The 72089-nt window shown below is 41.8% G+C and overlaps 4 protein-coding genes across 4 annotated transcripts; 3 read left to right on the top strand and 1 right to left on the bottom strand.

Annotated features, from left to right (window-relative positions):
- Nucleotides 1–17000: 17000 nt before the first annotated feature.
- LOC124121266 (tubulin alpha-2/alpha-4 chain-like) lies at nt 17001–22845 on the top strand. Its single transcript, XM_046484229.1, has 3 exons — nt 17001–17157; nt 20658–20880; nt 21525–22845. Exons 1-3 carry the CDS (start codon nt 17155–17157, stop codon nt 22655–22657), a joined length of 1359 nt encoding a protein of 452 aa, XP_046340185.1. The 5' UTR covers nt 17001–17154; the 3' UTR covers nt 22658–22845.
- Nucleotides 22846–28862: 6017 nt separating this feature from the next.
- Nucleotides 28863–55036, top strand: LOC124121267 (sorcin-like). Its single transcript, XM_046484230.2, has 10 exons — nt 28863–29231; nt 32268–32342; nt 32567–32642; nt 33347–33371; nt 45191–45212; nt 45734–45884; nt 46459–46587; nt 48039–48109; nt 50387–50454; nt 52476–55036. Exons 1-9 carry the CDS (start codon nt 29016–29018, stop codon nt 50411–50413), a joined length of 792 nt encoding a protein of 263 aa, XP_046340186.1. The 5' UTR covers nt 28863–29015; the 3' UTR covers nt 50414–50454; nt 52476–55036.
- A 667-nt stretch (nt 55037–55703) lies between these two features.
- LOC124121258 (U3-aranetoxin-Ce1a-like) lies at nt 55704–57097 on the top strand. The gene is made up of 2 exons (XM_046484217.2): nt 55704–55835; nt 56740–57097. The coding sequence occupies exons 1-2, from the start codon at nt 55719–55721 to the stop codon at nt 57046–57048; spliced, it is 426 nt and encodes a 141-aa protein (XP_046340173.1). The 5' UTR covers nt 55704–55718; the 3' UTR covers nt 57049–57097.
- A 3276-nt stretch (nt 57098–60373) lies between these two features.
- On the bottom strand, nt 60374–69594 carry LOC124121263. Its single transcript, XM_046484224.2, has 3 exons — nt 69494–69594; nt 63065–63884; nt 60374–61322 (listed from the first exon to the last, which is right to left on the bottom strand). The coding sequence occupies exons 2-3, from the start codon at nt 63753–63755 to the stop codon at nt 60847–60849; spliced, it is 1167 nt and encodes a 388-aa protein (XP_046340180.1). The 5' UTR covers nt 63756–63884; nt 69494–69594; the 3' UTR covers nt 60374–60846.
- Nucleotides 69595–72089: the final 2495 nt, after the last annotated feature.

Genomic DNA, 72089 nt, shown 5'->3' with positions numbered 1-72089 from the left:
ATGGCAAACATCCCTCTGCAGTGTTAATGGAAAACCTCGGTCTGTTGTGTTGAAGGCAGACCCCGGTCTGTTTTGTTGATGACAGAACTCGGTCTGTTCTGTTGAAGGCAGACCTCGGTCTGTTATGTTGAAGGCAGACCTCGGTCTGTTCTGTTAATGGCAGACATCAGTCTGTTCTGTTAAAGTCAGACCTCGGTCAGTTTTGTTACCCTGAAACAGTGTATAATTATCATATACATTATATTATTAGAAAATAAGAAAAAACGTGTCCGCCCCCACATATAGATTTCGTTTAATACATTAATCCTTACATATCTTTTTTTATGTTGTTTGGCAGTGTGAAGTAGCAAAAAACCTACAAACGAAGTTTAGTTTCACCCTTTTCCCGCCAGAGTGTGCTATACTGTCAGTACTGCTAATTTATAAAAGTATCAATGTCACATGACTGATCTGACAACTGGGATGACAGAAGATTAACATCTGAATATCGTTGTTTTATGCCATAGTCAACCCTAATATATCCGTAAATACCAGGCAAACCAGTGCTTGCTAGCAGGGCTATTATTCACGGCGCGTGGCACACAATACGTCAGCTGAAACCCATGTAAAACTCAGAGAAGTCTACTCACTTGCGGCTCCTACAACAGTGGAACCAGTGTATGGAGCCATACTCATCCAGACGTCATATGTAAACCAGGAAAATGACAACATATTTCACAAGCTTCTTTTCCGATAATTTCACAAAAAAACGCGATATGGATCAGAAATGTTTTAGAGATTTTGATGTTTCGTTAACCGGAGACACTGTTTAATGTGCTAAAATAGGAATGAAGAATACTGTGTCCGCCTGTGAGAGGCCAGTTTCTGTACGGGCCATTATCAAAATTGGAGCTGTACTGCTAACAGTAAGATTTTCGTAGAAGTCAGAAATAAACATAACTTTGGGATTTCCATCTTAACAATGTCTGAAGGGCAGAACATCAAACGGTCGTATTTCTGAAACAGGATTGATTTTATTCCCTCTAAAATACTGATTTGACAATACATTCACATTACCATTTACAGCTCTAATAATATACTGTGCCAAAAGAAACGCAAATATCATGTTACAACTTCCTATTTCAATAATATACAATAACTGTTATTTATTTGCAAAACAGAAGACACATATTGATAGAATAACATATCTGGAAAAGTTCAACTCATCGTTTTTGGATTCAAACACTTAACATAGAGACTCTTCGTATCCATGAGACAGACTAGCCAGAACGTGTCCTTCTGAGCAGATGCTGAGAACAACATGCAGGTTTCCAATGTGGAACATAGACTGTTGGGTGTTGAAGGTACCCATAAAAGCGAAACGTGGCAACAAACGTCCGTCAGTCCTTTGACTGACGTCGGAATGCACCATGTCCGGATTAGGCATAAACAATCGACAGTTGAAGCTGGTGTGACGGCAACACGAGTTGCGAGAGATCTACAGGTTCACCCCACTAAGATCTATCGTCTGATTGACAAACAGTGCGCAGGATTGCCCATGGAGCGGACGCCAACGTGTAACGTCGCTACGTCAAGATATCGACAGGGTTGCCCGTCCTCACTTGCGTCAACGCCACCTACCAGCGTTAACTACTACTGCAAGACAGACTGCTGGAACCCAGCGCAGACCTGTGTCACCTCATGAGATGAATCAGCAGGAGCCGACATCCATACTTTGGGTTTGCGTTTCTTTTGGAATTGAGTATACATAAAACTGCTTTAGCAATCTGAGTTGATGTATTCTATTAGGAGATTTCAGCTTCCTTAGATGCCAAACAGTAGTTATAAGCCCTGTAGACCCAGAAGTACAATAAACTACTTAAGGTGGCCGAGAGGGGACATCGCTTCTTCCACTCCAGTTCGGCCGCGAGATGGCGATAAAACGATAACACGAGACGACAAAGCGATAACAGGAGACTAGAAAGCGATGACACGAGACGAGAAAGCGATAACGCGAGACGAGAAAGCGAAAACGCGAGACGAGAAAGCGATTACACGAGACGAGAAAGCAATAACAAGAGACTAGAAAGCGATGACACGAGACGAGAAAGCGATAACGCGAGACGAGAAAGCGAAAACGCGAGACGAGAAAACGATTACACGAGACGAGAAAGCAATAACAGGAGACTAGAAAGCGATGACACGAGACGAGAAAGCGATAACGCGAGACGAGAAAGCGATTACACGAGACGAGAAAGCGATAACACGAGACCAGAAAGCGATAACGCGGGACAAGAAAGCGATTACACGAGACAAGAAAGCGATAACACGAGACTAGAAAGCGATCACACGAGACCAGAGAAAGCGATCACACGAGACGAGAAAGCGATCACACGAGACTAGAAAGCGATAACACGAGACGAGAAAGCGATCAAACGGGACGAGAAAGCAATCACACGAGACGAGAAAGCGATCACACGAGACCAGAGAAAGCGATCACACGAGACCAGAGAAAGCGATCACAGGAGACGAGAAAGCGATTACACGAGACGAGAAAGCGATTACACAAGACGAGAAAGCGATAACACGAGACGAGAAAGCGATCACACGAGACGAGAAAGCGATCAAACGAGACGAGAAAGCGATCACACGAGACGAGAAAGCGATCACACGAGACCAGAGAAAGCGATAACACGAGACGAGAAAGCGATTACACGAGACTAAAAAGCGATCACACGAGACGAGAAAGCGATCACACGAGACGAGAAAGCGATCACACGAGACGAGAAAGCGATCACACGAGACGAGAAAGCGATAACACGAGACGAGAAAGCGATCACACGAGACTAGAAAGCGATAACACGAGACCAGAGAAAGCGATCACACGAGACGAGAAAGCGATAACACGAGACTAGAAAGCGATCACACGAGACGAGAAAGCGATCACACGAGACGAGAAAGCGATTACACGAGACGAGAAAGCAATCACACGAGACCAGAGAAAGCGATCACACGAGACGAGAAAGCGATCACACGAGACTAGAAAGCGATAACACGAGATGAGAAAGCGATCAAACGAGACGAGAAAGCGATCACACGAGACGAGAGAGCGATCACACGAGACCAGAGAAAGCGATCACACGAGACCAGAGAAAGCGATCACATGAGACCAGAAAGCGATTACACGAGACGAGAAAGCGATTACACAAGACGAGAAAGCGATCACACGAGACCAGAGAAAGCGATCACACGAGACGAGAAAGCGATCACACGAGACGAGAAAGCGATCACACGAGACGAGAAAGCGATCACACTTGACCAGAGAAAGCGATTACACGAGACGAGAAAGCGATCACACGAGACCAGAGAAAGCGATCACACGAGACGAGAAAGCGATCACACGAGACGAGAAAGCGATCAGACGAGACGAGAAAGCGATAACACGAGACGAGAAAGCGATCACACGAGACGAGAAAGCGATCACACGAGACTAGAAAGCGATAACACGAGACGAGAAAGCGATCACACGAGACTAGAAAGCGATAACACGAGACGAGAAAGCGATCAAACGAGACGAGAAAGCGATCACACGAGACGAGAAAGCGATCACACGAGACGAGATCACACGAGACGAGAAAGCGATAACACGAGACGAGAAAGCGATCACACGAGAAGAGAAAGCGATCACACGAGACGAGAAAGCGATAACACGAGACGAGAAAGCGATATTGGTGCAAGTTAACATGGTCATGCTCCTAAATTCTCTCAAAATGCATTTTAAACATAATCTCCGCAGAAAACCACTTGGCGAGTAAAACTAGAAACTTCACGTGCTTGTCCAAACCAATGATGACACGTGAGTTTGTTGAAGAGTTTGTGTACAGTGTAAATGTATCGTTCTATTGCAGGTTGATTAAATAGATGTTGGATTCGATGTAGGTGCAACCAGGTCTGACGAGTCCGAAAAAAAGGGTACAGGGGGGATAACTCTGTTTCAGCCATTGTTTTATGAGGAGGCAGAAGTTTGTGAAGTTACCATAAAATACTACCACAAGCAAATAGTAAAAATGTCTTATTTGAAGCAGCAAAGCATGGCGTGTCTGGGCGTGTCTGAATCACGTAACTTGGACCAAAGCTGTCAATACTGCCGGGTGAAGGAGTTTGGGTAGCTTCAGGGGATAGGTTCAGTGGTCTGGGTTGAAAGACATTAACATGTTCTCACACTGAGGCCAAACTTATTCATTTGGACAACTCATTACAGTCCGACAACCATCATTGTGGCACTCGAATTTTACAATCACTTTCCATTAAAACAAAATCACGCCAAGAAAGCTGATTTTTATCGTATAATAATCATCGACCTAACTAGAAATACCAGTTTTGTAATATTTGATGCCCGAATAAAAACTTTTGTTCATTGTTGTTTTGTAATTTTGTGACCGTCGACATCAGATAATGAAAATCTCTCTCTCGTTTATACACTTCACAGTTTGTGTAACAACATCCGGTTGCTATGGCAACGTTTTACATACTTTACAGTTTGTATACCACTGTCAGTGGAATGACGTTTGTAATGAGGGGGCTGATGTGGGTTTTAATCATAAAAGAGAGCTGAGATTTTTCCAGTCGCATTTCAAAGTATACATATGGGCGGAATGTTGACATTTTCTCACTATCTACTTAAATATAATTTAACAGTACAGACATGTGCTTTTATAACAATCCACGTATTTCTGCGTAAAAAATTATGATTGATTTATGGCTCTATTTAGCTATTGGATCCCCCGCCCCCAGGCCAACTTATCAAAACAAATAGCAAATAACACCGCTCAATAGCGCTGAGTAGTACGTACTTCCAAAAAAGCAATAGTGTTTTCCTTAAAACAACGCTTATATCAATGCTTATTCTGTTTGCGGAGTAGATGTCATCAAAGTGGAAGTCCTCACCCAAGCAATGGTAATACTACCGGATGTCCATTATGTAATTTCTCGATGACATATTGTTCTCAGTAACCGTAAGGTGGAAATAGATAGTTGATTGGTTTTATATTCAAGTTGGTATTTCCGCTATTCAAAGTGTTCAGTGAGGCAGTCTTATCAACAGTCATTTCTGAGACATAAATGCACAGTATAATTACCGTATTCGACGTTATAAGCGCCCCGCTCTAATAAACGCCCACGGCAACATTTGCTAATATATTGGCTAGTGAACAATCCCAATAAACACCCCTTCCGATTGATTAACGTACACAAGACTTATTAATTCGCGTATAATAAGCACTCGTTATATGCACACTTAATTATGGGCAATTAAATTCGGGAAAAATATATCTGTCGTACATAAACATTTCAGGCTGTCAGCATAAACCACGAAATTCATCTTTTAATCAACTTTTTTTCCACCAAAATAATATTCTAATTTTGAGAGTCTACGCTAATTTGTTTGCATTTATAATTAACTCTAACGTTAATTTCAAGATTTACAGTACATACTATTCAAAAGAAGTTAAAGAACACCCGATTCCTTCAGACAGACAGACAGACAGATTCCTTCATATGACTATGGTTAGTCATTAGAGGAAACGATAGAGCGATAAAGCGATAAAGCGATAAAGCGAGAAAGCGAGAAAGCGATAGAGCGATAAAGCGATAGAGCGAGAAAGCGATAGAGCGATAGAGCGATAAAGCGATAGAGCGAGAAAGCGATATTTCCCATAATGCCGTACATTAAAACGGTTTTTGCTGACGTTTAGTTATCCATTCCTGTAATTCTCACCGCTATTTTGCCTCTCATGATTAGATTTTTTAAACATCTTGTAGTAGATAAATATGTTACAAAATACACACGTAATGTTTTCTCGTTTAGCTTGTATATTTTCTTGTAGTGTAATAAATAAGCAAGATTCACAGAATACAGATAGTCACTGTTCATATTTTCATTTTGTTCATAGTAACCTCCCCTCATTCCTCCATCAATCTTAAAACTGATAAAAAGGAGATCATATATTGACAAATAATTGTCAGTTTTATTAGCCAGTTTGTATTGTTTGCACCGTCCAAAGAATTATTTTTTGGGGTCATTAGATTTGGAATTGAAGCCGAATATGTGCTCGTCCGATTTCGGGATCACAATTATGTTCATTAAGTTGCATGCACATTATGCAAACAAAAGTTGTACATGTACACAGTTATGTTTCCCTTACAAAATACAGATGAATTAGATAATGTCTACCTTAAGTCACATATACGACTTTCGAGAGCGTCATTAACCCGTAACCCCATTCCTTGGACAACAGAAATGAAATGCGTTGTAAATATTGTTTAAAAACAACTCGTTTCTTATAAAGACTTTCGATCAAACTGTCTTCGGGAATTAAATTTAATGCTAAAGTGCTTGTAAAATATAGTTAAAATTTCCCGCCAGGGGAGACTAGATATCCAATTATAGTATAGGCTCAGGCAGGAATATACATATTTATGTAGCAATTCTCTATCCATTTAAACTGTATGGTTAACAATTGTGCGTTTTGATGTGAGTTATGTAGTTATCTACTACCTTTTTACACAGACAATGAGTCGGACACACACACACACACACACACACACACACACAAAGACACACAAAGACACACACATACACACACACATACATAATTTTGACAAAACTATACTTAAGATATACATAACATATTATAATGATAGCTGATTTCATATATGTTATAGATAATCATAGTAATGCATTTCATATTGTTATCAACCTTAACTATGTGGCCACACTAATTATGTCTCTCCATATGTGTAGTTTACACAAGTACACATATCAACTGTGGTAACGCCACAGCGATGGGGGCAGTGGGGTAGCCTAGTGGTTAAAGCGTTCGATCGTCAAGCCGAAGACACAGTTCGATTCCCCACATGGGTACAATGTGTGAAGCCCATTTCTGTTGTTCCCCGTGATATTACTGGATTATTGTTAAAAGCGACGTGAAACCATTCTCACTCACTCACTCACTCACAGCGGTGTTTATCATATTACTATATGCAAGTACATATATTTGTAGATTTGCACAAGACAAGAAACACAATTCAAGTTAAACATACATCAAATGTCAAAAAGAACATTAACGGACAACCTTATGATACACTGTAACATCATATACTACCGAAAACAAGTTATAGAACACTCACAATTACAAGATTGTCTTCTTAACTTATATATATTGTATATATTTAGATTTTAACCTGATTTATTTAGAGCGTATTGCCATGATCTGCCACGCACTTTCGGCGTGATGGTCACATACAACTGAATAGGGCCATAAATAAATCAATTACATTTTACGCAAAAATCGGTGGATTGTTTTAAAATCATTACTCGGTAGAAGCTGCATAGAAGCAATGCTTATCTAGCCTGTAATTAAGTATAAGCCTATGAAATATACCAGTAACCTCATTGCGAAAGACCATCAACACTACGTTGAGTAGACAAAGGTGGAGATGTTGATCTTTAACAGTTTTTGAAAGAACAAAGCTTGAATATTTGCTCCCTGGCACGAAGGCTCCTGAAAAACATTTTTTCTTGACGATAACGCATCTCTTATGTGCTTTTATAAAGAAAAACACATGGGCTATTTTGTTTTAAGATGAAACAACAGGAAAATACGCCAATGTGTGGCAATGAAACTAGGTGATTTATGTGGCAAGAGATGCACACACAGGCTATTGATTAGTAAATTGACATTTTGGCATGTTCATGTTTTTTTTTTATGAAATCACGCATTTTCTGTAGTCAGTATAGCAAATTAAACCATTTGAACACTCACAGGAGTCTTTTATCTGTTGCCAACCAATTGCCAATTGTTTCAGATTTGGTAAAAGAACATAACTTTGCATTAAATCTTATTCAATGTCACAGGAACCTTTTTGGTTCAGTATACATAACGTCGATGATCGACGCCGCTCTGGGCGCACATGGGCAACAACTCCAGCCCAGGACAGATTAGTCAGAACGTTGGCATGAAGAATTCGGTTGCAAACTACCACTCAGATAAGGGACCGTTTGCAACAGGCAACTGGTTTACGAGTACATGCGCAGACGGTGCGAAATCGTCTGCCCAGATGGTATTTTTTGCGTGCACAAAATCAACGTGTCACCCAACTACTTTCTACACGTCATTTGGATCAGAGGCGTCAGTGGTGTAGGGAACGGCAGCACTGGGATATTCAACGTTGGGCTGATGTAATATGTTCTTACTAATCGGGGTTCTCTAGATTTTCTTGACCGAATTAATCGAGTTTGGAGACGTCCTAGTGAGCGTTTTATGGACGATAACGTCGTACAGCATGATCGTTTTGGGGACGGGTCTATGATGGCATGGGATGGTATCACAATGACTGGTCGAACTGCAAAGTTGCAGGTCGCAGGGGACAACAGCATTGTAGCACTCGCGTTGTCATTTACAAAACGTGTTTGGCAACGTTTCATCTTGCAAATGCGCATCGTGCCAGTGACCCATTTCCTCAACAGCAAAACCTGCGTGGCCAGCAGTATGTTCTGGCCTTTCCCTATCTGAACACGTCTGGGACGTCATTGGGCAGACGAGTACGTCAACTTAAAAATCCACCCACCACTGTCAATGAATTCGGTCTTGCTCTCACTATTGAATGGAACAACATGAGTCAAGCTGTCATTGGTCGACTCATCAGAAGCAACGTCGAAGAATTCGTTCATGTCTGGCCAGCAGAGGTAGTTTTACCCGACGTTGGTGGAGTTGGCTCCAAAATGCAAATGTCGACTTTGACCCCCAACCCCTTTAAAGAGCTATTGCGCCACCATCTCATCACACTGACCATTAGAACCCATTAGATCTGATCGCCTACTCCCCAGCAGATATGATCCTATCACTTCTGTTTGCCAATGCCCTATAAATCAGAAGATGATTCCTACTCTCCCCTACATTTTTGGCATATTATATATCACTAAATAAATACCAACCCATGTATGCTTGCATATTTCCACTGATATTTCTACATTTAAGTGTTAGGATACCCTTCTGTGATGTGGTACTTTGCACTTCGCTCTCTCTCTGTGGTTGAAGCATGTAACGGAATAGCGTGTGTGAATATGTCTCTCTCTCTCTCTCTGTGGTTGAAGCATGTAACGGAATAGCGTGTGTGAATATGTCTCTCTCTGACTGTGGTTGAAGCATGTAACGGAATAGAGTGTGTGAATATGTCTCTCTCTGACTGTGGTTGAAGCATGTAACGGAATAGCGTGTGTGAATATGTCTCTCTCTGACTGTGGTTGAAGCATGTAACGGAATAGCGTGTGTGAATATGTCTCTCTGACTGTGGTTGAAGCATGTAACGGAATAGCGCGTGTGAATATGTCTCTCTCTGACTGTGGTACTCATTTTTCCACCCCCTTCTCAGCTCTACTCCCCAATTCCCACCCCCTTCTCATCTCTACTCCCCAATTCTCATCCCCTTCTCAGCTCTAGTACTCAATTCCAATCCCGTTCTCAGCTCTACTCCCCAATTCCCATCCCCTTCTCAGCTCTACTCCCCAATTCCCATCCTTTTCTCAGCTCTAGTACTCAATTCCCATCCCGTTCTCAGCTCTACTGCTCAATTCTCATCCACTTCTCAGCTCTAGTACTCAATTCCAATCCCCTTCTCAGCTCTACTCCCCAATTCCCATCCCCTTCTCAGCCCTAGTACTCAATTCCCATCCCGTCCTAAGCTCTACTCCCCCATTCCAAACCCCATTCAGCTCTATTCCCCAATTCCCATCCCCTTCTCAGCTCTACTCCTCAATTCCCATCCCGTTCTCAGCTCTACTCACCAATTCCCATCCCCTTCTCAGCTCAAGTACTCAATTCCCATCCCGTCCTAAGATCTACTACTCAATTTCCATCCCGTAGTAAGGTCTACTCCCCAATTCCCATCCCCTTCTCAGCTCTAGTACTCAATTCCCATCCCCTTCTCTGCTCTACTTCCCAATTCCAATCCCCTTCTCAGCTCTACTCCCCAATTCCCAACCCCTTCTCAGATCTACTCCCCAATTCCCACCCCCTTCTCTGCTTTACTCCCCAATTCCCACCCCCTTCTCAGCTCTACCCCCAAATTCCCATCCCCTTCTCAGCTCTACTCCCCAATTCTCATCCCCTTCTCAGCTCTAGTTCTCAATTCCCATCCCGTCCGATGCTCTACTTCCCAATTCCTATCCCATTCTCAGCTCTACTCCCCCATTCCCAACCCCTTCTCAGCTCTACTCCCCAATTCCAACCCCCTTCTCAGCTCTACTCCCCAATTACCAACCCCTTCTCAGCTCTACTCCCCAATGCCCATCCCCTTCTCAGCTCTACTCTCCAATTCTCACCCCCTTCTCAGCTCTAGTACTCAATTCCCATCCCGTTCTCAGCTCTACTCCCCAATTCCCATCCCCTTCTCAGCTCTAGTACTCAATTCCCATCACGTCCTAAGCTCTACTCCCCAATTCTCATCACCTTCTCAGCTCTACTCCCCAATTCCCATCCCGTCCTAAGCTCTACTCACCAGTTCCCAAACCCTTCTCAGCCCTATCCCCAATTTCCATCCCCTTCTCAGCCTTTGTACTCAATACCCATCCCGTCCTATGCTCTACTCCCAAATTTTCATCCCCTTCTCAGCTCTACTCCTCAATTCCCAACTCCTTCTCAGCTCTACTCCCCAATGCCCATCCCCTTCTCAGCTCTACTCCCCAATTGTCATCCCCTTCTCAGCTCTAGTACTCAATTCCCATCCCGTTCTCAGCTTTACTTCCCAATTCCCATCCCCTTCTCAGCTCTAGTACTCAATTCCCATCCCGTCCTAAGCTCTACTCCCCAATTCTCATCCCCTTCTCAGCTCTACTCCCCAATCCCCATCCCGTCCTAAGCTCTACTCCCCAATTCCCGAACCCTTCTCAGCTCTACTCCCCAATTCCCATCCCCTTCTCAGCTCTAGTACTCAATTCCCATCCCGTCCTAAGCTCTACTCCCCAATTCCCATCCCCTTTGCAGCTCTACTCCCCAATTCTCATCCCCTTCTCAGCTCTAGTACTCAATTCCCATCCCATTCTCAGCTTTACTCCCCAATTCCCAACTCCTTCTCAGCTCTACTCCCCAATTCCCAACCCCTTCTCAGCTCTACTCCCCAACTCCCATCCCGTTCTCAGCTCTAGTACTCAATTCCCATCCCCTTCTCAGCTCTAGTACTCAATTCCCATCCCGTCCTAAGCTCTACTCCCCAATTCTCATCCCCTTCTCAGCTCTACTCCACAATTCTCATCCCCTTCGCAGCTCTACTCCCCAATTCCCATCCCCTTCTCAGCTCTAGTACTCAATTCCCATCCCCTTCTCAGCTCTACTCCCCAATTCCCATCCCCTTCTCAGCTCTAGTACTCAATTCCCATCCCGTTCTCAGCTCTACTCCCCAATTCCCAACCCCTTCTCAGCTCTACTCCCCAATTCACATCCCTTTCTCAGCTCTACTCCCCAATTCTCATCCCCTTCTCAGCTCTACTCCCCAATTCTCATCCCCTTCTCAGCTCTAGTACTCAATTCCCATCCCCTTCTTAGCTCTAGTCCCCAATTCCCATTCCATTCTCAGCTCTACTATTCAATTCCCATCCCCTTCTCAGGTCTCCTCCCCAATTCCCACCCCCTTGTCAGTTCTACTTTCCAATTCCATTCCCCTTATCAGCTCTACTCCCCAATTCCCATCCACTCCTCAGCACTAGAACGCCATTCTCACCCCCTTCTCAACTCGTACATATCCCGCTCCCATCCTCTCCTCAGCACTAGAATGCCATTCTCATCCACTCCTCAGCTCGTACATATCCCACTCCCATCCTCTCCTCAGCACTAGAATGCCATTCTCCTCCCCTTCTCAGCTGCTCGTACATATCCCACTCCCATCCCCCTTCTCAGCTCGTACATATCCCACTCCCATCCTCTCCTCAGCTCGTACATATCCCACTCCCATCCTCTCCTCAGCACTAGAATGCCATTCTCATCCACTCCTTAGCTCGTACATATCCCACTCCCATCCTCTCCTCAGCACTAGAATGCCATTCTCCTCCCCTTCTCAGCTGCTCGTACATATCCCACTCCCATCCCCCTTCTCAGCTCGTACATATCCCACTCCCATCCTCTCCTCAGCACTAGAATGCCATTCTCATCCACTCCTTAGCTCGTACATATCCCACTCCCATCCTCTCCTCAGCACTAGAATGCCATTCTCCTCCGCTTCTCAGCTCGTACATATCCCACTCCCATCCTCTCCTCAGCACCAGAATGCCATTCTCCTCCCCTTCTCAGCTCGTACATATCCCACTCCCACCCGCCTTCTCAGCTCGTACATATCCCACTCCCATCCTCTCCTCAGCACTAGAATGCCATTCTCATCCTCTCCTTAGCTCGTACATATCCCACTCCCATCCTCTCCTCAGCACTAGAATGCCATTCTCCTCCGCTTCTCAGCTCGTACATATCCCACTCCCATCCTTTCCTCAGCACTAGAATGCCATTCTCATCCCCTTCTCAGCTCGTACATATCCCACTCCCATCCTCTTCTCAGCACTAGAATGCCATTCTCCTCCGCTTCTCAGCTCGTACATATCCCACTCCCATCCTCTCCTCAGCACTAGAATGCCATTCTCATCCCCTTCTCAGCTCGTACATATCCCACTCCCATCCTCTCCTCAGCACTAGAATGTCATTCTCCTCCCCCTTCTCAGCTCGTACATATCCCACTCCCATCCTCTCCTCAGCACTAGAATGCCATTCTCCTCCCCCTTCTCAGCTCGTACATATCCCACTCCCATCCTCTCCTCAGCTCGTACATATCCCACTCCCATCCTCTCCTCAGCACTAAAATGCCATTCTCATCCCCCTTCTGAGGTCTAGGAATGAAGAGATTTGCCGGTTCTTTTGCACTCCTCGTGAGAATTATATTTTCTTAAACCTTATACATAACTTTATATCAGGGATCATATGTTAGTGTACTCGGGTGCATTGTCCTTGTCTTTGTTGACAAGTAGAAATAGCCAGTCCAATACCAGTGATGTTCTTCTTGGGGTGATCCTTGATCAACACCTCACTCGGCGCAAACATATAGAATATGTGGAAAACAGATGTCAAAAAGACCTGAAGGTATTACGGGCAATTTCAGGATCATCTTGGGGCATATGAGGGACACTCATCTGGACCTCTACAAATCTCTTATCATATCAAAAATTGACTATGGTTTCATTCAGCATCAAATACTGTCCTGAGGCGCCTAGACAGAATACAATACAAAGCCCTAATGCTGGCCACAGGCGCAGCAACAGGCACCTCACTAGAAGCACTACAAGAAGAAACGGGAGAACTCCCATTGAAACTAAGAAGAGAGCAGGCAATGTTATCGTTCTGGGGACAAACATCAAACCCTTTGGTTAAAAAGATATGGCAAGACAAAAACACTCGAGATGAAGCCCTAGCACGAAGAACTAAAGCCATCTGGGATATTAGTATGTGAACTCATCTATAGCCACAATTGTGATGACATTCAGCCTTCAGAAAGTCACTACAAAGGGTTACACTCTGGACTTTAAAAACTCCTATAGTTGACACTGCTTTAACATCAGAAGTCACTAAAAAAGAAAACCCAACCCTACTACGATCAGTAGCTATCACTAAAATTCAAACAAACTGGGACAGCTGGACCCATATATACACTGATGGATCCAAGAATCCTATCAACAATAGTGCTGGTTACGGGATCCATATCCACAGCTCTAAACCCCAAGCACATTCAGTTCGCCTGCCTGATGGTCAGTCAGTATGGCGACAGGTGGAGCTGTGTTGGATCCCCTCTCACATAGATGTTCATGGAAATGAAAAAGCAGACTCACTGGCGAAGCTAGCTCTAGACAAAGCGGATATACAGCCTATTCCCTTTAGTAAACTAGAGATAAAAAGCAAAATCAAAGCCTCCATAGCAGAAAGATGGCAAGCCCAATGGGTCGCAAGTAAGATCGGCAGATGGCTATACAAAATTGAACCTAAGGTCCAACAAAAGCCAAATTGAAATTGCTATCTCACGCCTCAGACTTGGTCACAAAAAGCACTATGACAAGGTTTGTTCATCTTGCAATCAGGCTGAAACCATTGACCACGTGTTACTAGAATGTCAAGACCATGCCCCAGCCCGGGCTAGGTTAAAACAAGAATTGCAGTTAGTTAGATCCGCTATCTGTCATAGATCTCCTAAAGCCAAGAGATGCAATAGCGAAGGCCAAACTTACTCTATTTCTGAGAGATGGACAGCTACTCGAACGTATATAAACAGAGCAGCCAAGGATAAAAATGAAATCATATCAATATAAGAAAATAGAAATCATATCAATACAAAAACAGAAATTATGTGAATACCAAACTCACAATAGATATGTGTACTCTACTCACACACAGGAGTCCCAAAGAGGGACAGGTCAGCCGAAATTGCTTAGGCAGAAGGCGACCTCTTAAACACTTAATGCAACAACAACAACAGTGATGGTCAATGGCCAGATTAGGTATGGGTAGATAAACTCCATAAATATTCCATGAGATGCATTCTTGAAATTGAGCGGCAAGAATGTCGAGGACGAGCTTAATATTTTGACAGGTAATTTGTGTGTTTGCCTACGGAGCACCTACGAAATATATTTAGTTACACTTGGCAGCCACGGGAACCGTACCATTACGGGTGACAGCGCCACTCCGATGAGAGGTTGACCGTTATATTGGCCGAGGCAACAGCTGCTACAGTCATGGTCCCTTTGTCTTCGACTTCATTGTTAGTTACACACAACTTGGTAATGACGGAACTTCCTTTTATCCCCTTTAATTTACCTTGATGACAGAACAATTTCACGAAAAATCGATGTGGCCAGTGGGATTCGAACCCGCGAAGTCCACACCGAAGGCGAACGAAAGAAATATTCTGCAACGGCGCGATGAACATATTATGTGGAATTAACACTGACATATCTACTAACATGAAGATCAATATTTAAACTGTTTATGAACGAATATATTTGTGATTTATTCAGTGTGTTATTCTGTACATTAAACGGACGTGTGATTTGTTAACTTTTTGTTAAACTTACTCTTTTCTTGATTAATGGTATAATTGCTCATAACAGGCCCGACCCGTGATGATCCGGGGTAGAATAGGTCTTCAGCAACCCATGTTTGCCGTAAAAGGCGACTAACGGGATCGGGTGTCAGGCTCAATGCCTGGTTGATGCATGTCATCATATCCTAATTGCTTGGATCGATGGTCCTGATGTCAATCACTGGATCGTCTGGTCCAGACTCGATTATTTACAGACCACCATCATATAGCTGGAATATTGCAACATCCCCTTAACAACAAACAAACAAATCATAATAGCCTCGCCAATATGGGCAAATAACATTTCTGTGACTGATGATATGCTGGAGTTGGTCCAGTATGAATTATATTTGCCCCGGGACGTGCATTTCATAAAATCCGATTCGCCAAAGAGCGGGATGCACGTGCCAGAGGCACGGGGAACATAATTCACGTGCATCACCCACAGGTGACAGACAGTTTTCTTACAGGTAAGCATGGCGTTCTTGAATATCAGTACAACTACGCTTATCAAAACAAGGTTGTTTAAACATTTCAGGTTTTGTCACAGCACACCTACAGCCCCAGAAAACATTTGGACAGTGAAACTCGTTCATATTCATTGGAGTCACAACAGAGGTGACGTCATCCGTCCAGGTGTACTATACATACAAAGCCACTGCACAACACAGGCCTGTCACGTGGTCTTGTCGGAAAACATCACTGACACACAAGGGGTAGCATTATATAGTGTGGCATGCACCAATCCTAATTGCAACAGCTCACAAAAATGATTTATTATCTTCCCACTAAGTAATTGATGGAACACGACTAGAATCTAATTCAAATTGTCAGATGGCAACTGCACGAACCAAACTACAGGAATCACATTCGGGAGATCCATGTGCACATATGCGGGGTCTTTCTACTCGTCTAGTTTACACCTGGGAGCCGGATTAATTACATTAGTGTCAATATTAAATGAACAGCTTTATACTAATTTAAGTATATTTCGTGTTGACCTAGTACACAAGAGCATCGAAAATACATATTCTTGTTGCAAACCAAAAATCTTAAAGTTTACAAATCGCCTCTAATTCATAAACCATGAATATGTGTCTTTACAAAAATACAAGCACATTCAGCAAACAGTTTTCACGCGCGCCAAACTTCCCATTTCAACTGTCAGGTTTGATCAATGAACCGTAAACCCGTCAAGCTATATAACCAGCTGTGACGCACTCGGCTGGTTTTGGTTGCAGACAGCATCCCCCCACTGTCGCGACCCGTTTCGTTATAACGCGCATCGTGACGATGTTATCCTGCTTTTGCTTTGAATGCTTTGTATACAACCGAGCGAGAATGAGTGTGTTTGATTTCTATTATCGGGTGGTTGCGTAAGGGTGTAACGCATGAACACGGATTCAAATAATATCGTTTAAATCGAGATGTCTGGTTCCGTACGTCGCTCTACTATCAGTCCTTGTCATAATAGGTCCCCGGACTATTTATTTCACGACAAAACCTCTTAAGAAATGCAGCCTGTGCGCAATTGCAAGGAGAAAAGACATGCATTCATAGTATTTTTAAAAATATATTTTGAGAAACTTGAGTCCATCCGTTACATAAGTCAAGTTCGAATTTTATGTCCACAAATCGTTGTGTATATGAAAGGAAACGATATGAACAATGTGTTGTTGTTTTTTTATATTAAAATCATAAAACAATTACCCGGGTTTCTTTCTCATCATGATCAATGTTTTTAAACGTCATTCATAAGTTTAATAAAAAGGGATTTATATTGAAAGACATATATTCTACATCAAGGATACGTGGCAACTGTCAATGAGTCTCAAGACCTCTAATGGCGAGGACGTCTGTGTGCGCACTCGTGCTGGGTATATATAGAGACTGCGCAACGGCATTCGTCATCAGTCATCTCATCCCAGCACCATAGAAAGCTGAGTGAGGCCTCTGTTTTCACGTTTAACTTGTTTTCCACATTTTATCAAGCATCTTTAACTATTCAACATGGTAAGTACTTTATTTAACATGTTTACTGAAAGATGACATGGTTTCTCAATCAAACTTAGCAATGATCGAGATTTTCCTATTTGAGGGATTTTCCTTACAAATAGACATAATTTATTACGGTTTCCCGACGTGGCAAGGAAGCAGTTTAAATTTCGATAATGTTTTGGAGGGAGAATTTGTGTGAGTATCATCGTGTATCTTCTTCACCACGCCTCTACGATTTAAAGGGTCGTCCATTTAAATATCGATTGTTCTATCGTTCCAGACCTTTCTTTAGATGGACTATGCAACACGTAATTTTACTCCACACGACACCGGCTTGTATTTGTGCCCTGTGAAAATTTTAAATTTAATTTTCGCTTAGTCACACAGTCGCCCTTGCGAAGTTTTCCAACATGTCTCCATCACTTGTGTGCTTGTGGAGATAGCGAGCTCTAAACATCAGGCAGTAAAGGTACCTGAAGCGATGCCGGGCGGGAATAACACTTTCGTTATTACGCGACATGTGTGCATCAGAAATAGTTTTCAGAAAATATAAATTTATCTTATGTCTGGTATTTCTTTATAAAGGCAAACGGTGTTACAGTTTGGTATGATTTTTATATTTATTAATACCGTTGTATTAGTTATTCGTTAAATCGAATGTTTTTTTCTTGAGATGACACGTGATGAACGAAAATGTTGTGAATAGAAATGTACAGGGCGCGACAGATGCCTCTCGTAGTCGAACTAAATAAAGTCACGAGTGCTAGTACACGCATGAACCATGTTTATACTACTTTGGAATTATTTTGTAGATATTTAAATATTTGAATGATTTGGGCGGTAACGGAGACGGACACTTAGGATGGAAAGAGGTCAATCAGATTTGAATATGCTGACCTAGTTGAACCGGCATTGTACAAGGGTTGTGGGTCAACAGTGCAACTGCAATGCAGTTTAGTGCCCGAGAAGGATATTTCAGTGGAAAGATATTGAGGTCAAAGTGAACACTTGTGCAGCAATAAAATCCAAGTACAACCCGAATAGCGACGTGTTGGTTTTCCGGTGTGACCTACTTTGTAACCACATTGCGTCTAAATAACTGCGCATCTGGGTTTTATTACAGTAGCTGCAAGCTTACATCGTTTAGTCGGCATACTGTCACATGTCGTGTTACGTAGTCTGTATCGTATTTCATCACTGGAAATTATTCAAGAGAAGTACTAATTGATTAATTATGCGTCATTTCTGACATTTGCTCGTGTGACCCAATATGATTTGTGATGTTATGTCATTGCTGAAAAAGGATCTGCGTGTAGAGCAGCGAATTACCATCTATGACCCTTTCAAGTTCCCTGTAGAATGTATAATGCAACATTCTTGAGGAAACCGGGCGCTCCTGTAGCGGGCCTATAGTGAAAGGTTGTATGAAGCAACTGAAATATTTGTCTGGAAGAAACACGATGGGTATTTGTGCTGGGCTTATTTAAACTGGGGAGTTTGTCAGTAACCTTAAGACCGTGTGGGTCACAGTAACAAACCAGAGAACTCATGGGAGGACTAAATATAACACAGACAAGCTGTGTGCTGGACCGGTCGCACAGCTAAGTAAAGTCGCATGTCCTTGATTCGTGAAACTCGACAGGAGGAAAACACCAGCAATAGCACATGTTATATTGTTTCCCTTATTAGGCGTGAAGTACCATTGTCCATTCATTGTCAAGCTGAGGTGTTGTTTAATAAAATCATAATTGCTACGTTTTTTTACCGACACAGAAATGGGGAGTTTCTTAAATACAAAATTAACTTGATTATTATTCATGTGTAGATGAAGAGTAACGTGAGTAGTCAGTATCATTTGTGGCTCAGTGCTGTATAACGAGGTTCGGCTATAAGGCGGTAAGTGATTTGCGTGATGGGTCACCATGACCACACCTAGTATTCTTTTGTTTTATGCTCACTGGTTCCCTCAACACACTATACTCAACTTTTGATAGGGTTAATCAAATACGGCATTCTATTTAAATGGACAGATTATGATTATTGTGTATCAGGGAAAGATAAAAGTCGTATATTTGATCCTCTCATAATTTATGTATTAAATGTTCATATTTTCAAAAGTATGATTAAATTTTCATACTAATATGGAGTACACCTCTGATGAACGTGGCGGGGACATTGCCAACTGACGCCATTGATAACTTGATGTGAAAACCTGGATATTAAAATAAATAACGGAGTTAAATGTAAGCAACTGTTGGTAGATTCTAGTAAGACATAACCATATACATTGATCTCCAGCTTTGGTTTGTCTGTTTAAGGCTGTACTCGACAATATTTGTCATCTGAAACAGTATGCGGTGCTGTTACATGTATACAAAAGCACGCATGTATCTGTTTGTCAATGTTTTCATGATTTATCATATATTTGTTTCAAATGCATACATAATGTTGTATTCATCAATATACGCCGACAACAGGTGAGCATAGAGCAGGTTGAATCCTTTATCATAATGGATCCCTATTCCTGAAAAAACCCTGTTATTTCGGTGCAAGTCGCTTCCGAGTGGAAAATTCCTCGCATTCCAGTTGTGGCATTAACATATTCAGTGTGATAGGCAGCAACGTTTAGGTAATAATCTAGTGATCGGCTGAGACCTACTCCCATCATGTTCTGTACGCCACACGATCTCGGTATAACGCGGTGAGGCAGCCGGCACGTTCTGGCGAGGTTGACACGTATGAACCAACTGAGAACACCTTCCTAGTTAAGGCAGTTTCAGCCGGTATTCCAGGACAGTTAGTGACTCATGCCACCTTTTCGTGTCGATTTGTTCATCCCGTTTCTCAAACCACCTTATATAGAATAGATGACGCATAACTGTGTGACCATGTACATATATGGGGCGCCCTTTTTAAATCACTCGAGTAGAAAGGGAGCCTTTCACGTCTTTTCCGAAATGTAATATAATGGGACAGTTGAGCGAGCCGCTGCGCTTGACAAACGGCACAAGCTGAGATGATAATAGTCCTTTACGCCTAGGCTAGCCCCGATTTATCAAGCCTCGCATGCAGACATTCGACTTAGGTGATCACGATTAGCTTGAGGCTATTTCTGATTATCTGCGTCACCTACCTACTTAAAAGTTGGTGATAAATCATGAACAAACACAAAGGGACAATTCACTATTATGCAATAAGGGACGATCATATCAATAAAGTACCATTTTCACCAGTTAAAAATGTGATCTTTCATTCACAATATGTACTCCAATTTCCCTATTAATGTGAGGTTATTGGATGTTGAAAATATACACGTACACTGTATGGCCAAGAATTGATTGATAACATCGGATATGGCCTAAGTGTGAATTGACAGGACCACGTGTTGTCTTTTCCACAATAACTAGGTAATAAGTACAACAAATACCACAATCGATAAGGATATTGACTGCGTTTGCTAAAACATTGCTTGTGTTTTTAAAGAATTTAATATTTCAGTAAAATTTTGTTTGCAGAGGGAATGTATCTCCATCCACGTCGGCCAGGCCGGAGTCCAGATGGGCAATGCATGCTGGGAGTTGTATTGTCTGGAGCACGGCATCCAGCCTGATGGTCAGATGCCCTCAGACAAGACCCTCGGGGGTGGGGACGACTCTTTCAACACCTTCTTCAGCGAGACTGGAGCAGGGAAACACGTCCCCAGGGCTGTCTTCGTAGACCTCGAACCTACTGTTGTCGGTAAGAGAATTGACAATTACGTAATTATGTGATTAATCTTCTCCATAAGTTATCCCCCGCCCAACGAAGTTGGCGGGGGATATGGAAACGGGCTCCATCCGTACGTCCGTCACGTTTCGTTTCCGGAGCATAACTCATAAACCGTTCAATATTTTTTCATCCAACTTTGCAGGTCTGTCAGGTACATGCTGAACTGGTGCCTTTTGCTATTAAGAAATTTTAGAAAATTTTATTTTTTACGTTTCCATGGCAACAATATGGACTTAGGTTCTGTGAGGGTAGGGTTCGTTTCCGGAGCATAACACATAAACCGTTCAATATTTTTTCATCCAACTTTGCAGGTCTGTCAGGTACATGCTGAACTGGTGCCTTTTGCTATTTAGAAATTTTAGAAATATTTATTTTTTACGTTTCCATGGCAACAAGATGGACTTAGGTTCCAAACTCATCTTTTTTTTACAATTTCCATGACAAGTTCCACCTCGGTTAAAAAAGGTTAGGGTTTGTTTAGATTAAATTATGTCATAAATTCTGCAACAGGGGCGGGGGATATAGCCACGTTAGTGGCAAACTCTTGTATTGTATAAAATAAAATAATCTTGTTAGTAAAAGGACGTAACCTCATGGTCATTTCTCTTCTGCAGATGAGGTCCGTACCGGCACCTACCGCCAACTGTTCCACCCCGAGCAGCTGATCACCGGCAAGGAGGACGCCGCCAACAACTACGCCCGTGGCCACTACACAGTTGGCAAGGAAATTATTGACCTTGTCCTTGATCGCATCAGGAAGCTAGCTGACCAGTGCACTGGACTCCAGGGCTTCCTCATCTTCCACAGCTTCGGTGGCGGCACTGGCTCCGGCTTCACCTCTCTGTTGATGGAGCGTCTCAGCGTCGATTACGGCAAGAAATCCAAGCTTGAGTTCGCCGTTTATCCCGCCCCTCAGGTGTCTACAGCCGTCGTGGAGCCCTACAACTCCATCCTGACCACCCACACCACCCTGGAACACTCCGACTGCGCCTTCATGGTCGACAACGAGGCTATCTACGACATCTGCCGCCGCAACCTTGACATTGAACGTCCTTCCTACACTAACTTGAACCGTCTCATTGGTCAGATCGTCAGCTCCATCACTGCCTCTCTCCGATTTGACGGTGCCCTGAACGTGGATCTGACCGAGTTCCAGACCAACTTGGTGCCCTACCCACGTATCCACTTCCCTCTGGCCAACTACGCCCCAGTTATCTCTGCGGAGAAGGCCTACCATGAGCAGCTGACTGTCGCTGAAGTCACCAACGCTTGTTTCGAGCCCGCCAACCAGATGGTGAAATGCGACCCCCGTCACGGAAAGTACATGGCCTGTTGTCTGCTCTACCGTGGTGATGTTGTCCCGAAGGACGTCAACGCCGCCATCGCCACCATCAAGACAAAGAGGTCCATCCAGTTCGTCGACTGGTGTCCCACAGGTTTCAAAGTCGGCATCAACTACCAACCACCAACTGTTGTCCCCGGTGGTGACCTGGCCAAGGTCCAGAGAGCCGTTTGCATGTTGGCAAATACAACAGCCATCGCCGAGGCCTGGGCTCGTCTTGACCACAAGTTCGACCTGATGTACGCCAAGCGTGCCTTCGTCCACTGGTACGTGGGTGAGGGTATGGAGGAGGGAGAGTTCTCCGAGGCCCGTGAGGACTTGGCTGCCCTGGAGAAGGACTACGAGGAGGTTGGAGTCGACTCTATTGAAGGAGAGGGCGATGAGGATGAGGGTGAAGAGTACTAATCAGTACATCCCATTTCGCGTATTCCAAACGTCTGTTATTCAGCTCAATAACATTTCAGTTCAGACACGTTTATGTTGAAATTGGCTTTGCAACCACGACTGTTGTTTACATATGCCTTCGTGTTGTTATGTTTTAAATTGAAAATTTAAAATGAATAGATCTGAAAATTAAAAAAACCTGCAGACGAGTTTTTACTTTGATTTTCGTTTTTTTAGACCTGCTGAGAAAAAGACCAAGTACATAAAATTACGATGCCATTGAGCCCGTCTTTTGGTGGGCTGCATCCAGTCGGTGCAAGGTCTTCGTGTGCAAATACAAGTCGGTGCAAACAAATTACATGTTGTTTGGGTCATTTTGGGGATCTTTGCCCGTCACATGCTCCACATTAGAAGTGGTTGTGCGATAGTCTTGTGGTTGTCCGTTGTCACGCCTAAGTCCCGGGTTCGATTACCCCGACGTGATGTGGCTGGAACATTGCCAAAAACGGCGTGATAACATACCCATTCGCTTTCCTTTACAACCACCCGGAGGCGAAAATCATTGCTCATAGTATCCGTCACTAGATTGTCTAGTCCAGACTATTGAAGGGCCGCCGTCATATTGCAGAAACATTGCTCGGTGAGGCGTTAATCAACAAACACGCACGCCTTTATAACCGTTCCGTTTGTCGGAGTACAATATATACAGTTCCTGGCAGACGTCTGCGTGTAATGTTAGGACATTCGTTGATGTATTGACCTTTATGTCAATGGGATAGGCGCCGTATTCGGATACCTAAAAGGTGCACCCACAGGGCGGTCGAAGGATACCCTCACAAATGTTCCCCTTCTCATTCAAACGTATAAATCGACACTGGTGTATCCCTCAGCCATACGAACCGTGAAGATCCGGGGTAGAATAGGTCTTCAGCAACCCATGGTTGTCTAAGAGGCGACTAACTGGATCGGGTGGTCAGGCTCGCTGACTTGGTTGATGCATGTGATCGATCCCAATTGTGTGGATCGATGCTCATGTTGTCAATCACTGCACATGGATTGTCTTGTCCAGACTCGATTATTTACAGACCGCCGTCATATAACTGGAATGTTGCTGAGTGCGGCGTTAAACAACAAACCAAACCCACCAACCCTCAGCCATGCTAGGATCCGCTACTACTGTGTTCGAATACCGGACTGATGATCTTTTCATCCTTTGATAACTTAAGGCAGCTTAAAAGCTCTCCACCCATTCAGGCAGATTTTCCCCAGGATTGAACACTCTGGGTTATGTAACAACCTCAACCGTCCACGTATCCGATCATCACGGGTTGGAATCCCAGATACACGCCCCATTCCCATGTACGTACATTTCACCAAACAGATCAACGTCTGACCCGAATCCATTCATCATTTCCTTCTACGTTGATCTGACGATGTGCTGTAAGTGAAGTGGGGCATCAATGAGTAAGACCAAATAATAACAAATGTGAAACGTCTTGGACTTGAGAACTTCTCTCATAGATCTGTGTTAAACTAATGTAAAGAAAGCCCTTTGCACTTGTGAATGTGAATTAGTTCTAGGTTACACCCCTAGATATACGTGCCTACAGTCGCAAGGTAGAAAAGTAGTAAAAGCGGGCTTGTTGAATCTTCACGATTTCTCCCCTTGACATTTTGCAAAAGGATTAGGGTAGAACAAACACGTTACAATTGTTGCCAGGGCAGAATTGTCCAGGATGTTTGTAAACCGATGAGGTTGAACGTCCCCAGCCTGAGTTGCCCAATGCTCGTCAGGAACCTTGAGCTGGTTTATCATGATAGTTCAGGGCGGATTGCCCCGTTCGTCACCACTCGCCTCTTTCCGTAATCAGCCATTCAGAATGACATGAGCCCTGGGCCCTGTGTTTTCGGAAATAAACAATAATTCATATCAGTATCTTTAAGTAACTGTTGCATTTGAGAAGCTTTGGAGCAAAGAAGACAAGGGTTAGACTTCCGCCCGTATCCCCCCTCAAAACTATATTTAATTAAAAGGTTTGAGCGGCAATGCATACATATATAAATTTTGGAGGTGCAAGACGAGGTGACTCGTGGATTTTTCAACTTCTTTTGTGCTTTCAGTTCGACGTTTCGGTACAATGCTGGGTAAAAATAGATCTTCGGCAGCCCATGCATGCCGTAAAAGACGACTATACTTGTAAGAGGCGACTAACGTGGTCGGGTTGTCGGGCTCGCTGACTTGGTTCATGCATGTCATCATGTCCCAATTGCGTAGATCGATGCTCATGATGTCAATCACTGGATTATCTGGTTCAGACTCGATTGTTTACAGACCATCATACATCGAAAGAATATAAGAAGTCCACATCAATATAATATCAGATCAAGGTGGAATTGTCAGTCGTTCGTTTCTTGTGTACTTTCATTGTCGCTGAAGACAAATTGATTAAAAATGAAAATTTAGATTTGCATGTTTTTGCAGTGTTCTCAAACCTTGTTTGTTGAGCATGACATGATAGACTCGTCAGGAAGCCGTGTGGGATGTGAGGTGTCGCTGATAACAAAGGGTACTTACCTGAACTATGATTGTATATCCTAAGTCTTAAAAAATCACGGGCAGTGGGGTAGCCTAGTGGTTAAAGCGTTCGCTCGTCACGCCGAAGGCCCGGGTTCGATTAACCACATGGATACAATGTCTGAAGCCCATTTCTGGTGTCCTCTGCCGTGATATTGCTGGAATATTGCTAAAAGCGGCGTGAGTCCATACAAAATCACCTATTCGTTGTGCGGAGTTGCGTTCATCGGGCGTACCGGGATCCTGTCGACGACGGGGATTCGCGGCCCGAGTGAGTTGGGTTTAACGCTGTTTCGAACAGTATTCCAGTTATATCACGGCGTGTCAGCTTAATATGTAAATGAAAACCTGAAGTGATGCATATCGTGGATCTACTTTGAAGAAACCCACAAGCAGGGGTATGGCGCAGGCAAACATAGAAACACTCGGGGAGGGACCGGGATTCGACCCCACGATCGTGGCTTTCTGGTGTGTCCAAGGGACGCAACTCTGCACAGCGAATTGCGGCGCGTTTGATGACTGGGCCACCCGTGCCCCCCGTTTCATATGTAGAAGAGACTCGTAGATTTCTCCAACGTGGTAAACGTCTATAATCCCATTACTAGAACCCTGAGCGAACATGGACAGTTGATGGCAGACATCGGGCTTCTGCAAATGATAATGCCCTGAAAATTGCGTTACGATCAGTATATCGAGTAACACGTAGTCAGTTGTAGATAGATATCTAGCTCTATATACCCCTTGCATGTCGCCAGAGCTGGCTTCATTGATCGTTCCGCGGGTCGTTCCTATTGGATTTCATGTCCCGGTTCGGTTATTTAGGGTCAGGTTTTATAGCTACAATTGCTGTTACAAACACCTCCTTCGTTTGTCTGCAGCATGGGAAACGCACCAGCACTGCTTACAGACAGACCTACTGACAACATTTCTCAGATATAAGGACACGTACATACATGTACTATTCCTGTTGATATAAGCCAGTTTTTGCCTAGTCCGCATGGTCCATGTTGTATGTCATCGTTCCCCTATTGCTAATGCAGTCAATCACGGGTTTCCTTGATCCAGATCCGATTATTTACAGGCCGCCGCGATGTTGCTGGAATATTTCTGATGGGCGTTCAATAAAATCCGATTCACTGAAAACCCAAAGCGTATGTGACCTCCTTCCCCAAACTGCCATACTCTGAATAACGTAACGAATTGGTCTTACCTGAATTGGACTATTCATTTGTTAGCGTACATTGACTGGGTAAACAAGCAATGTGTAACTAGGTCGTGTGCATGAGCGCAGCGGTCAAGCTGGTCCAGTTCATGCGCTCTGTGTCAGTGACGGATGATGACCCAGTCATCGTCATGAGAAAATACTATAGGAAATATGGCCTTGTGTGGTGGATGGCATTGACTGGGACACAGTCTATCAGACGTTTGATAATAATTATTGTAGGCGCTAAAAGCGCATATTTTTCGTTCCAACTTAGGGATGCACAACAGTTTGAAATGTCCAGGAAATCGGAAATATCTTTCTTGTACAATCTCATTAAAATCAGATCTTAATTAGTTCTCGCCTTATATACATACAATTATACAAGCAAGTCAAATCGTTTAAGAACGTGTCGCTGTATTACGTAAGGTAGGCTATAGAAATGATATATACTGAACAACAAAAGTTCCTTTGACATTGAATAAGATTAAATGCAAAGTTATGTTTTTACCAAATCTGATCAATTTCGGTTTGCAACAGATAAAAGACTCCTTTAAGTGTTCAAATGGTTTAATTTGCCATACTGAGTTCTGAAAATGCGTGATTTCATAAAAAGAAACATGAGCATGCCAAAATGTCAATTTACAAATCAATCGCGTGTATGTCCACCTCTGGTTGTGATGCAAGCAACACATCTTCGTCTCATGGAACGGACCAGGCGTCGCACAAGTACTGTGGGATATCTGTCCATATCTGATGGAGCATGTTCCTTGAGTGTCTGTGGAACACGTGGTTGACATCCAAGGCGCCGATCCATCTCATCCCACGTGTGCTCGATTGGTGAGAGATCAGGGGAGCGAGCCGACCAGGGGATGACATTCACGTAGTTTTGTTGAAGGGATTGCTGATCAAGTCGAGCAATAGAGGCCGGGCGTTGTCGTGTTGAAAGGTAATGCCTGGGCCATGACGACGCAAAAACGGTAGAACAACAGGGCCGATGATCTCGTCGCGGTAGCGCTGCCCATATCTGTCTTGCTCTAATCCCACCCCATACCATAACGCTGCCGCCCCCGAACCGATCTTCTTCCATGACACAATGATTGACGTAACGTTCACCTCGACGTCGGTACACTCGAACCCGTCCATCGCTGTGGCTGAGGTGAAAACGAGACTCATCAATGAATAGAACTTGTCCCCACTGCATGGCCGTCCAGCGTAAACGCTGTCTGCACCACTGTAGACGTGCTTGACGGTGATTTCCTATCAAAATGGGACGTCTGGCGGGTCTTCTGGCGACAATCCCTGCACATCTGAGGCGGCGACGTACGGTTTGTGAAGATATTCGTCGAAGGCCAGGGATGCTTCTTGCAGTCACTGTTGCTGGCTGGAATCGATTTCGTAGGTGTGTTGTTCGAATCCAGTTGTCTTGTCGATTAATGGTTACGCGTGGCCTGCCACTCCGAGGATGGTCTCCGACTGCATTCGTCTGTTGCCAACGTTGCCATAAACACCAAATGGTGTTTCTGTGGACGTTAAATTGTTTTGCAACATCACGTTGACTCGACCCTGCTTCAAGCATACCAATGGCTCGTAGACGCTCATTTTCGGACAGGCGTGGCATTTCGTAATGTTGAATACCGTAATTGCGTAATTTTGTTGTTTTTCTGAGTGGTTGTTGTCAGCACGATGCTAAACAATGCATATGGAATCCCGTTAACATGGTTAACGCACATGTTTTTATACCCATTCTTGGGTAGTGAAATGCATCGGGCTTGCATAAAAGTCAACTTTTGCATGGAATGCATGCTTTTCTGAAGCAGTTGCGTTTTTGTGACTTGATTCCATACATGTACAACAATATTGAAAACCAAACTTTACTTGTTTGAAAAATACACTAAAATATTGGTGTCACAGGAACTTTTGTTGTTGAGTATATGTCAACAAGTGTTTCTCCTATCACGCTGTATTAACACCGGAGGGTTGGTCTGTACACACAAGACTCACGTCCGGGAGTCGAGTCGGTCAGGAAACGTGCCAGGAAGACAGAAACAGAATATCCGAATATACATGTTAGTAACACTGCACCCACTATTAGATCAACATAAGGATGTGTTTCGTGTCGGATCTCTTGCGCCGCATCTGAATTTTATTTCCTCCTCGCGATACAGTTTATGAATTTCCGCTACCATTTTGTGTCGGTATACATTTAGGCATATACATGTAAAGCTGCGTCTGTCTATGATTATTACTACGTACAAACAATGAAAAGTTGTTTGAAATGGTGGCGGTATATTATAACGTGTTATGCGAGACAGGTCCCCGGTTACCGCCCACAGCACAGCACGCTCTCCCACCGACGCAAAACCCAGTTTACAACCATATGCAGTCATCACTGCGCAGGAGTGTACAGCGCAGAGGAGCGTGAAACATAGAACCCGTTTACAACATAAACACGGATTAGAGTTGTCTCCCTTACACCACTCTCTTGGTTATGAAAACATGTTGCCTTAGCAGTCGAATGTTTGTAAATAAGCTTTGACCGTTCTGACATCACTATTTTGGAGTTAGTTTATCACAACGTTCTCATCCCACAAGATACAGCTATGAGTTACTACGGCGGTGCATACCAGCAGCATCCGTATAGCGGCCAACAGCCACAGCCGTACAGGCAGCAATATCAACAACAGCAAGCATACCAACAGCCAGCCTACAACCAACAGCACCTGCAGAATTACCAACAGCAATGGCAGCAGAGTCAACACTACGGGCAGTACGGCAACTATTACCAACAGAATGTCTTCTCCGTTCAGGCACACCAGGTACACATGTCGCAGGACCTCCGCCACGATCCCGTGTATATACTGCATTCTGTGATTGAAAATATCGTTAGTCAGCCAGGTCAACACCCACTAAATGACTAGTCAGCCAGGTCAACACCCACTAAATGACTAGTCAGCCAGGTCAACCCCCACTAAATGACTAGTCAGCAAGGTCAACCCCCACTAAAAGACTAGTCAGCTAGGTCAACACCACTAAATGAATAGTCAGCTAGGTCAACACCCACTAAATGACTAGTCAGCCAGGTCAGCACCCACTAAATTACTAGTCAGCTAGGTCAGCACCCACTAAGTGACTAGTCAGCTAGGTCAACACCCACTAAACTACTAGTCAGCTAGGTCACGACAGATACCACAAAATCTATTTCATGATCTCAAGTCACCTCTATCTCTGGTCAGCTGGGTCAACAGTCACCTACACATCACGAGACTGATCAACACTGTCACTATCAGAAACGTCATCACAGGTCACCTACACTGTTTAGATAGGTCAAGATGACAAGAAAAAACACATAATACAAATGACATGTCTCTTCTACGTATGAAACGGGGGGGCACGGGTGGCCCAGTCGTCTAAGGCGCCGCGATTCGCTGTGCAGAGTTGTGTAACTTGGGCATTCCAGAAACTTATGATTGTGGGTTCAAATCCCGGTTCGCCCTGATTATGTTTCTAGGTTTGTCAGCACCATACCAGTGCTCGTGGGTTTCTGAGACCTGCATCACTTTGGGCTTTCCTCCCACATTAAGCTGTCACGCTGTGATATAACTGAAATACTGTTAAAAGCGGCGTTAAACACAACTCACTCACTCACTCACTACATATGAAACCGACATGTCTCATAATATATGATGGGATCGTGTTGATCCGTATTGATTCCAGAAATACAATGTTTGTTGATTTTACTTTTAAAGATTGACAACCTCTTGCTTTACAGATGGTGACAGTACTGGTCATAAATTTGCGAGGACAATATGTCCAACATGTGACCATTATAAGTCTTCATTATGCGTGCCTTGGAGAAAAATAGGAAACACATGATTCAATTTCAAGAAGCTTGGTTTATCCTTTTTCACTTGTGGAAAGAAAGAAAAGTGTGGTGCTGTGCGGCCATTGGTTGGACATTGTGGTGATGTCTTGTGATTTGTTGAGTGACAGGGCCTAGTGATCTATCTCACGTTTGAGTAGCCTGTAACTCACGTTTATGATCCTCACCTGTCAAGTTCAGAGCAAGCGACATTATTACAATGTGTGTCAAAAACATCTACATCTACTACATCGTACTAGCCCATATTAGTCACTTTCAGTTGACGGAATCATTTCTAAAACAGTTTTGTAGGTTTTTGTGTTTAAGAGTGATTGGAAATGACACAATACTAGATACAAAATTATTGTAATAAGGACCTTTTTCAAACTAAGTAAACTATGTAACCAGTAAAAAACATTATCAGTGATTATCTTTATCTGACTTTTAGATTTCATCACTTCAGCCATAATTGGTGAGGTAAGAATGGTTAGTACATGCTGCCATTCAACCAGTGTCAACCTGGGAATATTTAACTGTATGTTCAGAACATGTACCTGCTGCTGTTGAACCAGTGTCAACCTGGGAATATTGAATTGTACGTTCAGAATATGTACCTGCTGCTACTCAACCAGTGTCAACCTGGGAATATTTAACTGTACGTTCAGAATATGTACCTGCTGCTACTCAACCAGTGTCAACCTGGGAATATTGAATTGTACGTTCAGAATATGTACCTGCTGCTACTCAACCAGTGTCAACCTGGGAATATTGAATTGTATGTTCAGAATATGTACCTGCTGCTACTCAACCAGTGTCAACCTGGGGATATTGAATTGTACATTCAGAATATGTACCTGCTGCTGTTCAACCAGTGTCAACCTGGGAATATTGAATTGTACGTTCAGAATATGTACCTGCTGCTACTCAACCAGTGTCAACCTGGGAATATTTAACTGTACGTTCAGAATATGTACCTGCTGCTACTCGACCAGTGTCAACCTGGGAATATTGAATTGTACGTTCAGAATATGTACCTGCTGCTACTCAACCAGTGTCAACCTGGGAATATTGAATTGTACGTTCAGAATATGTACCTGCTGCTGTTCAACCAGTGTCAACCTGGGAATATTGAATTGTACGTTCAGAATATGTACCTGCTGCTACTCAACCAGTGTCAATCTGGGGATATTGAATTGTACGTTCAGAATATGTACCTGCTGCTGTTCAACCAGTGTCAACCTGGGAATATTGAATTGTACGTTCAGAATATGTACCTGCTGCTACTCAACCAGTGTCAACCTGGGAATATTTAACTGTACGTTCAGAATATGTACCTGCTGCTACTCAACCAGTGTCAACCTGGGAATATTGAATTGTACGTTCAGAATATGTACCTGCTGCTACTCAACCAGTGTCAACCTGGGAATATTGAATTGTACGTTCAGAATATGTACCTGCTGCTGTTCAACCAGTGTCAACCTGGGAATATTGAATTGTACGTTCAGAATATGTACCTGCTGCTACTCAACCAGTGTCAACCTGGGAATATTGAATTGTACGTTCAGAATATGTACCTGCTGCTACTCAACCAGTGTCAACCTGGGAATATTGAATTGTATGTTCAGAATATGTACCTGCTGCTACTCAACCAGTGTCAACCTGGGGATACACACAGTAGTTACTTGCCCAATCCAGGGAGTGAGCAACACTCATTATGTATTGACTTGGGCAGGGCGTGGCCAAGACTCAGGGTTTGCGTATATCACGGATTGGGCAGTTCCTTAAATTACACACAACATACATGTCGTATAAGCATGATGAGTGCTTAGAAATTGCCATAGCAGTGCTGATGTAAACACAGGTTTGGAAAAAAAAAGTGTTCAACTTGAGGATCAAAAAGTGATTAATAAAATTGGATTTCAGGCAAATTTGTAACATTGTTGTTAAGTTGTTATCATAGTTTGTTTAGTACATGTTTCAAATTGTATTTCAGGCTTTCCAGTTCAACAGTGTAGATGAACTCCGCCATGTTTTCATGTCTGAGATGTCCAAGAATCCTGAAAACCAGGTAACATCTGTAAAATCATCACAATATTGGTTCACGGTAGTATTCAACATTTTCATCATGAATATGGATATTTTTTACAATAAATCACTTCTTATAACCTTCTTCTTTGTATCACAACTTAATGGCTGTTCATGTTAACTGGACAGTAAAATGGTTCAATCAACCTGTTGTGAACGTAGTTATCAGCATAGTCAAGATAATGTCCAAATTTCGTTTTTTCTTAGGGAAGAAATGCAATTCAAGCTGAGGACTTGGTGAATATTCTCAACAACACACCGACTATAAGGAATTATTTCAGAGGTGAGGCAAGAGGAATGGCAGACAAAAACTCCATGGTAGCTGTGGACATGGTGGAGGATCTATTATTGGTGTGGGTGTATGGGGGTGATGAGCAGGAATGTCATTATGACACATTAAGTACAAATTATTATGCATGTATGTTAAACTAATTTTCGACATCGGGTTCGTAAACAACATGGATTTCAACATGCAGATTTCGAACTGGGCATTGAAATATATTTTCCACATCTATTCTTGTTTTTAATCAAGGTGCTCAAATGATGTGATGCATGTCACTAGGTAAGGCCCGTTTCATTACAATATAGATCTTGATTATTGATCAAATCGTCTTGACTGGGCGCCGCCATTTTGTTTGAAGCAAATACAAGTGATGTGAAAGATGGAATCTGATTTATCAATAAAAGGGACATAACTCGTAATGCCCACTTATGGCGCTACAATCGACCCACGAAGTTCCAGCATAGTTCGGCAAGGTCGGAAACTGGACTTTTGTGGTCAGTTGACTTGCTTGCCTCGGGAAGATGCATTGTGTCAATGTTGGTGATGTCTATTTGATTTGCATGGTAACATATATAAATAATGTTAAAAATACATTCCTATCTACATAATTGTTTGGACATTGTTCAAACCAGGATGTTTTTGTAAAGATTTTCAGTTTGTAATCAGCTGTTCATCGTGTTAATGTTTTTCTGTTGACATTTCAGTCAATTGGAGTCGAGAATTATGCAGGTAATTTCATTTTTTGTAAATCTTATTTCACCTGTTTATAAACACATTTTTATTCTATAAGGTCTTCACTGCAGTACGTGGATACAGTGAACCCCTGTGAGATTCCCATGTGTGTGTGTGTGTGTGATGAATGACATGTATTCTCTACCTTGTACACAACTAACACAAAGTAATGGACAGATTGTACTGTACTGCTGTACGTGGATACAGTGAACCTCTGTGAGATCCCCATGTGTGTGTGTGTGTGTGATGAATGACATGTGTTCTCTACCTTGTACACAACTAACACAAAGTAATGGACAGATTGTACTGTACTACTGTACGTGGATACAGTGAACCTCTGTGAGATCCCCATGTGTGTGTGTGATGAATGACATGTGTTCTCTACCTTGTACACAACTAACACAAAGTAATGGACAGATTGTACTGTACTGCTGTACATGGATACAGTGAACCTCTGTGAGATCCCCATGTATGTGTGTGTGTGTGTGATGAATGACATGTGTTCTCTACCTTGTACACAACTAACACAAAGTAATGGACAGATTGTACTGTACTGCTGTACGTGGATACAGTGAACCTCTGTGAGATCCCCATGTGTGTGTGTGTGTGTGATGAATGACATGTGTTCTCTACCTTGTACACAACTAACACAAAGTAATGGACAGATTGTACTGTACTGCTGTACATGGATACAGTGAACCTCTGTGAGATCCCCATGTGTGTGTGTGTGTGTGATGAATGACATGTGTTCTCTACCTTGTACACAACTAACACAAAGTAATGGACAGATTGTACTGTACTGCTGTACATGGATACAGTGAACCTCTGTGAGATCCCCATGTGTGTGTGTGTGTGTGATGAATGACATGTGTTCTCTACCTTGTACACAACTAACACAAAGTAATGGACAGATTGTACTGTACTGCTGTACGTGGATACAGTGAACCTCTGTGAGATCCCCATGTGTGTGTGTGTGATGAATGACATGTGTTCTCTACCTTGTACACAACTAACACAAAGTAATGGACAGATTGTACTGTACTGCTGTATGTGGATACAGTGAACCTCTGTGAGATTCCCATGTGTGTGTGTGATGAATGACATGTGTTCTCTACCTTGTACACAACTAACACAAAGTAATGGACAGATTGTACTGTACTGCTGTATGTGGATACAGTGAACCTCTGTGAGATTCCCATGTGTGTGTGTGATGAATGACTTGTGTTCTCTACCTTGTACACAACTAACACAAAGTAATGGACAGATTGTACTGTACTGCTGTACGTGGATACAGTGAACCTCTGTGAGATCCCCATGTGTGTGTGTGATGAATGACATGTGTTCTCTACCTTGTACACAACTAACACAAAGTAATGGACAGATTGTACTGTACTGCTGTACATGGATACAGTGAACCTCTGTGAGATCCCCATGTGTGTGTGTGTGTGTGATGAATGACATGTGTTCTCTACCTTGTACACAACTAACACAAAGTAATGGATAGATTGTACTGTACTGCTGTACGTGGATACAGTGAACCTCTGTGAGATCCCCATGTGTGTGTGTGATGAATGACATGTATTCTCTACCTTGTACACAACTAACACAAAGTAATGGACAGATTGTGCTGTACTGCTGTACGTGGATACAGTGAACCTCTGTGAGATCCCCATGTGTGTGTGTGATGAATGACATGTGTTCTCTACCTTGTACACAACTAACACAAAGTAATGGACAGATTGTACTGTACTGCTGTACGTGGATACAGTGAACCTCTGTGAGATCCCCATGTGTGTGTGTGTGTGTGTGTGTGATGAATGACATGTATTCTCTACCTTGTACACAACTAACACAAAGTAATGGACAGATTGTACTGTACTGCTGTACATGGATACAGTGAACCTCTGTGAGATCCCCATGTGTGTGTGTGTGTGTGTGATGAATGACATGTGTTCTCTACCTTGTACACAACTAACACAAAGTAATGGATAGATTGTACTGTACTGCTGTACGTGGATACAGTGAACCTCTGTGAGATCCCCATGTGTGTGTGTGATGAATGACATGTGTTCTCTACCTTGTACACAACTAACACAAAGTAATGGACAGATTGTACTGTACTGCTGTACGTGGATACAGTGAACCTCTGTGAGATCCCCATGTGTGTGTGTGATGAATGACATGTGTTCTCTACCTTGTACACAACTAACACAAAGTAATGGATAGATTGTACTGTACTGCTGTACGTGGATACAGTGAACCTCTGTGAGATCCCCATGTGTGTGTGTGATGAATGACATGTATTCTCTACCTTGTACACAACTAACACAAAGTAATGGACAGATTGTGCTGTACTGCTGTACGTGGATACAGTGAACCTCTGTGAGATCCCCATGTGTGTGTGTGATGAATGACATGTGTTCTCTACCTTGTACACAACTAACACAAAGTAATGGACAGATTGTACTGTACTGCTGTATGTGGATACAGTGAACCTCTGTGAGATTCCCATGTGTGTGTGTGATGAATGACATGTGTTCTCTACCTTGTACACAACTAACACAAAGTAATGGACAGATTGTACTGTACTGCTGTATGTGGATACAGTGAACCTCTGTGAGATCCCCATGTGTGTGTGTGATGAATGACATGTGTTCTCTACCTTGTACACAACTAACACAAAGTAATGGACAGATTGAACTGTACTGCTGTACGTGGATACAGTGAACCTCTGTGAGATCCCCATGTGTGTGTGTGATGAATGACATGTGTTCTCTACCTTGTACACAACTAACACAAAGTAATGGACAGATTGTACTGTACTGCTGTACGTGGATACAGTGAAACTCTGTGAGATCCCCATGTGTGTGTGTGATGAATGACATGTGTTCTCTACCTTGTACACAACTAACACAAAGTAATGGACAGATTGTACTGTACTGCTGTATGTGGATACAGTGAACCTCTGTGAGATTCCCATGTGTGTGTGTGATGAATGACATGTGTTCTCTACCTTGTACACAACTAACACAAAGTAATGGACAGATTGTACTGTACTGCTGTATGTGGATACAGTGAACCTCTGTGAGATCCCCATGTGTGTGTGTGATGAATGACATGTGTTCTCTACCTTGTACACAACTAACACAAAGTAATGGACAGATTGTACTGTACTGCTGTACGTGGATACAGTGAACCTCTGTGAGATCCCCATGTGTGTGTGTGTGTGTGATGAATGACATGTGTTCTCTACCTTGTACACAACTAACACAAAGTAATGGACAGATTGTACTGTACTGCTGTACGTGGATACAGTGAACCTCTGTGAGATCCCCATGTGTGTGTGTGATGAATGACATGTGTTCTCTACCTTGTACACAACTAACACAAAGTAATGGACAGATTGTACTGTACTGCTGTACCTGGATACAGTGAACCTCTGTGAGATTCCCATGTGTGTGTGTGATGAATGACATGTGTTCTCTACCTTGTACACAACTAACACAAAGTAATGGACAGATTGTACTGTACTGCTGTATGTGGATACAGTGAACCTCTGTGAGATCCCCATGTGTGTGTGTGATGAATGACATGTGTTCTCTACCTTGTACACAACTAACACAAAGTAATGGACAGATTGTACTGTACTGCTGTATGTGGATACAGTGAACCTCTGTGAGATCCCCATGTGTGTGTGTGATGAATGACATGTGTTCTCTACCTTGTACACAACTAACACAAAGTAATGGACAGATTGTACTGTACTGCTGTACGTGGATACAGTGAAACTCTGTGAGATCCCCATGTGTGTGTGTGATGAATGACATGTGTTCTCTACCTTGTACACAAATAACACAAAGTAATGGACAGATTGTACTGTACTGCTGTACGTGGATACAGTGAACCTCTGTGAGATCCCCATGTGTGTGTGTGATGAATGACATGTGTTCTCTACCTTGTACACAACTAACACAAAGTAATGGACAGATTGTACTGTACTGCTGTACGTGGATACAGTGAACCTCTGTGAGATTCCCATGTGTGTGTGTGTGTGTGATGAATGACATGTGTTCTCTACCTTGTACACAACTAACACAAAGTAATGGACAGATTGTACTGTACTGCTGTACGTTGATACAGTGAACCTCTGTGAGATCCCCATGTGTGTGTGTGTGTGTGTGTTTGTGATGAATGACATGTGTTCTCTACCTTGTACACAACTAACACAAAGTAATGGATAGATTGTACTGTACTGCTGTACGTGGATACAGTGAACCTCTGTGAGATCCCCATGTGTGTGTGTGATGAATGACATGTATTCTCTACCTTGTACACAACTAACACAAAGTAATGGACAGATTGTGCTGTACTGCTGTACGTGGATACAGTGAACCTCTGTGAGATCCCCATGTGTGTGTGTGATGAATGACATGTGTTCTCTACCTTGTACACAACTAACACAAAGTAATGGACAGATTGTACTGTACTGCTGTACATGGATACAGTGGACCTCTGTGAGATCCCCATGTGTGTGTGTGTGTGTGTGTGATGAATGACATGTGTTCTCTACCTTGTACACAACTAACACAAAGTAATGGACAGATTGTACTGTACTGCTGTACGTGGATACAGTGAACCTCTGTGAGATCCCCATGTGTGTGTGTGTGTGTGTGTGATGAATGACATGTGTTCTCTACCTTGTACACAACTAACACAAAGTAATGGACAGATTGTACTGTACTGCTGTACGTGGATACAGTGAACCTCTGTGAGATCCCCATGTGTGTGTGTGATGAATGACATGTGTTCTCTACCTTGTACACAACTAACACAAAGTAATGGACAGATTGTACTGTAATGCTGTACGTGGATACAGTGAACCTCTGTGAGATCCCCATGTGTGTGTGTGTGTGTGATGAATGACATGTGTTCTCTACCTTGTACACAACTAACACAAAGTAATGGACAGATTGTACTGTACTGCTGTACGTGGATACAGTGAACCTCTGTGAGATCCCCATGTGTGTGTGTGTGTGATGAATGACATGTGTTCTCTACCTTGTACACAACTAACACAAAGTAATGGACAGATTGTACTGTACTGCTGTACGTGGATACAGTGAACCTCTGTGAGATCCCCATGTGTGTGTGTGATGAATGACATGTGTTCTCTACCTTGTACACAACTAACACAAAGTAATGGACAGATTGTACTGTACTGCTGTACCTGGATACAGTGAACCTCTGTGAGATTCCCATGTGTGTGTGTGATGAATGACATGTGTTCTCTACCTTGTACACAACTAACACAAAGTAATGGACAGATTGTACTGTACTGCTGTATGTGGATACAGTGAACCTCTGTGAGATCCCCATGTGTGTGTGTGATGAATGACATGTGTTCTCTACCTTGTACACAACTAACACAAAGTAATGGACAGATTGTACTGTACTGCTGTATGTGGATACAGTGAACCTCTGTGAGATCCCCATGTGTGTGTGTGATGAATGACATGTGTTCTCTACCTTGTACACAACTAACACAAAGTAATGGACAGATTGTACTGTACTGCTGTACGTGGATACAGTGAAACTCTGTGAGATCCCCATGTGTGTGTGTGATGAATGACATGTGTTCTCTACCTTGTACACAAATAACACAAAGTAATGGACAGATTGTACTGTACTGCTGTACGTGGATACAGTGAACCTCTGTGAGATCCCCATGTGTGTGTGTGATGAATGACATGTGTTCTCTACCTTGTACACAACTAACACAAAGTAATGGACAGATTGTACTGTACTGCTGTACGTGGATACAGTGAACCTCTGTGAGATCCCCATGTGTGTGTGTGTGTGTGATGAATGACATGTGTTCTCTACCTTGTACACAACTAACACAAAGTAATGGACAGATTGTACTGTACTGCTGTACGTTGATACAGTGAACCTCTGTGAGATCCCCATGTGTGTGTGTGTGTGTGTGTTTGTGATGAATGACATGTGTTCTCTACCTTGTACACAACTAACACAAAGTAATGGACAGATTGTACTGTACTGCTGTACGTGGATACAGTGAACCTCTGTGAGATCCCCATGTGTGTGTGTGATGAATGACATGTATTCTCTACCTTGTACACAACTAACACAAAGTAATGGACAGATTGTACTGTACTGCTGTACGTGGATACAGTGAACCTCTGTGAGATCCCCATGTGTGTGTGTGATGAATGACATGTGTTCTCTACCTTGTACACAACTAACACAAAGTAATGGACAGATTGTACTGTACTGCTGTACATGGATACAGTGGACCTCTGTGAGATCCCCATGTGTGTGTGTGTGTGTGTGTGATGAATGACATGTGTTCTCTACCTTGTACACAACTAACACAAAGTAATGGACAGATTGTACTGTACTGCTGTACGTGGATACAGTGAACCTCTGTGAGATCCCCATGTGTGTGTGTGATGAATGACATGTGTTCTCTACCTTGTACACAACTAACACAAAGTAATGGACAGATTGTACTGTACTGCTGTACGTGGATACAGTGAACCTCTGTGAGATCCCCATGTGTGTGTGTGATGAATGACATGTGTTCTCTACCTTGTACACAACTAACACAAAGTAATGGACAGATTGTACTGTACTGCTGTACATGGATACAGTGAACCTCTGTGAGATCCCCATGTGTGTGTGTGTGTGTGATGAATGACATGTGTTCTCTACCTTGTACACAACTAACACAAAGTAATGGACAGATTGTACTGTACTGCTGTACGTGGATACAGTGAACCTCTGTGAGATCCCCATGTGTGTGTGTGTGTGATGAATGACATGTGTTCTCTACCTTGTACACAACTAACACAAAGTAATGGACAGATTGTACTGTACTGCTGTACGTGGATACAGTGAACCTCTGTGAGATCCCCATGTGTGTGTGTGTGTGTGATGAATGACATGTGTTCTCTACCTTGTACACAACTAACACAAAGTAATGGACAGATTGTACTGTACTGCTGTACGTGGATACAGTGAACCTCTGTGAGATCCCCATGTGTGTGTGTGATGAATGACATGTATTCTCTACCTTGTACACAACTAACACAAAGTAATGGACAGATTGTACTGTTCTGCTGTACGTGGATACAGTGAACCTCTGTGAGATCCCCATGTGTGTGTGTGATGAATGACATGTATTCTCTACCTTGTACACAACTAACACAAAGTAATGGACAGATTGTACTGTACTGCTGTACATGGATACAGTGAACCTCTGTGAGATCCCCATGTGTGTGTGTGGGTGTGATGAATGACATGTGTTCTCTACCTTGTACACAACTAACACAAAGTAATGGATAGATTGTACTGTACTGCTGTACGTGGATACAGTGAACCTCTGTGAGATCCCCATGTGTGTGTGTGATGAATGACATGTGTTCTCTACCTTGTACACAACTAACACAAAGTAATGGACAGATTGTGCTGTACTGCTGTACGTGGATACAGTGAACCTCTGTGAGATCCCCATGTGTGTGTGTGATGAATGACATGTGTTCTCTACCTTGTACACAACTAACACAAAGTAATGGACAGATTGTACTGTACTGCTGTACGTGGATACAGTGAACCTCTGTGAGATCCCCATGTGTGTGTGTGTGTGTGATGAATGACATGTGTTCTCTACCTTGTACACAACTCACACAAAGTAATGGACAGATTGTACTGTACTGCTGTACGTGGATACAGTGAACCTCTGTGAGATTCCCATGTGTGTGTGTGATGAATGACATGTGTTCTCTACCTTGTACACAACTAACACAAAGTAATGGACAGATTGTACTGTACTGCTGTATGTGGATACAGTGAACCTCTGTGAGATTCCCATGTGTGTGTGTGATGAATGACATGTGTTCTCTACCTTGTACACAACTAACACAAAGTAATGGACAGATTGTACTGTACTGCTGTACGTGGATACAGTGAACCTCTGTGAGATCCCCATGTGTGTGTGTGATGAATGACATGTGTTCTCTACCTTGTACACAACTAACACAAAGTAATGGACAGATTGTACTGTACTGCTGTACGTGGATACAGTGAACCTCTGTGAGATCCCCATGTGTGTGTGTGTGTGTGATGAATGACATGTGTTCTCTACCTTGTACACAACTAACACAAAGTAATGGACAGATTGTACTGTACTGCTGTATGTGGATACAGTGAACCTCTGTGAGATTCCCATGTGTGTGTGTGATGAATGACTTGTGTTCTCTACCTTGTACACAACTAACACAAAGTAATGGACAGATTGTACTGTTCTGCTGTACGTGGATACAGTGAACCTCTGTGAGATCCCCATGTGTGTGTGTGATGAATGACGTGTGTTCTCTACCTTGTACACAACTAACACAAAGTAATGGACAGATTGTACTGTACTGCTGTACATGGATACAGTGAACCTCTGTGAGATTCCCATGTGTGTGTGTGTGTGATAAATGACATGTGTTCTCTACCTTGTACACAACTAACACAAAGTAATGGACAGATTGTACTGTACTGCTGTACGTGGATACAGTGAACCTCTGTGAGATCCCCATGTGTGTGTGTGTGTGTGTGATGAATGACATGTGTTCTCTACCTTGTACACAACTAACACAAAGTAATGGACAGATTGTACTGTACTGCTGTACGTGGATACAGTGAACCTCTGTGAGATCCCCATGTGTGTGTGTGTGTGTGTGTTTGTGATGAATGACATGTGTTCTCTACCTTGCACACAACTAACACAAAGTAATGGATAGATTGTACTGTACTGCTGTACGTGGATACAGTGAACCTCTGTGAGATCCCCATGTGTGTGTGTGATGAATGACATGTATTCTCTACCTTGTACACAACTAACACAAAGTAATGGACAGATTGTGCTGTACTGCTGTACGTGGATACAGTGAACCTCTGTGAGATCCCCATGTGTGTGTGTGTGTGTGTGTTTGTGATGAATGACATGTGTTCTCTACCTTGCACACAACTAACACAAAGTAATGGATAGATTGTACTGTACTGCTGTACGTGGATACAGTGAACCTCTGTGAGATCCCCATGTGTGTGTGTGATGAATGACATGTGTTCTCTACCTTGTACACAACTAACACAAAGTAATGGACAGATTGTACTGTACTGCTGTACGTAGATACAGTGAACCTCTGTGAGATTCCCATGTGTGTGTGTGATGAATGACATGTGTTCTCTACCTTGTACACAACTAACACAAAGTAATGGACAGATTGTACTGTACTGCTGTACGTGGATACAGTGATCCTCTGTGAGATCCCCATGTGTGTGTGTGTGTGTGATGAATGACATGTGTTCTCTACCTTGTACACAACTAACACAAAGTAATGGACAGATTGTACTGTACTGCTGTACGTGGATACAGTGAACCTCTGTGAGATCCCCATGAGTGTGTGTGATGAATGACATGTGTTCTCTACCTTGTACACAATTAACACAAAGTAATGGACAGATTGTACTGTACTGCTGTACCCGGATACAGTGAACCTCTGTGAGATTCCCATGTGTGTGTGTGATGAATGACATGTGTTCTCTACCTTGTACACAACTAACACAAAGTAATGGACAGATTGTACTGTACTGCTGTATGTGGATACAGTGAACCTCTGTGAGATCCCCATGTGTGTGTGTGATGAATGACATGTGTTCTCTACCTTGTACACAACTAACACAAAGTAATGGACAGATTGTACTGTACTGCTGTACCTGGATACAGTGAACCTCTGTGAGATTCCCATGTGTGTGTGTGATGAATGACATGTGTTCTCTACCTTGTACACAACTAACACAAAGTAATGGACAGATTGTACTGTACTGCTGTACGTGGATACAGTGAACCTCTGTGGGATCCCCATGTGTGTGTGTGTGTGTGTGTGATGAATGACATGTGTTCTCTACCTTGTACACAACTAACACAAAGTAATGGTTAGATTGTACTGTACTGCTGTAAGTGGATACAGTGAACCTCTGTGAGATTCCCATGTGTGTGTGTGATGAATGACATGTGTTCTCTACCTTGTACACAACTAACACAAAGTAATGGACAGATTGTACTGTACTGCTCTACTTGGATACAGTGAACCTCTGTGAGATTCCCATGTGTGTGTGTGATGAATGACATGTGTTCTCTACCTTGTACACAACTAACACAAAGTAATGGACAGATTGTACTGTACTGCTGTACGTGGATACAGTGAACCTCTGTGAGATTCCCATGTGTGTGTGTGATGAATGACATGTGTTCTCTACCTTGTACACAACTAACACAAAGTAATGGACAGATTGTACTGTACTGCTGTACATGGATACAGTGAACCTCTGTGAGATCCCCATGTGTGTGTGTGTGATGAATGACGTGTGTTCTCTACCTTGTACACAACTAACACAAAGTAATGGACAGATTGTACTGTACTGCTGTACATGGATACAGTGAACCTCTGTGAGATTCCCATGTGTGTGTGTGATGAATGACATGTGTTCTCTACCTTGTACACAACTAACACAAAGTAATGGACAGATTGTACTGTACTGCTGTACGTGGATACAGTGAACCTCTGTGAGATTCCCATGTGTGTGTGTGATGAATGACATGTGTTCTCTACCTTGTACACAACTAACACAAAGTAATGGACAGATTGTACTGTACTGCTGTACGTAGATACAGTGAACCTCTGTGAGATTCCCATGTGTGTGTGTGATGAATGACATGTGTTCTCTACCTTGTACACAACTAACACAAAGTAATGGACAGATTGTACTGTACTGCTGTACGTGGATACAGTGAACCTCTGTGAGATCCCCATGTATGTGTGTGTGTGTGTGATGAATGACATGTGTTCTCTACCTTGTACACAACTAACACAAAGTAATGGACAGATTGTACTGTACTGCTGTACGTGGATACAGTGAACCTCTGTGAGATTCCCATGTGTGTGTGTGATGAATGACATGTGTTCTCTACCTTGTACACAACTAACACAAAGAAATGGACAGATTGTACTGTACTGCTGTACGTGGATACAGTGAACCTCTGTGAGATCCCCATGTGTGTGTGTGTGTGTGAAAAATGACATGTGTTCTCTACCTTGTACACAACTAACACAAAGTAATGGACAGATTGTACTGTACTGCTGTACGTGGATACAGTGAACCTCTGTGAGATTCCCATGTGTGTGTGTGATGAATGACATGTGTTCTCTACCTTGTACACAACTAACACAAAGTAATGGACAGATTGTACTGTACTGCTGTACGTGGATACAGTGAACCTCTGTGAGATCCCCATGTGTGTGTGTGATGAATGACATGTATTCTCTACCTTGTACACAACTAACACAAAGTAATGGACAGATTGTACTGTACTGCTGTACGTGGATACAGTGAACCTCTGTGAGATCCCCATGTGTGTGTGTGGGTGTGATGAATGACATGTGTTCTCTACCTTGTACACAACTAACACAAAGTAATGGACAGATTGTACTGTACTGCTGTACCTGGTATTAGTTTGATCCAGGCACAGAGATGGATTTGACAGTGAACAGTAAGACTTTCCCTCTTCATTATTGAGTAAGCTATCATACTTCTGACAGAGTGGAGTAACATTTTTACACGACTTTGCTAAGAATTAAAATGGTATGAAAGTGTTTCCAGTGTCAAGTCTGTTCTTAAACTAAGAATAATCACAGTTTCTGTTTCCTCTGGTCAGGTTTATGTCTATTCTTCTTTCTATTTCTTGCCAGCATAATGATCGCCATGTTGGATGTATCCTTGACGCAGGATGTACTCGCACTGATGTGTGGCAGTGATACAGGCTCCCCGGCCCCTGGAAGTGTTATACACGATACCTACTGCCTGTAGGAGAGTAAAGTCACATGTGTTATGTATAGTTAGGGTAGATGTTGGAGGCAGCATGGCAGGATATCCACAGAGCCAGTGATATCAATACCCAGGTGCTTGACAGGCCAAGATAAGCTGTTTCTGTTTCTGATGATCAACTTTTACAACATGCATGTCCAATGGTCTGGCTGAATTATTTTGGTAGGTTTTTGGTGAATAATATGTGCATTAAGACTATGATTGGCATTTAGGAGTGATACACATGAGGAAGGGAATTTATGGATGTCATCTTCATAAGTTGACATCCATAAATTCTTTTCCTAATATGTGCATTGTTTTGTGTATTTTGACCACTGATGCTCCTGACTCTATGATTTTAAAAATCCCAGTAGTTTAAGTAAAGGATTTTACACCATGGTACGCCAATTTCCCTGAGCTTGGTCCAGAGATCACAGGATGGCTTCATGCAGTGGGAAGAGTTCCTGGAGCTTCAGCAGTGCCTTGTGGCCTGGTATAGTGTCTTCTGTCAGCATGATGCTGACCGCTCGGGCTTCATGGAGTCCGGCGAGCTGGTCAGGGTCATCACTGGTCTGTTTGGTAGGCTGCTTGGGTTTTACTCAACTTGTATTCTTTCCTTTGCTTTATTCAAGGTTGTATTCATAGTCAAAGATAAAAGTAACTGTGATTCTGGATTTTTTTTATGTCACATCTTTTGTCTCTTTAAGAAGAAATTTCTTCTCCTTTTCTTGGAATATTTAAGGTGTACTGGTGCATATGATACTCATGATGGACTCATAGTCTAAAAAAGTAAACATGTTTAATTTTTAATTTAAATGTTTCATTCAAAATTCAAATCTGCTAAACATTGTTTATTTTATTTTCTCAAGTTGTGGTGAAATGTCTAATTTTCATATCTCATTATTAGATTAGTACAGCAGTTTGAAAGGTTAAAAAAGATTTAATAGCACCTTTTTTCACCCCAATATCCATTTAGCAGCACCAAGCTTACATCATATGTCTTTTGGTGTGTTGGGTACATGGTTTAAAACATTGATAAATCTGTAAAGTAATTCTGTCCAAATTGTTATAAATTTCAGAATGCTATTTCAATTTTCATTAATCCTGTGTTTGAAATATAATAATACATACATCTTCACTCTCTCCCCTGAAGGCTATCAGATTTCACAAGAGGCTCTCACAACAATATTAAAGAGATACTCAAGAGTTGTCCCCCCTGGGCGCTGTCTGGTGGCATTTGATGATTTTGTGTCTGTCTCAGTGAGACTACGGGCATATACTGGTAAGGCCTCTGTCTAGGATAACTGTAATAATCTATCTCACTCACAATAAGTACACCTTCCCAATGCAAGGAAGTTAACTGACTGTAAAATTCCAGTATCCACCCTTGTCGAACTAGGCTGGAATTTCTGGGCTCGATCGTAGCGACACCTGTGGCTATTATGAGTTTTGTCCCTTCAATGTCCCCACTATTGACCAATCAAATTCCACCTCTCATATCACTTTCATTTGCTTCAAATAAAAAGGCGGGTCCCAGTGAAGACGATCTGATTGATAATTTAGATCTATATTGTAATAAAACGGGTCTTACTTCTCTAAGTGTATCAAATCATGTTAGCTCCTTTATACAAATCACGAAAAGATATGAAAAATACCTGCTGACTCTAAGTTATCGGTACAAATGCTTTGCAATTCCTTCAATCGATTCAAATCTGGACAGCAGTTTACGAACCGAATGTCGAATTCGTTACCCAATTTTAAATTGACTCTGCATAGACTTGTTAGTCCAGTCAGGGTGGAAACTGGACTTTTACAGTCAGTTAACTGCCTTGCCTCGGGAAGCTGCAGTTAGTAGTGCAGTATGCACTGTATTCCTTGGGTTTAACCTGGTACCTGTGCCATGATTTGTCTTACCCAGTTGGTACAGCAAATTACAGTTCTTCATCTGTTTCCTTTGAAAAAGTCTACACATATCAATGAACATATGCCATGAAATGTGTAACTGTCTTTGTGAAAATATAAAATTTGAAGAAACATATGCACTTGGGTTCTTCCTTGGTTTGTCCTTGGTTTACAATGGTTTTACCCTTCAGTGTGCAGGCACGAAATCCCTTTGGATAGCTGGTGATGTGGTGACGTTCATGTGTATTAACTTGCGTAATTCAATACGGATTTGTTGATATTGTATTTCCAATGAAGGATCGTGACGAAAAATTAGGTTGGTGGTCCGGCTTATTTACTGCACATAACATTTTGATACAGATTTTAAGGACCATGTTAGTATTAACAATGACATCGGCTTATCTACTGTGACATGTGGTACATGTATATTGTGATACCCCTCACTGTCATGGTTATAGTATATACTGTACACTGGATATCTACACTGTAGATTTCGCTTATCACTTATCATCAGATCAAGATCACTTATGGCTCTGCTACTGAAGCTGTTAGCATAAGACACTGCTTATTACTGTCTTCAAACTGAAAGAGTTGGAAGAATGATGTTGGATGATAAATAAAATCTCACCCTCGTGTCTTTTGATATCAAATACATTATTTATCAACACTCGATGATTAAAGTGGAAAGAATCCTCGGCAAGCTTCGGTGTTTTCTCACTTTTATCAACTCGTGTTGATATATTTGATATCAAAAGAAACTCAGGTGAGATTCTCTATTTAACTGACAAATATTATCACACCTGTATTGGTAGTGATGTTGTTCGTCTCCAGATGCCTTCAGGAAGAGGGATGCCCTGACCAATGGAGGGGAGACCGGAAGGAGCATGTTTGGCTATGATGATGTGAGTAGACGCTGTGGATGACATTAACACTGTGCTATATATCCAGGCAGAAAGAAGAGGTAGAAAATGAGGACTTTGATATGTAGGTTTTTTTGCGTGAAAATAGACTTGTCTCTGGTACCATGATATGGGTTAGTGGGAAGTTAAAATTAAGTTAAAATTAACATGTTGTCTTTTGACAACTATTTTACAGATTTAAAAGGACAAAGTAGAATATCTGTCCTTGTTACATTGGTTTGGTCCACTGAAAATGTCAAAATTTATGGTTTGAAATATTTGTATGACAATTATTAGACATGTTCAAATAGATGACACTAGCCTTCATTCTTTCTTTGTCTTGCTTTCAAGTTTAGAACTTCTGACATAATCAAATTCTAACAGTTTATTTCATTCAAGAAAAAAATCAATATTAAAACCTTTTCCAATGTAACTGGGATATCAGAGTACCGATTGTAGCTTTGTCTGGCTCATTCTAAATTCACCAAAGCAAATCTCAGCCATAATTGCCACAGTCTCAGTCTGTGCCAAAAACATGCATTGTTAATCTGACTGTGTACTTTGGCATCATTTTCAGTAGCTTTTATGCTTGACATATGGGCTGGCATAGCTGAAGCTTTCCTCAATGAAAGATATTTGACTAGGCTTCAGCCCCTGACCAGTGGCTTTAGTTCCAGGACACAGAAGGATTCAGCTCTTCCTGTAATTATGTCTCCCCCAGAATGGAGGGAGACATATTGTTTTTGGCACGGTTCCCGTCGGCGTCGGCGTCGGCGTCGGCGTCGGCGTCGGCGTTCCCACCGTTTCCGGACCATAACTCAGAAACCGTTTAATATTTTTTCACGAAACTTTGTATACACATTAACCCAGCACTGAAGTGGTGCCTTTTGCTATTTAGAGATTTTTGACATTTTTATTTTTTCTCGTTTCCATGGAGATAACTTGAACATAGACTCTGAATGGGGGTAAGCTTGGTTTCCGGACCATAACTCGGAAACCGTTTAATATTTTTTCGCGAAACTTTGTATACACATTAACCCAGCACTGAAGTGGTGCCTTTTGCTATTTAGAGATTTTTGACATTTTTATTTTTTCTCGTTTCCATGGATATAAGTTGAACATAGGCTCTGAATGGGGGTAAGCTTTGTTTCCGGACCATAACTCAGAAACCGTTAAATATTTTTTCGCGAAACTTTGTATACACATTAACCCAGCACTGAAGTGGTGCCTTTTGCTATTAAGAGATTTTTGACATTTTTATTTTTTCTCGTTTCCATGGAGATAACTTGAACATAGACTCTGAATTGGGGTAAGCTTGGTTTCCGGACCATAACTCGGAAACCGTTTAATATTTTTTCGCAAACTTTGTATACACATTAACCCAGCACTGAAGTGGTGCCTTTTGCTATTTAGAGATTTTTGACATTTTTATTTTTTCTCGTTTCCATGGATATAAGTTAACATAGGCTCTGAATGGGGGTAAGCTTTGTTTCCGGACCATAACTCAGAAACCGTTTAATATTTTTTCGCGAAACTTTGTATACACATTAACCCAGCACTGAAGTGGTGCCTTTTGCTATTTAGAGATTTTTGACATTTTTATTTTTTCTCGTTTCCATGGATATAAGTTGAACATAGGCTCTGAATGGGGGTAAGCTTTGTTTCCGGACCATAACTCGGAAACCGTTTAATATTTTTTCGCGAAACTTTGTATACACATTAACCCAGCACTGAAGTGGTGCCTTTTGCTATTTAGAGATTTTTGACATTTTTATTTTTTCTCGTTTCCATGGAGGTAAGTTGAACATAGGCTCTGAATGGGGGTAAGCTTTGTTTCCTGACCATAACTCAGAAACCGTTTAATATGTTTTCGCGAAAACTTTGTATACACATTAACCCAGCACTGAAGTGGTGCCTTTTGCTATTTAGAGATTTTTGACATTTTTATTTTTTCTCGTTTCCATGGAGATAACTTGAACATAGACTCTGAATGGGGGTAAGCTTTGTTTCCGGACCATAACTCAAAAACTGTTCAATATTATTTCATGAAGTTGTAACATATTAACCAAGTCCTGAAGTGGTGCCCATTAGTTGTTTGAAATTTCTAGGAGTTCTATTTTTGTCTTTGTTATTTAGTAATGGAGGGTGGGAATGAAGAGATGGGGTTTAACGTGAAGTAAACGAATGAATGGGGGTTAGGGGAGTGGGGGGAGACATATGTTTTTACGAGTAAAAACACTTTCTAGTTAGATGTATATTAAGAGCATTCAAATGTTCCAGTTCCTGAGATGTGTGATGTGTCTTTGATATTCTCCAACCTTCCTACTGAGGCCATCATATATCATCCAGTAAGTATGGAGACAAACAAACATGTTTATTGATACATGGCCACAAAAAACATAACACAAACTTCATATCATAAGGATTTAGCAGAAAGGAGTTCCTGAATTTCAGAGTGAGAGACCATGATTAAAACATTTCTTTGTCTTTTCAGTTAAACATGGAGAATTTAAGCCCAGGGAAACATGTGTTTCCAGTTTAAGAAAATGCTTACCAGATTACCAGTTGTTTTAAGCCTCACTATTGCGATGATTAATGTTCTGACTCTGATGCATTCTTCATGTGTGAACATAATGCAGACTATTTCTGTGTAACAGAACACGACCTTGCACACTATTTTGTCAAGTTGATTCAGGTTCTACAATTAATGATCTTTGGTACTGAAGATTTGTCCGGATCAACTGTATACTTACAGATTGTGTCTTTCAGTGCTACTAGCCAACAATCACTTTGTGCAAGTCAATGGTTATTGTAACCGAAGCTAAGATTGCAATTTTAGCAATTTGCAATAATTGTGGCGTTAAGATTGTTTTGTGCAAATTGGTCGAGGTTTTAGATAGTTGGTTGCCATTTTGAAAATGTTATTACTGACAATTTCTCAGCCATTTTGCGTGTATTATTATAAAAAGTAAAAATTGTATTATAAATTGTATACTTATATTCTTATCCTGTCTCACAATATGCATTCCTTCTTTCCTCTTTAAGCTATGTTGAAACGTGCTTGAACAAAGTTTCCAGCTTCTTAAAAGTAATTCACCCAAACACATCCCTGCATCACCATGGTTACCCGTGCATGTCAACCTTACACCATGTGATCAGGTGTCCATCTCTGCCAACTCATTCTCTTTCAACAAAGCTATCCGCAAGTGTAGGAGCAGAGGGAGGGAAGCAGAAGACTTGCCAGATTAAACAGGAGACAGTTTAGCCAACTTGGACTTTTTTAATTAAGTTTTAGACTTTGGCCAACGGTCCATCTCCTTGTGACAACACTTGTGGAAGTAAGTTAAGAACACAGGTGATTTCGCCCGGAACACTCGGAGGTCAAACTACACTGGCCGCGGCAGTCACAACAAAGTGTATGATGGTCCGAAGTGAGTAAATATGATGACAAAGCTTTACATGCGGACCTCAACTGGTCCTTTTTTTCCCATTCTGTAAGGTGTTACATTCAAACAATGTAAAGTCGAAGGGAAATACACGCCAAAAAACACAACACCGCAATGAGAAAGAGAATGGGTTGGACATGTGATCAGGTCGTGTAAGGTCGATGTGCACGGGATCATGTTCATGACCTGGTTTTTGGATGGTAACCATAGTGATGTGGGGATATGTTCGGGTGAATTGTTGTTGTTTTTAAGCTGGAAACTTTGTTTAAGCACATTTCCACATAGGATCGAAGAAGAATATAAGAAATGCATAGTGTGAGACAGGACAAGTATATAAATGTAACCGGGTTTTCTTGGCTTTATCCATTATTTTAGACAGATGACATCAAGACGGCTACGGGGTGTGAGGCTTATGTTTATTGATAATCACGATAGACACCCTGTAATAAGAAACAGATAATATAGTATATGCATATTAAAACATAATATATATCATATCATCATCAAAGCAATACAATCATTTCTATTATTACTTACAACTAAGTATTATTAGATGATATGATAGAAATGGCTTACAATACATATTAACTCAAATGGTTAAACATACCCTATGTGTGGCACAAGGGTGTGAAACGTGACACCCTTCAAATGTCACCGTTCATGGTATGTCCTGCAGAAGAAAGAGCAGGAATAAATACTTAGAGTGACTAAATACAGACAAATACTTATACAGACAGGAAGTATGTGATGTGCCTAAAATAACTTTTATGATTTTGTTATTTTTTACAAATATTTTGATTTTTCTACCATGTTTTGAATTCTAAATTCATTTTAAGAAATTGAGACTTCTTCAAATGTGAAATAAGACAACAAATTAATGAGTTGGTCTACTGTTGAATCTGTTCTGTCCTGATTAATTTTAGATACTCACCATGGAAACCAAAGAGCCACTTCGTCAAGCAGGCATTCATCTTGAGCCATGTGTGGAATAAGGCACTCCTACTACCAGGGACTGTTGGAGACCTATCATTGACAATCTCATCAAAATCAGATTTAGTTCTCACTACTGCCAAAGATCTGAGGTCATCCCATTACGGGTCACATCAGACCAATCAGAGCCTCACTTACCAGATCATGAAAGTGACAGTGGGAATGTGTTTTCTAATCATGCATCCTTGAGAAGGTTAACACGGGGTATTCCGAACGTCAGTTACGGGCTGCACTAATCCCTCTTTGTCTCACTTCAATGGGTTAACATTTGAAACAGAAGAAACTTTCAATACTGTCATACAATCTCTTCCATCTATTAGACATTCCAAAATTTTCTTTGGTTCAGTTTTCACATTTTAAATCGAGAACTTATTCAAATTATTTCTCAAGCATAGTCTGGAATGGAAGTTGAAACTAGTGTTGTAAAGCTTGAGAAAGCTGCTTTCTGATTGGCTGATGTCAACTTCTTGTTCTTCATTTCTTTGATTGATCCAAGTTTGCGAAAGTTCATTCTGACGTGACCTGTAATGGGATGTCCTTAGATATTAGTGTAGAGATCTGATTTTGATGAGATTCTTCGTGATCATTTCCTGATACTGTGAAGGTGGCAACAGTGCACAATGTAACCCTGAATCTTCATGGGTTTCTACTTCATGAAGTCTGGAAGTGTAAAACTCGAGAAATTACAAGGAAATTATGCAATAGTTTTGCTTTCTGAAAAAGCTGTAAAATTGTTAATTCAGCATTAAGGAATATTCAACGATTATTTCTTTCAAATGTTCCATAACCATATTCTTAAATGAAAGTTATGCTGGAAAATTTGAATACATCAATCAGAGGGTTATGACAACTGGTCATGTTAATTCATCACTAATAGAGTATGACGACTCATGGTCGTGTCAATGTATCCATAGCATGGTATGGGGACATATCGCATCGATTAATTGTTAGGAATGGTATGACTTGACATACATCAATAATAGTACAAACATGAGGAACACATGTAATAACCTCTGAAAGGGGTATGGGTACTTATGGCAGTGTTACTGTATCAATGACAGCGGATTGCTACTCCAGGTAGTGTCAGTGATGATAGGCTACACGTGGTAACACATGGTAACACATGGTAACACATGTGCTGGGAGGTCCTGTTTTCACCAGGTATGTTGTTTCTGTTTGTTGTTCCACACAACATCCATCTTGGTAACCCAGTGGCATGAATAAACACCCTGGGGAGTAATTATATCCTTTAGTCACAGGAAAACCCTTGAATAGGACAAGGATGGTGTTCTGACAAGAAAAACACTGTTTGAGCTGAATGGTACTAATAGACAAAGGTACTTTTATTGCTTGATATTTGTATATAATTTCAGTACTTTTCTTGTTTGTTTTACTTCTGTGATTGTTTGACTAAAAGGTCTACTGCTGATCTCACAACTTAATTCAAAACCATAGTGTAACAGACATTCTAAGAGGGAACTGTTTAAAGAAATTTGTGTGATTTTCAAAACGATTTTTAAAGCTTTTATTCATGCTGCAGCTACCTGATTTTATAAGTGGGATTTATTCTATTCATGGCAAGTTTTGACAAACTTATAAATTAGTAGGACACTGTGACCTTCTTTTAATAAGTAAAAAACCATTCATTTGTCAATGCAAGTACGGCCTAGAACCATGATAATACAGTCACATTCCCTCTCAAGGTCAATACTCTGGACATACCATTGTTACATGACATGATGATAATTCAACAAGCATTGTAGATGGATGAGACTTTGTATTTTTCATCCTTTGGGTGTGAAACGCTGTTAGCACATGCAAGAGATATAAGCTTTTATACAAGCTATCTTGGCCTCTAGTCTTTTACTAAAGTGCCTTTTACTCATGTCAGATGAAAGCACAATAACAAAATGTATCTGGCTACAACAATTTTTCCACTGGTTTCAGAAGTAAAACTTTTGACATGTCCTTCTTCAATATCAGACCTGAATCTGTTGACCTTATACAGGTCAAGGTCCCAGTGAAGGACAAACTCTTGGAGAAGCTGTTCTGATACATTTGGTGTTATTATGATAGCATTTCATCGTGTTGTGGACTTGTGTTATGCACTAGTGATATCATAAGATTTATGTTTGTGTAAATCATATCGGCCTACTGGATAGGATGCTGGTGTCTTGACTGGGAATTAGGCAGAGGTGCTTTGCCATGGAAAAAGACGGGTTCTGTTTTCGCAAATCCTTCATACAACACACAGCCTGGACTATTGATTCTGGAAGCTTGAATACTGTCCTGAAATGAAATTGTATGTCCATGTTTTAACTAAGTTCACACTATGTAGGTTTGCTGCACGGTATGTTTTCTAACCTCGAGGACTCCTCTATAGGGTAGCACACTGGTGTTAGTGAACTACAACTGCACAGTGTAGATATCATGGATGATGTTCATAAAGTGTCCACCTGGTTGCTACATTTCATCAATAAAGAGGTGGGAATTTCTTATTGTTGGGCATTTTGTTTTGAAAGACAGTATCTCAGACATATACATCAACATGTTGAGCTGATGAAGACACACAGTCTGGTCACACAGATTGAGTGAGTGAATGCTTGAAACAGCCAGGAATATTGCACCTTTATCGGGATGGCATGTAACAAACAGCCTTTGCCATGCAAGCAAGTTGTTTATAGTGTAAGCAGCAGAGTACAATGAAACACAATCTGTCATGTCCGACTTTACCCTAGTATCCTCCTTGGGTAAGTGACTTTGTTCAACCCGCTGTGAGTGGATACCCGGTAGGATGACATGTTATGTGAGTGTTAACCTAGCACCTCACAGGCAGCTTGGGTTTTATACTCCCTAAGGAGCTGAGAATGAAATCGAGAGCTCACTGATCCAGTAACTGGGGTAATAATAGTAGAGCTTTGAGCAGGCCCCTGTGTGGTGTGGGAATATAGCACAATATAAGTGGCCTATTATTGATGTTTGTTCGGTTATGTGTCGGAAGTGAATTAATATTCAACATTATTTCATAGTTAGTTTTCTCTTGATCAATTACCCATAGTACTCATGGACATAATGTTACATTCTTGATGTACCCGATTGATGTGACGGAAAACTGCTGAATGCCACTCACTCGCTGACTACCATGCCTGTAGAAAGCTGTCATTATCTGCCCTGACATGTTATCGGTAGTGTTGAAAGATAAGATTGTTTCAGATGACCCAATTGTAGACAACTACAAGGCTGTTCAAATGAAGACATTGTGTTTGATTGCAGTTGTACTTGGCGTTGTTGCGGTAAGTTTCGCAAAGTAAGATATTATGTTGGTAGAACATCATGGGAATTCTAATTACCCTAAATGACCTTTCAAAGGGGAATTTAGTTTAGGGTGGCACATAATCATGCCACCTCAGACTAGAGTTCGGACAGACTTTGTGTACATTGGCATTGTACATAGTCCCTCGTTAAAATGCTTTTCCTTCCTTTCCCCCAAATCATTTGTTCTTCTTGTCATCTGCTGTTTGTTCCACACACCCCTCCCTGAGCTACAGAAATGAATGTTTCGCCACCCTCAGCTCTGATGAACCCCCTACGGGTCTGGTATTTAGTTGGTTTGTTTGTTGTTTAACGCCGCACTCAGCAATATTCCAGCTATATGATGGCGGTCTACATAATCGAGTCTTGACCAGACAATCCAGTGATCGATCTCATGATCATCGATCCAAGCAATTGGGATCGATGACATGCATCAACCATGTCAGCGAGCCTGACCACCCGATCCCGTTAGTCGCCTTTTACGGCAAGCATGGGTTGCTGAAGAGCTATTGTAACCCGGATCTTCACGGGTGGGTCTGTTATTAATGTGCATACATTACAGTTGGATGTTGTACCAAGAGCTGCAACTTTGTTCACTATGTGACTTGGATAGTGTGCACCCGTTTTAGAAACAACCCAGGATCCGCCACTGGATGTTTGGTTTGCCATAGCAGCAGCATATTGTCTGTCACCAGTTTAATTTCGACGTTTGCACTGGTCGTCAAATGTATTCAACCGGTCTTGTAGCAGTAGAGGGTTTGCTAAAGTTGATATCACCCATTTAGTTTGCCTGATTGTGACTGGAATACTGGCTTACTTTAAGCTGTTGTATGCGTAATGTTGGTCGTGGTCACGTTTCATCACTCTTTTGGTCGTTCTGTGCAGTGTGACAAGTGGACCACGCCGTCCATGATGTATCAGTGTCGCACCAACGCCGACTGCGCCCACCAACAGTGCTGTGTTCTCTCACCCATTATCAAGAAACGGCAGATTTTATTGGATCCTTTCTACAGCCATACATGCGATGCGCTGAAAGACGAGAGCTCTGATTGGTGCATGATCCAGTCACAGTATTCCCCCATCGCCCGCCATTACAGTATGTCCTGCCCGTGCAAGCCTGGCCTCCATTGTAAGAGACCGGATGTTCCCATGCCTAATTATGGAGGCAGATTTGGAAAATGTGTTAAACAATAATGTTGCAAAACAATATATAACTATATATAATATAGTGCATTTCGTTTCATGTTGTCGTGTCAATAATAGTTCGCCATGTTTAAGTTCCTTGGTTTTTCAGCACCACTTCGGGCTTTCCTCCCTCATTAATTTGACACGCCGTGATATAACTGAAATAATGTTCAAAGCGACGTTAAAACAAACTAACTGACTTAATCAATAACTTGACCTACATTAATTTTCACAACCACAGATACACCTAACTGCACAGCTGGGGATTCCAGTGCAGAAAAGGTCTCCAGAATTTCATAAGACCCAACTGAAATGAGGATCGGATGGTTACAATGTGACCTGGCTTACTGGGTGTCATGATGTCAGTCACTGCTTGGCCTAATTTGACGATTATTTACAGGCCGTCGTGATATAACTGGGGTTTTGCTGATTGCAGCGATAAATAACATTCACTCACTCACTCCTATAAGATGATGACAGGGAAGGGCAATTGCTGCCTTCATGTCAACACTACTCGGGCAAGCCTGCGACATCGAGACAACATGAGGTAGCGAGTAATCCAAAACGTGGTGACACATGAGTAAAAGGCGTGTCATGTTGTAACCTTTTCTCGAGAGCGAAGGGGTTACCAATTAACTGGTACTTCATCTTCTCGAGGCAAGGGAGTTAACTGACTAAAAAGTCCAGTTTCCGCCCTTGCCGAACTAGTCCGGAATTATGGAGTTATTTTTGTGTGGCTGCACTAACGAATCTATGCATAGTCCAATCAAAATCGCGAAACGAAATCGACTTCCGGTTCGTTATCTGTCCTGCAGGTATCGATTTGCATAGTCTGTGTACCGACAACATAGCGTGAACAGATATTTTCCAAATCTTTTCATGTTTAAAATCAAGGTGCTCACGTGGAATCTGAATGGTCAATAGGAGGGATATTGAAGGGACATCACTTGTAATCGCCAGTGGTGGCGAGTTGCAACCGACTCGCCTAAAAAGATAACACAACGTACGTTGCAGTTGCACCACCACATGTTCACTAAACTGGCATTTGTATTTTTTCCCGGACTTTCGAAGAATTCTCGCCTTTGATTGGTCAACGCAGATATAATGATAAAGTGACAACTATTTGTTATCATAGTACAGTAATCCCGTGATGAACTCTGTTGAGTTTTCTCAGGTAATCCGCTCAACTTGAAACAACAACGTTAATAGATTGGTATTTATTTTTGATCGCCCAAACTAATCAATCAGTGATGTGATGTCACCGAGAGTGACACCGATTGTATCCGGGATGTGCGAGTTGCAAAACTGGATCCGCCAGGCAATAGAGTGGCAATAACATTAAAACAAAATCATGAATTGTGTTATGTAACCTATTCCTATCTGTATAAGAAACACAACAAATATTAATGTTGAATTGGTAAATGTTTTAATGAAACTCAGAATTTTTATCCAAACCCTCGCCGAAATTAATGTAAACAATATTGATTTGTTTTAATACAATTAATAAAATATATTGCAAACAGAAGTACAGATACGCAGTGAACACTTTTTATAATCAAATCAGACACTGTGATCACATGATGCCCTCCCTTTTGATGTTGGATGCGGGATGATGAATTGCAAAACTAACATCGTCAAGCGTGGTCGCTGTCCAGTAAACTGGGCACAGTAGCGTGTATTTTTCACTATTGGTAATTGAAATTCACTGTCCGGATCTTGAAACCGGATTTCCGGATAAATGAAGAACTTTATGTAGTATATATTTCGTTTCACACAAATATCGTCCGTAAACGAGGTTTTAGCATATCTGGAGTCCGGATAAGCGGTCTACACGCAGTCATACAAACACATCACACTTTTGAGCAGAAGTCCTGGTCTAAAGTGCCAGGTGTTGAGATTATTTCCCGCTAGTGACCGGGTTGTTATTCGGCCTATGGACCAACAATGTTTACACTTCTTTACAGTGTTGCCACTACCCCTAGTGTACAGTACGTTCACTATGTGCACTCAAAAGAACCCACTAGTCCGATGGTAGATGACCAGATAGTGGAAACACAATAGGTGCATACACCTGTAACACAAAACGTGTAGTGTCATTGTTGGCAAGTGACTTAATAATTAGTTCAAATGTGCCTCTGTTCACCCAGCTAGATATGGGTATCCGATATGTGAGGTGCATGTGACAACAAAACTCTAGCACCCGTAGACAGCTTGGGTGGTATGTCTCCCTAGGGAGTTGAGAATGATAACTGGAATGCATATGGATCCACTAGTCGGGGAACAAATGAACCGCATTTGAGCAGTTATTATGCCTGAAAAAGAGATTGACCAATCAGAGAGCAGAACTACTCACCCCACATGAGCCCGTATACCGTCAGTAAAAATCCAAGATGGTTGTTACTGACCTAATATGAGACTATATACTGTCAGTAACAGCCATTTTGAATTTTCCAACACCCACCTCACATATTTCACATGGAAATTCTTGTACAGAAATTCGTTATTCGACACTGTTTTGTGTTTTAATATCATTAATTGTGATGAGCAAAGACATTATTTATTAAAGAATAAAGACTTTATTTATAAAAAAAATACAGAGAAAAAAAGCTTACAACGGAGGTCACTGAGTTACAAATAGCAACGTCATAAAACATACTTTGGGATAACGTCACAAACAAACAACGTGACGCCAATGACGTCACATAGCAATAATTTTTTAATTTGACGTTTACACGATATACGACTTTTCCATGGACGAGAGGTCGATCACGTTCATTTAAGAATTGACCTTGACTTTGTGTGAGTTCATCGGAGTATGGACCTTCATAGAGTGAACTGTATGAACGTCGGAGCTGTATGATCGTCGGTTCATTAACAACATCGGAAATCTCTCCCGTCACGGTTATCGTGCCGGCCATTTTGACGTCTTGTACTTGATGTAAATGTATTACGACGCGCTGTCATAGTGACTGACTTACTGAGGTAGTTCTTTACAGACCTTTCTCATCTAATGGTGATATTATTTGAACACCTGTGTTGCGTAAGATGTTTCTGAAGAGCAAGTGGTGCATCCATACGCTCATGTCACCTCTTTTTTTAGGAACTATTTTATTTCGTGATATAGTTGGTTGTTGTATTGCTGTCTAGTAAACATGAAGTCACACGTACTAAATAAAATTGTGTGTCGCAAGCTCCGACGTTCATACAGTTTGGCCCTCACTCTATGAAGGTTCAAGCTCCGACGTTCATACAGTTTGGCCCTCACTCTATGAAGGTTCAAGCTCCGACGTTCATACAGTTTGGCCCTCACTCTATGAAGGTTCAAGCTCCGACGTTCATACAGTTTGGCCCTCACTCTATGAAGGTTCAAGCTCCGACGTTCATACAGTTTGGCCCTCACTCTATGAAGGTTCAAGCTCCGACGTTCATACAGTTTCGCCCTCACTCTATGAAGGTTCAAGCTCCAACTGGTCCTGTCATTTATACCGGTTGTAGTTTTCATTTTGACATGACATGTGCGTCAAAGATACCAAATAGTGCACTTATCGGCATAATAAATTCGTTATGGTGTCTTTAGTTGCCATATACGGTGTCATACTAGGTTAGCAGAAAAATGTGACACGTATACGGCAACTAAAGACACCATAACTAATAATACTATAGTACCTGGAAAAGTGCGGTATTAATATTTAAATGTATAATATAATATAATAATAACATGGGACACGATCACGCACAACATAAACTCTGCCTCATACATGGCCACACAGCTTAAACAATAAATACAGGCCCAACTGTTGTGTTACCTCACGTGTCGTCAGTTTTATAATCTGTACTTCCATATAAAACATGGCGGAATATCTGCCCGAGGGTGGTGTTTAAACGGTTAATGTCAGAAAACCCTTTAGGGAGTGGGTTTTGATTGGTCCACACGTGTATAGCATAGTTGTCCCTCCAGGGATAGTCGTTCCTCTTAAACAGCAAGTCCGACTCGAACCAGTTCGGCCGGTACAGTCTGTCAGATTCCATGTGGATGCTCTTGGGGTTCTTGTGCCACATATCCCGGGGGACGTGGAGCGAGTTCTTGTAAAACTCTTTATTGTTGTACGTCCGATATCCTTCATACCACTCTCTGACGAACTTGGACCCCCTCTTGGCCAGGATGATGGCGTTGCCCATTCCGGTGCCGTTGTCCAGTAGCCCCATTGTGATGTCGTAATCCAGAAGAGGTTCCAGGGGTCGAGTGACCACCATGTCAGTGTCCAGGTAGATGCCGCCGTTAGCTGCCACGACAAAACACAATTATATACTTATATGGCCAAAAGGGATACAGTTCTTTAATTATTTGTAACGAATTTCCTCGCTACATGACGGTATAAGTAATCGAGCCTGGACCAGACAATTCGGTGATTGATATCATGAGTATCGACCTGCGCAATTGGGATACCACGACATGAATCAGTCAGCGAGCTTGACCACCCGATCCCGTTACTCGCCTCTTGGCCAACAGTGCCCTTGAAGATTCCGGGGTAGAATAGGTCTTCAGCAACCCATGCTTGCCGTAAAAGATGACTATGCTTGTCATAAAAGGCGACTAACGGGATCGGGTGGTCAGGCTCGCTGACTTGATTGATGCATGTCATTGATCCCAATTGCGTGGATGGATGCTCATGATATTAATCACTGGATTGTCTGGTCCAGACTCGATTATTTACAGACCGCCGTCATATAGCTGAGTGCAGCGTTAAACAACAAACCAACCAACTTGGCCAACAGTATCACAAGCAGAACGTTGTGGGCTGGCTGGCCGTGGGTGATCTCCAACTCACTTTCCTGGAACTGTGGGTGTTCGACAGGCTACAGACGAAACCTACTTGTAAGTCCCGTACCAAAAATCTGGCAACTGTGCCGATCTACTTCTGAATTTAACGTCATAACAGTGTAGCAGGTTGATAAATGCTAGCAGACGTGTCTAGATTACGTATTTCAAGACCGGCCTTGTCGATCGTGTCTCAAACTGTTAGCAGGGAGGCCTAACCGGCATTGTATCGGCTGAAAACGAACCAACCAGTTAAAGGCTCTACCTACGCAATGTAAACTCAACTGGGGGACATGCAGTCATCATTATCGCCAAATGAACACCTCTGTCAGTTACCCCATTTAGGTTTATCTTTTTTTCTGATCTTTCTCCGAACAACCACTGTCGGCACAGCACATTCAGTGGCCACGCCTCGTGAACCCTACTAGCCCAATCTCATTAAAATAAGATCCCATAAGGACATCCCATTACGGGTCACGTCACAACGACCTTTCATCCGACCAATCAAAGCATCGCTTACCAGATCATGAAAGCGACATTCGGAATGTATTTTCAAATCATGCAACCTCGAAAACGTTAACACGGGGTATTCCGAATGACAGTTACGGCCTGTACGACTGATTCTGTCAAAATTATCGTCTATCTCTCGACTCCGTGGGATAAACATTTGAACGGAGGAGGCGTTGCACAGTACGTGGGAAGCACTGCCATACACTCTCAACCATATATTAGACATTCCGGAATGTTCGTTTGTTCAGTTTTCAAAATATTAATCGAGAACTGTGTCAATATATTTTTCAAGCGTAGACAGAAATGGAATTCGCCTTGTTGAAACGAGTGCCGTAAAGTTCAAGAAAGCTGCTTTCTAATTGGCTGATGTCGACTTGGCTGATGTCATTTCAGTCGTCGGTCAACGTTCGCGAAAGGTCGTCCTGCCGTGACCCGTAATGGGATGTCCTCAGATCTTTGTTTAGCGGCAGCGAGAACATAGATCTGATTTTATTTAGATTGCCTACTAGCCTCTCTATTATTTTCGTTGTACATTTATTCCTGTCCCGTGACATATATGTGAAGAGTTGTTAGAAACAAAACAAAAACAGCTTTCCTATAAATCTCGTAATTATAACCAAATCATGTACTGGCCTGTAACGAATTAAAATGAACTCTTCAGTGACCGGAGCTATAGTTACAATTCATGACACTTACCATACAGCGCCTGTAATCTCACAAGGTCAGACAAGTGGTGCTTCCACTGGACTGTTTTGCCGTTTATCCCCGGGGGCTTCTCCCTGTAGATGAACCTCACTCCCGGAACGTCCCTCAGAACCTGTCTCCACCAGTCCCCATTGGGGTGGGCGTCTCCTATCAGGTAGATGGCTGAAGGGTTGATAAACCGCCTGGCGCTCACGACACTTACGTAATGATAGAACTGAAACGTGTATGGCCCGAAGATGACGTAATACACAATTTTGGGTACTTTGGAGTCACTTCCGGTACGCCTGCATGCATTTTCATCATGGATGTCGCTCATTCCAATTTGTGTGAAGAACCACCTACATATGACGTCACTGCTTTTTGCCTTTTCGTCACAGAATACATCCTGATTTACAGTATGAAAGGAGGGATCCGCGCTGAGCAGTAAGTCCCGCACGGTGCAGTTCTGTGAGGTGGAATAGTCAAAGAATTCATCCACTTCGTTGTGGCTGTGGTCATGGATGTCATATATTTTATCGCTGTAAAAAACCTTGTTTTCAAGAACCTTGGTTATGTCAATACTTTTAACACGTTCAGCGTACTCCCTTAACGTGTTGTTTACCAATAGAATTACAAGGATCACAGAGAAAAAGAGTAGATATTTCAGTAAACGATAGTTTGCGATAAGCAGGCGGTACATCATGGCGGCGTCTTCCTTGAACTTTCGGACTTCTTTCTGAAGTTATTTGTCCTCGAACTGTGCCTTGACGGACTTCTTTCTGGAGATGTTTGTCCTCGAACTTTGCCTTGATGAAGTAGGTTGATAAATTGCCTGAAGTTATCAAGTATTCATAACTATTATGGAGGGTCGGTTACAGAAGTAACATTTGTTGCAAAAATAATAACATATTTCATTGAAATCTGTTTTGCTACCAAATGCAATATATTTTATATAGTGTTTATTTCATTCTGCTAAATGTGTAAACATGACTAACTCCTCACTCTTTCAATACAGTGAGCACCTCATTCCCTGTTGTCTGGGAGGACTGAAACAAACAAACAAACAAACAAACAAACAACCACGCAGCTGTCATCCTTCCACTTGCCATCCCAACCGAACCCCAACGCGCCCTGTTTGTCTTGTTTGACTGAAGTCACATAACATGGAGTCGCGAAATATTGAACACTAACATCGCGTGTTTTATCTCCAGTTCTGTCTCCTCGCCTAGGTCACGAAACTTCTTAGACCATAGCCTATACCGGTACACTGTAAATTATACCCGAGTCACCGTCTACCTTAGCATTATGTGCGTGTCTTATTCAGTCTTGAAGAAAATTAATGGAAATAGCAGTGAAAATAAGAAGGATTTCAAAGAAAACATGGTGACATGATTTGTTCCTTTTGTGGAGGCAGTGACACATTTAACACTTGGACACTTCACATAAACCAAGGTATGTTACAATTGAACAAGTCAAATACCCTAGGTGTGTAACACTTGAACACGTAATATAACCCAAGGTCTGAAACACTTGAACACGTCATATAATCCAAGGTGTGTAAACTTGAACACGTCATATAACCCAAGGTCTGCAACACTTGAACACGTCATATAATCCAAGGTGTGTAACACTTGAACACGTCATATAATCCAAGGTATGTAACACTTGAACACGTCATATAATGCAAGGTGTGTAACACCTGAACACGTCATATAATCCAAGGTGTGTAACACCTGAACACGCCATATAACCCAAGGTATGTAACACTTGAGCACGTCATATAACCCAAGGTGTGTAACACCTGAACATGCCATATTACCCAAGGTATGTAACACTTGAACACGTCATATAACCCTTGGTATGTAACACTTGAACATGCCATATAACCCAAGGTGTGTAACACTTGAACACGTCATATAATCCAAGGTCTGCAACACTTGAACACGTCATATAACCCAAGGTGTGTAACACTTGAACACGTCATATAATCCAAGGTCTGCAACACTTGAACACGTCATATAACCCAAGGTGTGTAACACTTGAACATGTCATATAACCCAAGGTGTGTAACACTTGAACACGTCATATAACCCAAGGTCTGCAACACTTGAACACGTCATATAATCCAAGGTGTGTAACACCTGAACACGTCATATAATCCAAGGTATGTAACACTTGAACACGTCATATAACCCAAGGTGTGTAACACTTGAACACGTCATATAATCCAAGGTGTGTAACACCTGAACACGTCATATAATCAAAGGTGTGTAAACTTGAACACGTCATATAACCCAAGGTTTGCAACACTTGAACACGTCATATAATCCAAGGTGTGTAACACTTGAACACGCCATATAACCCAAGGTATGTAACACTTGAGCACGTCATATAACCCAAGGTGTGTAACACCTGAACATGCCATATTACCCAAGGTATGTAACACTTGAACACGTCATATAACCCTTGGTATGTAACACTTGAACATGCCATATAACCCAAGGTGTGTAACACTTGAACACGTCATATAATCCAAGGTCTGCAACACTTGAACACGTCATATAACCCAAGGTGTGTAACACTTGAACATGTCATATAACCCAAGGTGTGTAACACTTGAACACGTCATATAACCCAAGGTCTGCAACACTTGAACACGTCATATAATCCAAGGTGTGTAACACCTGAACACGTCATATAATCCAAGGTATGTAACACTTGAACACGTCATATAACCCAAGGTGTGTAACACTTGAACATGTCATATAACCCAAGGTGTGTAACACTTGAACACGTCATATAACCCAAGGTCTGCAACACTTGAACGCGTCATATAATCCAAGGTGTGTAACACCTGAACACGTCATATAATCCAAGGTATGTAACACTTGAACACGTCATATAACCCAAGGTGTGTAACACTTGAACACGTCATATAATCAAAGGTGTGTAAACTTGAACACGTCATATAACCCAAGGTTTGCAACACTTGAACACGTCATATAATCCAAGGTGTGTAACACTTGAACACGCCATATAACCCAAGGTATGTAACACTTGAGCACGTCATATAACCCAAGGTGTGTAACACCTGAACATGCCATATTACCCAAGGTATGTAACACTTGAACACGTCATATAACCCTTGGTATGTAACACTTGAACATGCCATATAACCCAAGGTGTGTAACACTTGAACACGTCATATAATCCAAGGTCTGCAACACTTGAACACGTCATATAATCCAAGGTGTGTAACACTTGAACACGTCATATAATCCAAGGTCTGCAACACTTGAACACGTCATATAACCCAAGGTGTGTAACACTTGAACACGTCATATAACCAAAGGTTTGCAACACTTGAACACGTCATATAATCCAAGGTGTGTAACACTTGAACACGTCATATAATCCAAGGTATGTAACACTTGAACACGTCATATAATGCAAGGTGTGTAACACCTGAACACGTCATATAATCCAAGGTGTGTAACACCTGAACACGTCATATAACCCAAGGTATGTAACACTTGAGCACGTCATATAACCCAAGGTATGTAACACTTGAGCACGTCATATAACCCTAGGTATGTAACACTTGAGCACGTCATATAACCCAAGGTATGTAACACTTGAACACGTCATATAACCCAAGGTATGTAACACTTGAGCACGTCATATAACCCAAGGTGTGTAACACCTGAACATGCCATATAACCCTAGGTATGTAACACTTGAACACGTCATATAACCCTTGGTATGTAACACTTGAGCACGTCATATAACCCAAGGTATGTAACACTTGAACACGTCATATAACCCTAGGTATGTAACACTTGAACACGTCATATAACCCAGGGTATGTAACACTTGAACACGTCATATAACCCAAGGTATGTAACACTTGAACACGTCATATAACCCTAGGTATGTAACACTTGAACACGTCATATAACCCTAGGTATGTAACACTTGAACACGTCATATAACCCAAGGTATGTAACACTTGAACACGTCATATAACCCAAGGTATGTAACGATTGAACACGTCATATAACCCAAGGTACATAATGACTGAACATGTCCTATAACTCCAGGTAAATAGCGGCTGAACATGATTAACTTTTGATCTTAAGTTGTTATAGGATTTTAATTACAACTTGCGAACATGTTATGGATTCTTGAAACTGATAATTAAACTGACTTTGTATATGCGTTGATCAATCGTCGCTGTCATGTCTTTCACACTTTGTGATGATCACCTGCTGCGTGCAGTCTGGTAGGTGCATGGGTGAAGGATGTAACACACCCCATTCAACAATGATGCTTCTATATTACGTAAACCTTTGAAAAGCCAACTCTGGGTGAATAATACAGCAGTGGCTGGGTGTATGAACCACAACCCACGTTGTCGTAGCAAAGTGGTGGTGCAAGAATATATTTACTGGATCGGTAAAGATTGTTTATCCGTCAATACGTTAAGCAATGGCGTCCAAAAACCCGAACCCTCTCGACGTTTCCACCGCGATAAGAAGTACATAGAAAGTTGCAAGATCGAACATATAATATACATATATTTGAAGTCATGTATTTCAGTAAGCGAATCATTTTGCGGTTTTCGTGGCATTACGATTCATGTACATTATGGCGGGGTTGTTAGTGCGCTGTGTTCCAAATCGGAAATCTATTAGGAAAATACAATGGAACAGCCGGTAGCTCTGCACGTGTAGCGACAAGTCAGAATCGTTTACAGGGAGCGGACAGAGGTGCGGTTACCTCACCAAGCAGTATAACGACCCGTTCCTCACTATAATCTGCTCCAATAAGGCAGGAAGTATACAGGAGACATGTCTTCCCCCGCAATCCCCGGGCCCTGGATCAATGTAAGCCTGGGGGCAAGGGCCGGCCACAGGTTTACAAATATATACTTATCCATATGTGTAGTACTGACAAGGGGTATGATAACCGTACCAGTATACTAATGAAAGCGCGTGTGTGGTTATAGTTCAGACCAAACTGCCAAAACCTGTAAAGTATACATTTCCAAATATATCAACAACTTTAAGAAAACAACTCCTACCTTCTCCCGAGTTACTTTCTCGGAGGAAACTCTTCCTCCTATTAGTACATATAGTCATCAATATGTGTCAATACTTGCCATTGGCTGTGATAACCATATAAACGGCCGACTCTTGGCGCGGCATGTGCATTACGGATGAGAAATACCTGGTACCTGAAGTACCTTCACTCAGTGACAAACAACAAAGTAATGTCCACGATACCGGCAAGTGATCCGAGTTTACTGAAAACTACCATTCGTAAACCCATTCGCCAGATAGACTCGATGGCATCCGTGTTGGATTATAAATGAAGAATATAACACTATTTCAATGACACTATGGCATAACGTAATGAGAATGTACAGGATATAGATGATAATAGAGGTGTCTAGTTCTTCAAAAAATGGCCTAAAACAAATTACGTAAGTCTCTCGAACACGTGCGACCTTACTTTATTATTACATATATTTATGATTAATTCGGAAACGTGATGAATATTCTTAGGAGCATTTAAGATTGTATATACAGATGTAAGTAATAGATGCCATTGTATACGATGATATCAATACAGAACGTATATTTTTGTATATTAGTATACTAGTTGCACGGTAACATCCCAATATGAGTATGCGTACCAATGTCAATAACTTGTACGTTCCTACATTCAGTGACACATACTCACAACAATGATTTGCCTGCAACTTAGTAGCAATGAAAACTGAGTCGGCCAACATTATATTATATTGTCTGTTATAACAGTATGTTGTTAAATATCCACGCATGACAGCGTGAGACCGTGTACTGTTTTCTACAAGACATATTTTCTCGTAGTAAATGCCTTTTTAATAACCATCTGTTAAACCTTAAAATACGTATTGTACATCTATAGAGTCATGTCATTATATGTTGTATACCGATTATATTATTATGATCATACGTGTTGTACACGTATCGAATAATTATAATTATATGTATACGATTATATGAATGTGACTACCTCTGAACACGTGTTGCACACGTATTATATTATCTTGTTATTATAATTAAATGTACTTTTCACTCTACTAGTACTTCCACTGAATAAACGCCATCAACCCAGCAGCCTTCTCTGTTCTTCAAACAGCCTACTCTGTTCTTCAAGGTGATAGCCAGTCGTGACCTCTACTACCGCTAATTCCTCCAAGTAAGTAGTACACCCAAAGGACGTCTACGTCACCCAAAAGACGCGCTACGTCACAATCAACATCGTCGCACATATCTCAACACACCGTTAGTATATTCATGAAAGTGGGGGATAGTTATAGTTAAGACCAAACTGCCGAAACCTGTAAGTATACATTTCCAAATATATCAACAACTTTAAGAAAACAACCCTTACCTGCTATCGTGTTACTTTCTGTTCACCCATCGTCGCTGTCATCAGACAGACTTGTCCCTGTGGCGTGTGTCCGTCAGAGGTATATACTTTGCTGAACTTTGCCTAAGGGTAGAGCCAATCAGATGGAAGCGTTGTCTTGTTAACTTGCATTCCCACCTCTACTGCTTACCTCCCCTTGTGTAAATTGTAATTCCATTTTCACCAACTATTGAGTGAGTGACAGTTGTTTTACGCTGAGGTCAACGATATTCCGGCTTGATCACGACGTCCTAGCTAGCTGTATTCGTGTCTAGACTTGGCAGACTAGTGGTTGATGGAATGAGCAACAATCCATGATGTCGGAGCACGATAAATGACATACACACATATTAATGACATCCTGTGAAGACTCCGGTTAGAATTGGTCTTCAGCAACCCATGCTTGTCGTAAAAGGCGACTAACGGGATCGGGTGGTCAGGCTCGCTGCCTTGGTGGATGCCAATTGCGTGGATCGATGCTCATGATGTGAATCACTGGGTTGTCTGGTCCAGACTCGATTATTTACAGACTGCCGTCATAAGATCTGGAATATTGCTGAGTGTGGCGTTAAACAAAAAAAAACAAAAAATATTAATAAAAGTGTAGTTGTAAGGATATGACTGTTTGAAATAATAACGCAGTTTCTGAGATATATTCTTTCAAATATTTATGTTGTTTCGCGGCATGAATGCACTTTTAAAACAGCGTGTTATGGCCGTTGTTGTCAAATTAAGATGCGGTGAGCATTGGGCACTGTATACACTAACTTGTTGTCCCAGAAATAGAGTTATCTTATTTAAAAATACATATCTACAAAATAAAATAATGTAATCCAAATGGAGCACAGAATAATCCTAGAATTGCCAAATCATTCTAGACTTGAGTTGGACTACCTTTTAATTTATTTTCTGTCTAGGGTCTTGGAGACAGATTAGGCACTGTAGAGAATCGAAACTTCTTAACTCTCTTCATGAGAATAAACTGTCAGTTCATATGTTGTTTTTTTCTTTTTTATGTCTTTGAAACAACGTATCTGACACTTCTACATATTTGTCATTTTTGATGATTCAAACTAATCGGTAAATGTTGGTTTTCGAAACCGCTAAACTGGTTTCAGAACCAGGTACAAAATAATTTCAGTGCGTTGGTTATTCGGGCTGAAAGTGAGACCGGCGTATATTGTATTCCACAGATGTGCCGGGACTGATAAGCGTGTAATAAACATATTGTTTCAAGGGTGTACTCCCGCGGGCTCAGATGATCAGATTGATCATATGTGTTCGCTAACATATGCCGCGGGGTGTGCATACACATTCGATAGTGTACATTACGTCACAGCTAGTGTTTCTCAATTACAGTGTGCATGACGTGCTGGCTTGATCGTCACTGATTGTTAAATTATATTTTCATGACCTTTGGTAAAATTTAGTCCAAGTTAATGAATATATGTTATAGTTAATGTCTAAAGTTAGTCATTTTGGAAAGTGATTGAGTCTGACTGAAGTAGACATTGACTATAACACACCTCGAAAAATTTCTATATCTTCAATTCTACAACAAATAGTATTTAACAGTATGTGACATAGTTAATACGCCGAGTCCACAGTTCTTGTATTTTGTCCTATGGGCGACAACAAATCAGCAAATATGACATTATGTACACAGTCTCGCAGATATCGGAAGTTGAACAAAACGGCCGGCAATCACGTGATATCGTAGGACATTCTGCCAGGTATCAGTCCAAGGCTGTCCTGATTTTTTTCTGTGTTTCCCATCTTCCGCCCGCCATGAATTTTCATTCCGACATGAAATGATAATACATTTTCTTATCTATGTGATGTGAAAAAAACTCTTTCCATTGCACACTCCTGAAATGCCGCGTAAGCTATATTTATTCATAATTTGTTTCAGAAACAAAGCGACTCGATCTGCGTCATAAATTAATTTAAAGACTGTTACCAAGTGTTCTAAAAAATATTTAAAAATCATAAAATAAGTGAGAATTAGTGAGGACAATGTTCGTTTTTTTATGTATTTTCTACGCCCATCCGCTCTCTAGCTGGCCGAGGTTTGGAGATGAGAAACATATTTTTAAAAAAAGGATGACATTAGTCTTCGTTGCAGCGCGTTATTTATTCTCTGTAGACAACAGCATATGTCAGTTGTGGCATTTTTTGTATCGTACTTTAATTGTTTTTATTTGTTGAAACAAGTGGGATACATATTGTTTATTTCGATATTTTGACCAATGGCCATAGCCGTTAAATCAGGTCATCACATTTTGACATCCCTATTTAAAACCACATTTGTTTATGTAAGAATTTCTGTGGTCATTCAGTGGCAACCATAATGAAGTTGTAATTTGGAAGTCGTACAACAGTGTTGCTTCGGGTAGAGATTATGCTTGTCGTGAGAGGCGAGAGGATCTGTTGGTCAGGTTCACTGACTTGGTTGATGCATGTCATCGTATCCCAGTTGCGTAGATGCTCATGATGTCAATAACTGGATTGTCTTGTCCAGACTCGATTATTTACAGACTGCTGTCATATAGCTGGAATATTGCGAAGTGCGCCGTTC

This window comes from Haliotis rufescens, unplaced genomic scaffold, assembly GCF_023055435.1.
Source record: "Haliotis rufescens isolate VD_foot unplaced genomic scaffold, xgHalRufe1.0.p SCAF_10, whole genome shotgun sequence".
Lineage (NCBI taxonomy): Eukaryota > Metazoa > Mollusca > Gastropoda > Lepetellida > Haliotidae > Haliotis > Haliotis rufescens.
Note: the sequence above shows the minus strand (reverse complement) of the source record. Positions and strands in the feature narration are given on the sequence as shown.

Excerpts from the sequence above, each read along its gene's own strand:
- LOC124121266 (XM_046484229.1), top strand. Across the intron at positions 20,881-21,524 it reads CCTCGAACCTACTGTTGTCG|ATGAGGTCCGTACCGGCACC; the intron begins GTAAGAGAATTG and ends TCTCTTCTGCAG.
- LOC124121267 (XM_046484230.2), top strand. The coding sequence starts at position 29,016 with ATGAGTTACTACGGCGGTGCATACCAGCAGCATCCGTATAGCGGCCAA. Across the intron at positions 45,213-45,733 it reads TAATGATCGCCATGTTGGAT|AGATCACAGGATGGCTTCAT; the intron begins GTATCCTTGACG and ends AGCTTGGTCCAG. Across the intron at positions 45,885-46,458 it reads GGTCATCACTGGTCTGTTTG|GCTATCAGATTTCACAAGAG; the intron begins GTAGGCTGCTTG and ends TCTCCCCTGAAG.
- LOC124121258 (XM_046484217.2), top strand. The coding sequence starts at position 55,719 with ATGTTATCGGTAGTGTTGAAAGATAAGATTGTTTCAGATGACCCAATT. Across the intron at positions 55,836-56,739 it reads TTGTACTTGGCGTTGTTGCG|TGTGACAAGTGGACCACGCC; the intron begins GTAAGTTTCGCA and ends CGTTCTGTGCAG.
- LOC124121263 (XM_046484224.2), bottom strand. The coding sequence starts at position 63,755 with ATGATGTACCGCCTGCTTATCGCAAACTATCGTTTACTGAAATATCTA. Across the intron at positions 61,323-63,064 it reads GAGATTACAGGCGCTGTATG|CTAACGGCGGCATCTACCTG; the intron begins GTAAGTGTCATG and ends TTGTCGTGGCAG.